We start from the raw sequence: 72,089 nt of genomic DNA, 5'->3' as shown, positions 1-72,089 counted from the left end.
TATATATATGTATATAATTATATTGGTAGATTTGCTCCATTCACCAATATCAGTTGCAAGAGCCTATCCCTGTTTTAATTCTTGCAGTCAGCACGTCTCTTCCAATAAAAGTCTTGCTCAGACACTGGTGCGCAATAATCTGACAAGGGAGATATTAGTCTTTTAACTAGACATCCCTTATGTTCTCCAGCTTCTGTGCAGAAATTCTTTTTTTCAGCAAAAAAACGCAAATCACCTTCATAAGTCATTTATTCAATGAATGGGTCTCTAGGAGAGCATTTACATGTATTAGGGCCTGGGTTCAGCAGCAGCCTAAGCACTGAGAAAGTGAATTCACGGGCTGCAGCTTCGTGGCACGTCGTCGGCCTCAGTGAACCAGACGCCAGGGCACAGGTTGGCACCTGCCACCTGTAGTTGTACTTGCTTTCAGGAAGGCCTAAACCCAGGGAGGATAATTTTGAAAGGGACTCCTGCAGATAAAACTGGGATTTAGGTGGAGAAATAGCCAGTTTATAAAATTACCTGCCCAACACGTGGGCGGGCGATGTTTGCATGAAAGTTTACCCGGACAGAGAGAGCAGAAGTTTTCCCAGGGGCCTAGCTGGGGAGGGATTTGCACTTATGCGCACGCTGTGTGTGATGGGTCTGGATAGACCTGGAGGAAATTATGTGTATAAGCCCACTTTGAAAAGTGATGTAACTTAATGCGGAGTTTGCTGACTATTTCATGTGTAATGTTAAAAAAATTACCCCCCGAAAGAAACGGGCAGAGACATTTTCTTTTTTTGTTTTTGCAGCTCAGGTTTAAGGAAAATATAGTGAGCAATGGCAGAATGCATTCCCACAATCCAACAGATTTTATTACCCCTGCTCGCTGCTATTGGGTTAAGAAGGGAGAATATCGAAGGGGAGCAAAATGGCTACCTAGAGAGAAGCCGTGAAAGACGCTCGCTCCGAGATTACTTTAAAAACTTGCTTAAAAAAAACATGCCTCACTCTAAAAGAAAGGCCAAACTTCGAGAGGCGATTGCTTCATCTTCATCGCCAACTCTCGAATCTGGCCAGACTCGAATCGAAACCTTTTTCGCTGCTGATGCAGCAGAGAAAACGCCGGCAGAAGCAGCCGCTGCAAATGCCGATTTTGGGCGGATCTCGGCATTGCTGGCTGAAGAAATCACCCTCAGCCCCGGCGCTCCGACTACCCCCCCCCTCCCCGAATCCGACTAGTGCTGTGCTAGGAGGGGTAAGTACACCTGAGGTACATTTATTACTTGGAACTTTAACAAATGAAATTTCTAACTTACCCCAAGCCAGCACAGTTGAGGAAGAAAAAGCTATCGGAGAGATTGTGCGTGGGGAAACTGCTGGGGGGGTAGAAATGGCTCAAAGGCCACTGTTGGTAACATACACACCGGCTGAAATACCGAAGACTTTTACGCTGGAATCACTGTGGCATGCAATAAAAGGCTTGGAGAAAGCTGTTATGGATTTAACAAATATTACTCTACAATCAAATACAAAAATATTAAACTTGGAGAAAAATATAATGGACCATACTACTATAATTCAAGGAGTGGAACAACGTATGGAAAAAGTGGAAAAGGTCCAATTGGAAACTATGAGAGTAGAGAATATAAGCGTGAAAAAACTAGAGAACTTGGAAAATCAAATTAAATACTTGAATCTTCGGATTCTGAATTTCCCATATATAAGAGAAATATCCGCACATGATATGCTGAAAGAATATATGGTAAAGATTTTGAAGATCCCAGCTGAGGGTCTACCAGTGATATCAAAACTATATTACATACCAAATAAAGAAGAAAGAGGGAAAGAAGAACAACAAGAAGAAGAAAATGCTTTGAACTTGACTCAAATTTTGGAAATGTCTATTGAAACAGAAGTTAAGAAAAGAATGACTTTATTTCTGCAGTGTACCTTTTCTTCTGATAGGGATTTAATCTTAAAAAGATATATGAGAAATAGAGAGGCGGTATATTACGGGAGTAAGATCTGGATTTACCCGGACATATCTCGAATGACACAAGAAAGACGTAAAAAATTTTTGTCATTCAGGTCTGAAGTTGTAGCCAGAGGTTCCAGTTTTAGTCTTAGGTATCCCAGCAAATGTGTAATTAAGCATTTGAATGCAAAATATATTTTCTTTGAACCTATTCAATTACAGAGGTTTCTTGAGCCTAATAACCCCCAGACCCCGTAGTTGTCGAAGCTAATGTGGAAGTCTATGCTGCACTCCCTAGTTGGTCAGTTTACTTATTAAAATATGTTAAAAATTCTTATTAACCGCCGTTTAAAGTCTCCCCCCAGGTTCTTGGAATAGTAGAAACTATGTTATGTTATGTAATGACTGAGTAAGAGATGAAAAGTCTTATTGTTTAATAATTGAAAAGATTTGTTGTCTACGTACTGTTCTATATTTGCTGGAAGTGAATATTGGAAAATTAATAAAGATTAAATTTAAAAAAAAAAAAAAAGAAGGGAGAATATCTCAGGGCATTTGGGTTTCGCTGAGAAGCAACTCTCATGTAAGGGGTTGTGGACCACAACATATTTGGCATAGCTCAAATGAATAAATTAGGGGGCATGTAGTAGGAGGCGTCACTGTCGATGCTTATTCATGCCCCTGTTCTGCCCATGGACCTGACTACACACTTACAGCCTTTTTGTTCACTGCCCTGAATCCTAAAACCCAATTATATTTATTTCTGCCCAGGGCAAAAGTATCTCCAGAAGGTCTCTTGCCACAGCTGCACATTTTTCCAGTATAATCTACGGGCTTGAGTTTGTCACTTTTATTTTTATTTTTTGTCATGGCATAAATCAACATACCTAGCTCAAACAAGCTGTGCCATTTTACTGTATCACAGGACATGAAAGGGAACGGCCAGAAAAGTTGCATTTATTTTTTTGTAATACTTATGGGCTGCTCTTATTTAAGGCACAAGCTACTTTTACTAAAGAGAAGGTGCTGGTCTTTCAAAGCACCTCACTCACACCTGCCTCCTACATAATCAAGCTAACACTCTCATTTCCCATATACTTTCAGTCTTACCTCATCTTCACATCCTCTCTCTCTCATGCACATAATATTGCCTGTCACCTTTGGGCTAGGTAATGGTATGCCATAAGAACTGCCCAGCAGAACTCCCCCCCCCCCCCCATATAGATAGGTCTAAGGCATACATAGGCACTCAGTGGGTCTAGAGATTCTCAGATAGAGAGAGAGAGAGATCGGGAATGAGCCTGCAGCGTGCAGGAAGGAGAAGCTGGCATGAAAGCAGCCAGCGTGTAGCAACTGACTCCCTAGCAGAGCTGTCAGGGCTCAAGGAGCAAGAGCTCCAGATCAAGACGCTGAAAGATCAGCAAGAGGGGTCAGGCGTCCATGAGTAGAAGTGAAGTCCATGGCGGAGGGGATATCTGCTGGTAGGGGATATGCATGTGAAAAGATTTTTGGCTCCCTTTTTTGTTTTCTTTTATTTTTTTTGGTGATGGCGGGGGGGGGGGGGGTTTAAGGTCCTATTTTGATTTGCTTAACGTGGATTTCATTTAGGTTAATTTGCTGAACAGAAATAAAATTTACCGGAAAAAAAATTTCAGAAAATGACTCCCCCACCACCTCACACACACACACACACACTCACACACACACACCCCGACATGCATTCCCCGGCATCCCCCTTATCCTTTCTATGAAGAAAGGAGCTGTAGCAATCCCCAGTCACTACTGCCCCACCAGCTATCGGTCAGGAAATAATTCCAGCCGGCTCTGAGACCACCAACAATCCATTTGCTAAACAAGCAAAGTAACAGTGAGCATGGATTTGTTACCTTGAGAGGAATAAACCAGAGGGCCAGTCCAGTCTATCTGAACATCAGACCAAGGCATGCCTATTCCTTTACTTTGCTGTATGTGATGGAGAGACTGGCTGGAATAGAAAAGGTTATTATGGCCTGAAAGCTGGTACATAGGACCAAATGGATCCAAATACCAACCCAGCAGGGCAGGAGTGACTGGGGATGGCTCCTGCCCCATTTGATTTGCTAAAAACTCATATATAGGGTAAGATGGGTCTGAGACAGGGGCAGGATGTGGGCTCTCTCTCGTGGGTGCGATAAGTGTATTGTGCATTGCAGAATTTACCTATGCAATGCAGTAGCAGGGAAATTAGCCTCACCACCACCCCACCTTTTTTTTTTTATCGTGGGTGCTATTTCCACTATATTTATAGCATTTTGATGAATCTAGGGCTAAATTCAGACCCAAATATCAGCCTTCTTGTCTGACATCGTTGCCTGGATGCTCCATCACCACCTAACGTGGCCAGGAGATAACTTGTTGTTTTCCCTGTATAAGGATTGTGTGCCCTTGTACTGTGGCGCGGTTGATGCTGCCCAGTGAGCAAGCCCACTAGGGCCATGCTGCCAGCTGGTGAACATGTACTGGTCTGGGACTGGCTGGAACTTCACCTAAACCATCCCCGTTCTCTGCAAGTTGAACCCATGGGTTCCAGGGGCCAGCAGGATAAGGCAAGACAGAACTCTAAGAGCAAGGACAAGGCGGTCGAACAGACGAGACAACAGACATCAAGCAAGAGGAGGAGAGTGCCAGGTTGGATGAGGTAAGTTTGGACAGACAAGGCTGGACAGACTGGATGAGGCAAGACTTTACTGGGTTGGATGAGGCAAGGCAAGGCTGGTCAGGCTGGACAAGGGAAGGCTGGATGGGCTAGACGAGGTAGGCTGGGCAAGGCAGGCAACACGTACTTCTAGGCAGGAGACCCGTTGCTGAGTAAAGGACAGTGGTATGGCTGGGCCTTTTTACTAAGCCGTATGATATCATATAATTCTCCTGCAGCCTGGCTTCCTACTGTAGAGACTCCCTAAGGTGCCGTGCTGTGTTCAAGTGCGCCTAGGGAAGTTGGAGGAGCACCACTGTTGGTAGCACTGTGGCAACGTTCCTGGTCCTGCGGCAGTGACAGGGTAAGTTTTAGGGATGTGCAGCCGGAAAGTATTCGTTGGATTCGGGATACGTATTCGTCGGGGCCCAGATACGTTGCATTCGTTCATTGGCACCCCCGATACGTTGATACGTGCATTAGTTTTCCAGTTCCCATTAAAGTCAAAGGGGAAGTATTTGCAGCCTATTTTTGGCTGCAGAATTGGGGTTTTATTATCAATTTTGATGAAATTTCTGGGGAGCAATCATCAGAACAACAAAACAGCTCCAAGATACTTAAGACTGTGGAAAGGTGGCACCAAAGTGGCATGAATAACCTAAGGAACTTTAAAGGGTCAAAGGGGTACCAGGAGTGGCAAGAAGAGTGCTTTAATAGAGGTGCAAAGCAGCAGTGAGAGTGTCAAAAACACACCACAGCTTCAAAAGAGAGCACTGATAACAGATGCATGAACCCTCGAAGGCAGCAAGACAGGCAAAGCGGCAAGACAAGTGGCATCGACATCCTACAGCACAATGAAGGAGGAACATAGCAAGCAGAAAGACTAGCACCAACACACTGAGCAACCATGATTGTGGCCAGAACACCACAAGGAGTTGAGTGAGTCATCTGGTGTATGGCAGCAAGGCACAGAGGCAGAGGGTAGATACAGGCTGGCTACACCCGGGGAGAGTTCCCTTTCCTTTGAGCCGGGAAGGGCTCCCCAGAATGGGTTGGACCCTAGAGTGGAGCACGAGCCTTCAAAGCGTGGCGACCTGGAGCAGGGTCTCACTGTGAGCATGGTCTCACTGTGTTTTGTTTGCCACAGTCTAAGTACCTTGGAGATCTTTCCTTGTTCTGAACATGGGTCAACAGGTGGTAAGAGATAGGCTGCAACAACGGGGAGAGTTCCCGTTCCTTAGAGCAGGAAAGGGCTCCCTGGAATGGGTTGGCCCATAGAGTGTATAATGGTACAAATTGGTAGGATTTAAACATTTGCAAAGAGATCATGACTTCATAAGCAGGACGGAGGAAGTTCTCTTCTCTGCCCTGAAACTAAAGAAAACTGTGTGTTATATTTAAGGATCCATGCTGTGAAGGATTACTAGTTTGCGTTGCCAGAGACTGAGGTTTCCCTTTGCAATGAGGGTTCAGCCGTTAGGACTGGACATAAGGCCTAGAAGGACAGGCACAGCATTGGAGGACAGAGATCAATCCTACGTTGGGACATAAGCCCTGGATGACAGGCACAGCAGTTGAGGACAGAGGTGAATCCCACCTAGGGACATAAGGCCTGGATGAACAGGCACAGCAGTCGAGGACAGAGGTCATGCCCACCTAGGGACATAAGGCCTGCATGAACAGGCAAAGCAATCAAGGTCAAACCCTTGTAGGGACATAAGGCCTGGACGAACAGGCACAGCAATACAGGACAGAGTCAAGCCCACATAGGGACATAAGGCCTGGACAGACAGGCACAGCATTCGAGGACAGAGGGCAATCCCACCTAGGGACAGAAGGCCTGGACGGACAGGCACAGCATTCGAGGACAGAGGGCAATCCCACCTAGGGACAGAAGGCCTGGACGGACAGGCACAGCATTCAAGGACAGAGGGCAATCCCACCTAGGGACAGAAGGCCTGAACGGACAGGCACAGCATTCGAGGACAGAGGTCAATCCCACGTAGGGACATAAGGCCTGGACAGACAGGCACAGCAATTTTTTTTTTAATTTATTTATATTCCGCTTTTCACGCTTTTCCAGCACTTCATAGTGGATTACATTCAGGTACTGTAAGTATTTCCCTATCCCCAGAGGGCTTACAATCTAATTCAAGCCCTTGTAGGGACATAAGGCCTGGACTGACAGGCCCAGCAGTCGAGGACAGAGGTGAATCCCACCTAGGGACATAAGGCCTGGATGAACAGGCCCAGCAGTTGAGGACAGAGGTGAATCTCACCTAGGGACATAAGGCCTGGACTGACAGGCACAGCAGTCGAGGACAGAGGTGAATCTCACCTAGGGACATAAGGCCTGGATGAAGAGGCACAGCAGTCAAGAACAGAGGTGAATCCCACCTAGGGACATAAGGCCTGGATGGACAGGCACAGCAGTCGAGAAGAGAGGTGAATCCCACCTAGGGACATAAGGCCTGGACAAACAGGCACAGGAATACAGGACAGAGGTGAATCCCACCTAGGGACATAAGGCCTGGACGAACAGGCACAGCAGTCGAGGACAGAGGTCAAGCCCACAAAGAGACATAACGCCTGGACGAACAGGCACAGCAGTCGAAGTCCAACCTTTGTATGGACATAAGGCCTGGACGGACAGGCACAGCAATTGAGATTCAACACTTGTAGGGACATAAGGCCTGGACAGACAGGCACAGCATTCAAGTAGAGAGGGCAATCCCACGTAGGGAGATAAGGTCTGGACGGACAGGCACAGCAATTTTTTTTTTAAATTTATTTATATTCTGCTTTTCACGCTTTTCCAGCACTTCATAGTGGATTACATTCAGGTATTGTAGGTATTTCCCTATCTCCAGAGGACTTACAATCTAAGTCAAACCCCTGTAGGGATAAAAGGCCTGGACGGACAGGCACAGAATTCGAGGACAGAGGTAAATCCCACCTAGGGACATAACGCCTGGACGAACAGGCACAGCATTCGAGGACAGAGCGCAATCCCACCTAGGGACAGAAGGTCTGAACGGACAGGCACAGCATTCGAGGACAGAGGGCAATCCCACCTAGGGACAGAAGGCCTGAAAGGACAGGCACAGCATTCGAGGACAGAGGTCAATCCCACGTAGGGACATAAGGCCTGGACAGACAGGCACAGCAATTTTTTTTAAAATTTATTTATATTCCACTTTTCACGCTTTTCCAGCACTTCATAGTGGATTACATTCAGGTACTGTAAGTATTTCCCTATCCCCAGAGGGCTTACAATCTAATTCAAGCACTTGTAGGGACATAAGGCCTGGACTGACAGGCCCAGCAGTCGAGGAGAGAGGTGAATCCCACCTAGGGACATAAGGCCTGGATGAACAGGCACAGCAGTTGAGGACAGAGGTGAATCTCAGCTAGGGACATAAGGCCTGGACTGACAGGCACAGCAGTCGAGGACAGAGGTGAATCTCACCTAGGGACATAAGGCCTGGATGAACAGGCACAGCAGTTGAGGACAGAGGTGAATCTCAGCTAGGGACATAAGGCCTGGACTGACAGGCCCAGCAGTCGAGGACAGAGGTGAATCCCACCTAGGGACATAAGGCCTGGATGAAGAGGCACAGCAGTCGAGAACAGAGGTGAATCCCACCTAGGGACATAAGGCCTGGACGAACAGGCACAGCAGTCAAGGACAGAGGTCAAACCCTTGTAGGGACATATGGCCTGGACGAACAGGCAAAGCAATCGAGGTCAAACTCTTGTAGGGACATAAGGCCTGGACGGACAGGCACAGCAGTCGAGGACAGAGGTGAATCCCACCTAGGGACATAAGGCCTGGACAAACAGGCACAGCAGTCAAGGACAGAGGTCAAGCCCACCTAGGGACATAAGGCCTGGACGAACAGGCACAGCAGTTGAGAACAGAGGTCACGCCCATCTAGGGACATAAGGCCTGGATGGACAGGCAAAGCAATCGAGGTCCAACCCTTGTAGGGACATAAAGCGTGGACGGACAGGCACAGCAATAGAGGATTTCCTTTATGCAGGTATATTGTGGTTTGACCTGTCACTTCTTCCTGAACTGGTTCACCTCCAGAAGAAAATGACATCTTTTTCATTTCTGAAAGATAATTCAACAGAGGATGCTTTTAGAGCAATAGAGACTGCCATTTGTGAAGCAAGAACTGAGCTGGAGATTATTTTTTAATACCCAGAAGCAAGTAACTGTACTTATACACTTCAGCTGATGACAAAGGAGCATGAAGAGCTCTAAGAAATAAGAAAACCGCTACTCAAGTCCAAATCTACAATATCAACCTATGTAGACTTTGTGGTTTACACAGTGCCTCTGTAAACAATGGAACACAGAGGATGAGCGAGAGTGCAACTACCATCAGTTTTCAATGATACTAGAAACATTACTGTTGGCAAGGTCATGAAAAATATTGAGCATATGAAATATGCAAGCTCCAAACATCTTAAGTCAGCTTTTTATGTTCTTACATTCCATATGTTGATGGACAGGCACAGCGTTTGAGGTCAGGCCCTTGTAGGGACGTACGGCCTGGACAGTGGACGGACAGGCACAGCATTTGAGTTCAGGCATTGTAGGGACGTATGGCCTGGACAGTAGACGGACAGGCACAGCATTTCAAGTCAGTCCCTTGTAGGGATGTATGGACTGGACAGTGGATGGACAGGCACAGCGTTTGAGGTCAGGCCCTTGTAGGGACGTGCGGCCTAGACAGTGAACGGACAGGCACAGCGTTTGAGGTCAGGCCCTTGTAGGGACGTACGGCCTGGACAGTGGACGGACAGGCACAGCGTTTGAGGTCAGGCCCTTATAGGGACGTACGGCCTGGACAGTGGATGGACAGGCACAGCATTTGAGGTCAGGCCCTTGTAGGGATGTACAGCCTGGAAAGTGAACGGACAGGCACAGCATTTCAGGTCAGGCCCTTGTAGGGACGTACGGCCTGGACAGTGGACGGACAGGCACAGCGTTTCAGGTCAGGTGCATGTGCTGCAATACTTATATTATCTGGAGCATAGGAGGCAGTTGGAGCTGCTGCAAGGCTTTCAATTGCTTTTATTCATCTTGCCATTCACAAGGAAAATTTGGAAACCCAAGCAAAGACAGGTTTACTTTCAAAAACACTAGCATTTCCATCAACTCTGGTGCCAGCCTTGAGCGGTGAGGTCTCATGATATCCCCTGTCATTGAAAAGACACATTCACTGGACACACTGGTTGGTGGACATGACAGATATCGCTGAGCCACTTTGGCTAAGTATGGCCAGACAGTGGACTTGTGTGCCCAATATGCCAGTGTTGTGCTCTCCTCCTCCTGAGGGAAGGAGTTAGCAGTCTGATACGCCTTCCTCCTCCAGAGGGGAGGAGTTAGCACTATGCTGGTGCTCACCCCGCCAGGAGGGTGGAGTTAGCAAGCTTGTTCTGCTGTTCTCCTGAAAGGGGAAGGGGTAGCAATATGACATGACCTGCTCCTCCAGAGGAGAGGAGCTAGCTATTAGCTGTTAGCTATTCGCTGTTAGCTGCTCCTATAAGGAAAGGAGGTAGTACTCTGATACCAATCTGTTAAGGAGTAGTAATCTGTTATGTATCAACTCTCCAAGGAAGAGGAGTTGGTAATCTTGTATAAGAACACTCTTCTGAGGTGAGGAGCTAACAATAGGTATATAGTACTTCGCTACTGAGATAGCAATCTATCATGCCTCCGCTACAGAGTAGCAATCTGTATATATAAGCTGCTGGCAAGTCTCAAGTAAGAGTAGTAGCTGTCTATATAATACTTCCGTGAGCGGAGATAGTGGTCTGTAGTGGTTGGCTCCCACAGGGTGACAATAGTGAAAGGAATGACCACTTTGAGGAAATGGTGAATCCCTGGGCCGATGGTAGATGATAGCGCTCCCAGGAGGAAATCCTGAGAGGAACCACCGGCTAGGCTAGAATATGAGATAAACCCAATAGTTCTTTTTTAGACTGGAATCTGGACCACCAGAGGTGGCAGTAGAGTCCCTGTATTCAGCAAGGCTGAAGTCCTTCTAATACTGGAATATAATCTCTGGGTCGCTGAGCTGTAGAGAGAGACTAGAAGTAGTGAGTAGACAAGGTATACTGGATACAAGATGGTATACTCACAATAGTAGATGTCTGCAATGGTCTCTATGCCACAGAGAGTCTTCAGTACATTCAGGAACAGGAGCCGTAGACGAGCACTGGTTCTCACAAACAGTCAATAATAAGAACTCACAATTGCTGTATATGAAATGGCTTCTAGAGTAGAAGAGAGACTGTAATAGATTCTAGGAACATGGGCCCTTGTGGATCGAGTACCGGTTCCTATCTGTAATCTTGTCAATGTAACTCTAGATCTCTGTACCTGCGATAACGTCTTGGAAAGAAGTGAGCCTTCACTAGGGATGTGAATCGTTTTTTGACGATTTAAAATATCGTCCGATATATTTTAAATCGTCAAAAAATCGTTAGGGCCACGATACAATACCAATTCCCCCGATTTATCGTTAAAAAATCGTAAATCGGGGGAAGGGGGAGGGCAGGAAAACCGGCACACTAAAACCCCCTAAAACCCACCCCGACCCTTTAAATTAAATCCCCCACCCTCCCGAACCCCCCCCCCCAATGCTTTAAATTACCTGGGGATCCGGCGGTGGTCCAGAACGGCGGCGGTCCGGAATGGCCCCCTCAATAGAATCGTGTTGTCTTCAGCCGGCGCCATTTTTCAAAATGGCCGCTGCAAAATGGCGGCGGCCATAGACAAAAACGATTCGACGGAGGAGGTTGTTCCGGACCCCCGCTGGACTTTTGGCAAGTCTTGTGGGGGTCAGGAGGCCCCCCCAAGCTGGCCAAAAGTTTCCTGGGAGTCCAGCGGGGTTCCGGGAGCGATTTCTTGCCGCAAATCGTTTTCGTACGGAAAATGGCGCCGGCAGGAGATCGAGTGCAGGAGGTCGTTCAGCGGCGTTCCGGAACCCCCGCTGAACGACCTCCTGCAGTCGATCTCCTGCCGGCGCCATTTTCCGTACGAAAACGATTCGCGGCAAGAAATCGCTCCCGGAACCCCGCTGGACTCCCAGGAAACTTTTGGCCAGCTTCGGGAGGGTGGGGGATTTAATTTAAAGGGTCGGGGTGGGTTTTAGGGGGGTTTAGTGTGCCGGCTCACGATTTTAACGATTTTTCACGATAGTTTACACACCCAAACGGCAACAATACGATTCCCTCCCCCTCCCAGCCGAAATTGATCGTTAAGACGATCGAGGACACGATTCACATCTCTAGTCTTCACAGCAATAGGAATGTAGGCCCTCGTGGAGCGAGTACCGATTCCTATGTAATAGAACTCACTGTGTTCACGTCCGCGATCGCTTCCAGACAATGAGGAGTCTTCCGAGTGTTCTGGCAATCTGAAATCAAGAAGAGAGAGTGGAGCCCCCATGGAGCGGGCACTCCTGGTAAGTTTGAAAAGGCCGAGCAGTGGAGAAGGCTTCCCCTCGCTGACTCGGATTGTTGTTGCAAGTATCGTGGACTGCCGAAGCAAGTCCTGTTGGATTTCCTTGCTAACTCGTTAGAGGTTAGCAAACAAAGACCTTTTAAAGTACAAATGGATGACGTCACTACGGGGGACGCCCCCGAGGTTCGCTCCCTTACTGGTACAAAGTCTGGAGCGAGCGCACTCGCGCCCTTACGTCATCGGCAACATGGCGGATCCGGAGCGTCAAGCCAGCCCGGGGGAACCGGGACCAAGAGGCTGCTGCTGCATCTGTCCGTCAGAGCCGAAAGGAGTTGCATCCCAGGTAGAGAGAGTGAGGCGAGGGGCGAGAAGAGGCATGAACATAACAGCCAGCAGATCTGTCTGCATGTTCTCTGTCGGCTCTGAGAGATTCCATGTCACTGACAGCTGTGTTGGTGTCTCCTTTGCTTGGATGGGCTGAAAGTCACTCATGCCAGCTGCTTTCTCTCTCGCCCGTCACACAATAGATGAATCTTTTTGGGCAACATGCCTTTGGCATTCTGAGTGCTGCTCCTGCTTGGGCTAGCAGCACAACTCTCTGAAGTGCCCGCTGTTTCCACCTCTGCTTCACGCTTAATCTGTCTCTGCCTATGGTGCTCCTGTTCACGGATTTTGCTAACAGCAGGTCCTTCACCAATAAGAGACAATTGTACTGTAGGGCGAGTTTCCCATTCACACGGGGATCACAAACTGTGGCGAGCATGTATGTGTTCTGTTCTGTTAAAGGCATTAATCTCTCTTCCACCTGCTGCTGCAAAATGTCCAGACAATGCAGCACCTCAACTGTCATTCCCTCTTCCTGTTTAAAGGCCTCCAAATATTCATCCAGGAAATTAACTATAGGGATGATGTCAGCCAAGGTGGCACTTCTGGAACTCAGCTCCTCCGTGATATCCTTGAAGGGCTGCAGGATTTTTACCAGCTGACTCATGACTAACCAATCATGATGCCCTAGGGGATTCTGCACACCTATGTCCATTGTACCAGAAAGTACAAGAAGGGGTGTCTGCAGCTCCACTAACTTCTCGAGCATCATAAAGGCGCAATTCCACCGGGTGGCAATGTCTTGAATGAGACGCTTGTGAGGCATCTCCAAATCAGTCTGCTTTTGTCGGAGAACCTGCCCCGCCTTCACACTTCTGTGGAAGTGCGCTGCTATGTTCCTGCACTTCTGTATTAACCTATGCAGGTATTCATTCTCTTTGTCATTGGAATCTAACCCCAGAGCTGACTTCACTACCAGGTGCAGAGTGTGTGCAAAACATCGGATGTTCTTAAAGCGCCCTTCGTTTATTGCCTTAACCATGTTTATACCATTGTCTGTGACAAAGAACCCTGCCTGAGGATTCCTGTCTCGCTGGTGTAGTTGCCAGATACGTCCCATATGCTACGGTTACTCCAGGATCTTCCATTGCTGCCAGAGGGATGTTGGTTAGTGACTCTGGATATTACCTCTCTTTATACCAACATCCCTCAACATGAAGCATATGTCTTGGTACAAAAAATTTTACATGATCGTCCGTGACCACATAGAGTACCTACTGGTTTCCTATTGGAACTTTTGAGGCTGCTTCTATTCAAGAATTATTTCAGTTTTGATGACACCTTCTATCTACAAGTGTGAGGAGTAGCTATGGGGGCTACTGTTGCCCCGGACATTGCGAATTTATATGTTGCTCATTTTGAGGATCGAAATTTATTTTCCTCGGACTGGTTCAATAATATAATTACTGAGGCAGCGCTACATTGATGATGTGTTCTTTATTTGGATAGCATCCATAGATGCTTTGCAGCAGTTTATACATTGGTTGAATTCACAAGATACGCATTTACAGTTTACAGCGCATTATGATCAGTACTTCGTTGCGTTTTTAGACATCTTGATTGTAAGAGATGGTTGTTCAGTCAAAACTACATTGCATAGAAAAGAGACTGATCGGAACCATTACTTACGGTATTCTAGTTACCATCCTCAAAGGTTAAAGAATGGACTTCCCATCTCTCAATTCTTGCGCCTATGAAGAATTTGCTCTTCCTTGGATGACTTTAAGCTACAGGCAGTCTCTTTATCTAAGAGATTTGCCTAGAAGGGATATCCTCATGGTATAATTAGGAAGGTGTACAAGTGGGCTCTTTTTGCAAATAGGAACTTGTTATTACAGTATCAACAAAGACCGTAAAATCAGGATCTCACGTGTACGTTGAAATTTTCCCGACATGTGAATGCTGTGGTTAACATTATAGTACTCATTGGCAGGTCCTATCCTTACATCGGGTGTTTCAATCGGGCCCTAGGTTTGCTTATTTTAGAGGTCAAAACATCCGGGATCAAGTTGTGCATTCCACATTTTCGTCTACTCAGAGGGAGTTTTCTTCCGGTGGGCATCAGATTTGTGGCGCTTGTGATATGTGCGCTTTAGCACTTACGGGGGCACAATGGCAAGCTCCCCATTTGGGTGTTGTGATTCTTCTGGTGTTATTTATGTAATACAATGTCCATGTAATCTGGTATATGTCGGGCGGACTAAGAGAAAGATCCGCACCAGACTTATCAAACATAGGAGCTGCATTAAAACTTTGAAGATCATGGCCCCGCTCGTCCAACATTGCATTAAGGAAAATCATCAGTTCATTGATCTACATTGGTCGATTTTGGAAAAGGTGCACCAGAACTCAAGAGGGGGTGATATACAATTGGCGCTGAATCACTGGGAGCCGTATTGGATTTTTTCTTTAAACACCGTGGACCCTCACGGCTTGAATGAAAAGATCAACTGGTATTCTTTGATCTGATAATTTTGAGGTGGTCACATATTGTTCTGTGGCTTTGGAATATTCTCATGTGGACATGCTGTAAGGACATGATGGAGTACAGGTCTAATTGTTTGGATGTTCGAGTAATGGACTGGATGGCGAACTTAGTTGCCCCTGTGCAGAGTGTATAGGTGCATGTGTGATTGTATGGAGGACGTGATGGGGGACTTGTTAGTCTTTTTCCATTTGGTAAAGTGTGGACCTGAGGGAGAACTAATTGTTGCCGATGTGTTTCCGGAAGAGGCCTATAAAAGTTCCGGTTTGCCGCCATTTTTTTCAAAGTATGCACGTCTGAGTTCAGACTGCTTGCAGAAAAGTATTTGCACAAAGATTAGCCGTTTTTGCTGATGGAAGAATACAAGCAGTGGATGGACATCTCTCTATTGGATTGGATTGGATCACTGTAGCTGTTCCCCTGAAGCAGGACTTGCCATGTCGGGACTTTCGGGACCCCTGTTCCCCTGAAGCAGGACTTGCCATGTCGGGACTTTCGGGACCTTTTTTCCGTGGATAAATATTATAAATTTAAATCATTTATCTGGAATTATGACTGAGTGATCTGTTTTGGCTTTAACCTTTCCATTTGCTCGGAGAGTTCTATCTTCATCAGTATTTTTGAGACTGTTTTTATGAAAAATTGAAAATATAAAAAGATGAATGAAAGACATATGTGATTATAATTAAAAGTAAAGTGGCCCCTTATCGCAAACGAGTCTGATTGCAAATGCTCACTTGTGATTGGAGGGTCCAACAGATTTTTGTCGGTGGTAGGGTGCGTTAGAATAAATACCAGTATACTTTTTTGGTTTATATTTTGTTTACAAAGTTGTGTACTGTAATACATGTTTGGTGTAGGTGGGTTTTGTTTGTGATTGATATCATAGTTGCCAGCCCTCCAGCATCTGTCTGATGCATGCTAGAATATTGGCTGCAGTATGGGTCTGGTCCGTCAGGTAAGTGTGCAGTAAAGCCTACCTCCACCTTGATACTTGTTCAGTAATAGAGCTGCTGGCTGCCCCTGCCTCAGCCAGGTCCCACCAGTGTGCTGTCAGGGAGAGGGAAGAGTTTGCAGCAGTCATGGCGGTCCATATATCACAGGTGAAATGCACTCTCCCCTCTGCCTTAGCTAGCAGCGCTTGCATGCTACTGCGACACTGCTTCTACAGGCTGGGGATGACCTTTCTGCTAAATTTGGTTCTGGAGGGGACTTTGTAATTTGGGACTACGACCTTCAGAAAACGCTTGAAACCCACATTCTCCACTAACTGCAAGGGCTGCTCATCAAGGGCAATCATTTCTCCAATGCTCCTGGTTACAACTTTTGAGGCCTCCTGCCTCCTACCCCAGGATAGCGTTACCACACTCCACCTCATTTCCTCCATGGTGGATTGTCACTTCTGCCACATGTCAGGGGGTTGCTGGCCTGCCACCTGACTGCTAGAAGGTGATGAGGGCGTGGGCTGACTCTGCTGCTTTTGAACCACTTTATGCTGCTTGGAAGAGGTCCCCTGACTGGTACTGCCACCATCCCCAGATGGCAGTACTGTTGTTGGGTGTTGCCTCTTCATATGATGCGTCATGCCAAAATTAGATAGTTGTCCCATTTGCTTGCCTCTGCTAATAGCCTTGCCACAATAATTACACCGAGCAAAACGCGGGTCATCCGTCACTTTAAAGTGGCTCCACATCACAGATGTCTTTCGTGATCCTCCCTTCTCTAAAGCCTTGGGGGTGGATGCTGGCACTGAAGCTGAAGTAGTGGGTGCACCCTGAGAAGCAATGCCAGGGACCTCACTCACCCTCTGTGCCTGCGCTGACTGCTCTTCCTCCTCCTCATCAGTTTCATCTCTCCCCTGCTGCACTGAAGTGGAGGCTAAGACAAGACTAACTGATCCTCCTAAAGCTTCATCAGCTATTACTTCTTCTGTTTCTGATGAGAATCCAACACAAGATGAATCTTCATCTGAATCAGAAGCAAACAGTGACTGCGCTACATTTTCAACGCTAAGTGTTAGTCAAGACTTCTGTCCCCCTGCTGCTTTTGGGTATCGACATTTTGTCTGGCATGACTCAGCCTCCCCTTCCCTCACCTCCAAAACTACAGGGCCAGAAACAAGTGGTGGCAATGGAGATGCATCATGGTCAGATTTCATTTTTTTCTGGATGGAACTGCCTGGCCCTCCAAAGAGTTTAGATTGCGACAGGTCCCTTTTTAACTTTAATGGGAGACTGGCACTAGTGCCTTTTGAAGTGCCTCCTCTGCCAGTACCAATCACTCGACTACATCTAGCTTTCCCTGAAATTATGGATTTAATGTCACTGCCTAGTGCCTACTGGCTGCCCACTGTCACAGTGCCTTGCTATGCACTAATGTAACATGTGTGGTGTGCACACACCCGCAGCTTGCTTGTAAGCACAAAAGAGGCAGACTGGGGATTTCACTGCACAGACTGTCCCAATAATAAAGTTCAGTCTGTTAAACTAACCACTGCCCACTGTCACAGTGCCTTGCCATGTACTAATGTAACATGTGTGGTGTGCACACACACACAGCTTGCGTGTAAGCACAAAAGAGGCAGACTGGGGATTTCACTGCACAAACTGTCCCAATAATAAAGTTCAGTCTGTTAAACTGCCCACTGTCACAGTGCCTTGCTATGCACTAATGTAACGTGTGTGGTGTGCACACACACAGCTTGCGTGTAAGCACAAAAGAGGCAGACTGGGAATTTCACTGCACAGACTGTCCCAGTAATAAAGTTCAGTCTGTTAAACTGCCCACTGCCCACTTTCACAGTGCCTTGCTATGCACTAATGTACTGTGTGTGGTGCACACACACACACACACACACACACAACTTACTTGTAAACACAAAAGAGGCAGACTGGGGATTTCACTGCACAGACTGTCCCAATAATAAAGTTCAGTCTGCTAAACTGCCAGCCCACTGAAGCCCAGTGCACAGAGAGACTGAGTTGAATTATACAGACTCAGTTTAAAAAAGCTGGAATTGTTGGCACAGCAGGAAAATCGATGAAATATATTTTCCAATGGAAATTCTAGCAAACTAGCTAAAAATGGAATATATATCTCCCAGCCACAACACCCAAATGGTGCTTGCTTGCAGCCTAGCCCAGAGGGTGAATTAAACGAAATGGCAATGCTAGCAGCTTCTCTCCCTGGCACAGAGTGACCGTCTCAGATCACCTAAATAAACTGCTGAAAAAACAAACAGGGCTGTATTGCACTGCAGCAAAATAAAGAAATATATTTTCCTCTTAAGTAACTAGCCTAGCTAGTAATTGAATAGAGATTTCTGAACTCAGACTAGCTCAGAGTGCAGCCACCTTCCGCAGAGACCACCTCCCCAGACCACCCCTGCAAAGAAAGTGCGTGGCACGCCGCGTGCTTAAGTATATATAGTGCTGGGTCATCAGAAAAATCGTCACCGAGCACTGAATGACAGTGCGATTGACTGCATTCAGTGCATTTCACAAGATGTTATCGCTGATAGGCTGCATTCCGGTATCCGTGCCAACCTGTCCGACCCACTCTGACAGGGCTGTGAGGTCACTGATGACTCACAGGAAAGGGCTGGTTTTTGGCTCTGGATACACCCAAATGGCGTCCTCAGATTGCAAATGGCGGTGAAGAAAAGTGAGCGCGTGCGCCGTTCAACGGATGATACATTATATTCGTGGGGAGTCGCGATACGTTTCGCTTCCCCACGAATATAACGAATAGGGACATATACGTTAGGGATGTGAATCGTGTCCTCGATCGTCTTAACGATCGATTTCGGCTGGGAGGGGGAGGGAATCGTATTGTTGCCGTTTGGGGGGGTAAAATATCGTGAAAAATCGTGAAAAATCGTGAAAAATCTAAAAATCGCAAAACCGGCACATTAAAACCCCCTAAAACCCACCCCCGACCCTTTAAATTAAATCCCCCACCCTCCCGAACCCCCCCCAAATGAGTTAAATAACCTGCGGGTCCAGCGGCGGTCCGGAACTGCAGCGGTCCGGAACGGGCTCCTGCTCCTGAATCTTGTTGTCTTCAGCCGGCGCCATTTTCCAAAATGGCACCGAAAAATGGCGGCGGCCATAGACGAACACGATTGGATGGCAGGAGGTCCTTCCGGACCCCCGCTGGACTTTTGGCAAGTCTCGTGGGGGTCAGGAGGCCCCCCACAAGCTGGCCAAAAGTTCCTGGAGGTCCAGCGGGGGTCAGGGAGCGATTTCCCGCCGCGAATCATTTTCGTACGGAAAATGGCACCGGCAGGAGATCGACTGCAGGAGGTCGTTCAGCGAGGGTTCCGGCGCCTCGCTGAACGACCTCCTGCAGTCGATCTCCTGCCGGCGCCATTTTCCGTACGAAAACGATTCGCGGCGGGAAATCGCTCCCTGACCCCCGCTGGACCTCCAGGAACTTTTGGCCAGCTTGTGGGGGGCCTCCTGACCCCCACGAGACTTGCCAAAAGTCCAGCGGGGGTCCGGAAGGACCTCCTGCCGTCCAATCGTGTTCGTCTATGGCCGCCGCCATTTTTCGGCGCCATTTTGGAAAATGGCGCCGGCTGAAGACAACAAGATTCAGGAGCAGGAGCCCGTTCCGGACCGCTGCCGTTCCGGACCGCCGCTGGACCCGCAGGTTATTTAACTCATTTGGGGGGGGTTCGGGAGGGTGGGGGATTTAATTTAAAGGGTCGGGGGTGGGTTTTAGGGGGTTTTAGTGTGTCGGCTCACGATTCTAACGATTTATAACGATAAATCGTTAGAATCTCTATTGTATTGTGTTCCATAACGGTTTAAGACGATATTAAAATTATCGGACGATAATTTTAATCGTCCTAAAACGATTCACATCCCTAATATACGTTGTGGATTGCCAATACGTTGAAAACGAATGCACACCCCTAGTAAGTGTAGCTGGTCTCAGTAGCCTGCTACGACTGTCAAACATAACACCCTGCAAACTCTCTTTCCCTCTTCCCTCTTATTTCTTTGTCTCTGTGGGTGGTACTCTTATTCTCCTGGTTCTTTCAACCTACAGCCACTCTCCTTCTCTATGCACATCCAAAGTGGGTCGTATCTTCTTCTAAAACATGGCTAAAACCATCCCTTCCTTTTTGCATCTGCTACCAAAACAATCTCTTATCACCTCCCACTACTGCAATTTGCTCTTTGTGGGCCTCCCGCTGAACTGTCTTTCTGCAATGCAATTTATTCAAAATTCAGCTGTACAACTTATGCACAGAAAGGTGCAGTAAGCCTCGTTTGTACTGCAGTGTAATGATGTTGCTAATGTATTTCATTATGGAGCACAAGCCCAGGTAAAGTGGATTTATTTGGGGTCACTGAGGTGTATGGAGTCTCTAGAAAGCATTTTTTTTTTTTAAAACTCAGGACACAATTATTTTTATTTACTCAAGCTGTTCAATACATGTTTGCTAAAGATGTTTCTGAGTTCTGAGAGAGGGTGACGACCTCAAACGATTCTGGTTTTCAAGATACTCATCATTTATAGGTTCTTGGCAAAAATACTTTCTTGAAATGGCAAGATTTTCTATGAGATGAAGCATAAGGAAAAGGTAACACACATTGACTAACAAAAGGACTTCATATCACTGGAATAGATTAGTTACAGAGTCAGACATTCAATTGGTTTCTGATGGACAGAGGCTGCTGCTAAAATCTTGCAAATGCGTTTTATGACTTACACAGAACATTAGAAGTGGGAAAACCTGTAGCGGTTCTGACCCATTATAATACAAACATTGAACACAAAAGGCTTCTGTTTGGTTCTTTTTAGTTCTGAGTTATGACGAGCATGTTTAGAACATCAAAAGGATAAGCCAAATGATAGTTTGCTAAAATTTAAATCCATGCAACTAAATTTTTAAAAATGAAACAGAGATAAATGTTTATTCACTTTGGGCCGGAGTTTCAAAAGGTTACGCGTGCCGGGCCTATTTTAAAAAGGCCCGGTGGCAAGCATAAAGCCCCGGGACACGTGTAACTCCCGGGGCTTTACAAAAGGGGCGGGGTGGTCCGGGGGCGAGTGTGGGCGGGGCATGGGCAGAGCCAGAGGCCTGCAACACAGCAGCCATTGCCGCTGTGTCGAGGGATCGCGTGCCGGCAGCCTGCTGGCGCACGCAATTTGCGCCTGCCCAGAGGCAGAAGCAAAAGGTAGGATAAAACTTTTGGGGGGATTAGAGTAGGGCTGGGGGGGGGGGGTAAAGGTTAGGGGAAGGGGTGGGAAGGTCAGGCTAGGGGGAAGGGAAGTTCCCTCCCAGGCTACTCCGATTTTGGAGTTCTGATTGGAGTGGCCTGGGAGGGAACAGAGGAAGGCAACGCAGCTCGGCGCGCACAAGGTGCACAATTGTGCACCCTCTTGTGTGCTGACCCCAGATTTTATATAATCGAGTGTACATGTGCGCGCGCCTGGAAGCACGCACACATGTAAGCCGCACTCGCACGTTATAAAATCTACCCCTTTGCTTCTTTCATTAATGTTCTCTCTTCATCTTTTTATTTCCCTTGTCTTCAGTGTCCTTTGTTCTTTCTAATGCTATATTTAATTTTACTTTTGCTCTGTTTTTTATACACTCAGTCTTTTCATCTAGTCATTTTTTTGTTTTAAAACGCTCTCTACAGTTTCTCTGTCTCTTCACATTTTTCCCCTTATTTCACTTCTGCTCTACCTCCCTGGTTTTTTTTTTTCTTCCTTTATCTACTGCCCCACATAACTCCCATGCTCCCCTTTGCCGTATTCTTTCTTTTCCTACCTCCTCACTCGTTTTCCAACCCAATTTTCTTCCCTTGCCTGTCTGGGCAATGCCCATCTCTCCTTCCTCCACCAGCACTGTAACCTTCTAATGATTTTGCGCAAATAAATATACACAAACGCAAACACACACATACTCATACACATACTGCATTTATTTTGTCCCGCACCAGCACAGAGCGACACTATGGACCACCTAACAGGTTCAGCAGAGACTCGCTCACCTTCTCTCTCACACACTGTCATCTTTCAGGCGTGCTAGCTTCGATTTGGATGCTATAGTGCTAAGGGGAGTTGGGGGGAGGGCAGAGGGTTGTTGAAACCGATCTGCTCTTAGGGGCCATTGTTCAAAGGGTTTAGGGACCTGACTTTGAGAGTGTGGCTCCTGTGTTGTCACTTTTAAATATTTACAACCACCGAACAAGTGAAGACCAAGACACACACCAACGTATAACTCCAAATAATACAGGAGATGTGTCAGGTCAGGTGAAATATCTACAGGCACAGAGACCGTACTGGAGTAGAAGAGATTTTTAGTCACTCAGTACGATTTATCAGGCAGGTGTATTTTGCATTTGAAATCAATGAAACAGTTAATTGTGATGACATTCAGGCCGATGACATTCAGGCCGATACAGTACAGTGCGCTCCGGCGGAGCGCACTGTTAACCCGCGATTGGACGCACGTGTTGGACGTGCCAGTTTTACCCCTTATTCAGTAAGGGGTAATAGCACATCCAAAACGCGCGTTCACCCCCCCTCCCCCCCCCAAACCTAATAGCGCCCGCAACATGCAAATGCATGTTGATGGCCCTATTAGGTATTCCCGCGCTATTCAGAAAGCAAAATGTGCAGCCAAGCCGCACATTTCTGTCAGCACCGGGAAAGTGCATAGAAAAGCAGTAAAAACTGCTTTTCTGTGCACCCTCCGACTTAATATCATGGCGATATTAAGTCGGACGTCCCGAAAGTTAAAAAAATAAAAAAAAAAAATAAAAAATTTGAAATAGGCCCGCGGCTCACAGGTTGAAAACCAGACGCCCAATTTTGCCGGCGTCCGGTTTCCGAACCCGTGGCTGTCAGCCGGCTCGAGAACCGATGCTGGCAAAATTGAGCGTCAGCTGTCAAACCCGCTGACAGCCGCCGCTCCTGTCCAAAAAGAGGCGCTAGGGACGCGCTAGTGTCCCTAGCGCCTTTTTTTACCACTGGCCCTGATTTAAATAAATTAACTTTCTGTATTGCGCGCACAGGAGAGTGGCCTGTACTCGCGCCGGGAGAGCAAGCGCTCGCCCGCTCCCCCGTGATTTTACTGTATCGGCCTGATTGTTGGTCCAAATGTAAGCTACGTCTACCTGATAAAACTGTAGAGAGAGTTTTAAAGCATCAAATGACTAGATGAAAAGAATGAGTGACTAAAAATCTCTTCTACTCCAGTACAGGCTCTGGGCCTGTAGATGGTGTTATGATTAGGTGTTAATAACTCTGGTAGTGCTGAATATGAGATATCATCAGCTAATGAGTTAAGGCAAGGGGAAGGACTTGGATAATCTCTTTAACTATTTGAACAGGCAAGTTATGAGCTATGAGGCCAAGTATCTTATCTCTAGCAAATGTACTGTAACTGTTGAAAGACGCGCTAATAGCAATTTTATAACCAAAGTACACATGGGGGTGAATTTTCAAAGCGTTCTGCACATAAAAATGAGCATAGACATGCAGAAATAGCATCTACTGTTTTATAAAAGTTGAAAATATGTGCATATTTTCACTTTCACATGTGCAAAGAAAGGCACTGGAGCCACACTTATGCACATGAATTGCTATTTTAAAAGACACATACGTCCATTGGCTAACTTATTTGCGTATTTTTACCAGTTTGAAATACCGAGCTTACACACACACACACGTGTGTGGGTGTGTGTGTCTGAGGAAACGGTAAATATATTATTTATCATTTATAGTAGCTTAAAATTATGCTGAGTAAAATAGAGAAAATATTGCATTCTTATAAATATGACATTAATTTAGCAATTTGCTTCAGAATCATTAATCTGCAGTTTCAGATAGGGCCCTGAGCAGAAGAAATGCCTAAGTAGTTGACTGAACCTGTTTTACAAAACGGTCAATATATATTTTTTTCGACACAGCAGTTTCCTTCTGCTTGGTTGGGCTTTCTGGCCTAGTTAGAATTTGGACTGTGGAATCTGGCATCGAACATCTTCATTTGCAATTACTCATAGCTTTTTCTCTTATAGCTCCTCTCAGCATACCTAATCCCACTATTGCATGGCAATCCTCATCCAGGCACCGTACTACACCAGGCACTAAATCCATCCACTAAATTTCACCATTGCGTGCTGACTCTGACTCCCTCCTCCCCACCCTCACTCCCTGTGAATGTTGCTTTCTCTGCAATATCCTCAGTCCTGGATGACCCTGAGAGTGGAAGGCTTGAGCTTGCAATTGAACCCTTCTCCCTCCATCAGGCCAGCCCCAAAATGCTCAGTTTTATATCTGTACTAAGTCTGTCTAACCCTCTCTGAATTTCTAATGAATGCAAAAAAAAAAAATGCACGCAAACGGCCGAGGTCAGTGCACATCCTAGTCAATTGCTTACATTTGAAAACAGAGCCCTCAGAATTCACATACAACTGGAATCACAGTCTGCATTTATTTTAAATGCAAAGAGAGGTTCCAACAATCAAGTTATTACAGTTCTTAAGACTTTAATTAATAACACACTAATTGCAACAACCAGCATCAAGAGCCATACCCATATTGTTTCCATTATATTTTGAAACTGTTTGAAGTGATTTAGTAATTATAAGCAATGAACTTCTGAGGAGAGTATTATTTATTTGTGAAGATATGTTGCAATTCAAACATTCTCTTAATGTAGAATTTCATTCTATATTCATTTTCATGGAATAGTTTGGAGTGTGTTCTTCACTGTAGAGAATGCAAAAAAAAATAAAAATAAATAAATAAAGATAAGAGCAGAAACAAAAAGGCATTATTGTCATCACAGCCAAAGAGATGCTCTTGTGACAATAGCTACTCCTGTTGTTACCACCTTATTCTGTTATCCTGCTGTACCATCAGCAGATCCCATTGCTTTTATTAGCCAAAGCTAGGACATATCCTTGAGGATACTGGTGGTATAGGTGTCACTATGCATTGGTAATAGTAGCACTGTAAATGTGCACTTAATATCTACTGCTTGCAGTTGAGAAATGGCAAACTGAAGCCCTGAGTTTGTAACCTATGCACAGAACAGTCAGTCTAAAGCTAATGCTTTGAGGAAGATCCCAGATGGAGAGACGTCAGCCTGAGAATCAGTCTTTCCTGTGCTACTTCACCATTCTCAGCCATGCTGGTAAGGTATTGCCTTCCTCACAATAGCCCAGGTGTGATGGGAAAACAAAGGCGGCGCATACTGCTCGCTCACACTGTGCTCTGCCCTGTGTGCTGGTCTTCCTGATTTCTCGGGTTGCAATTTTATTATCCACACATTGCAATTGCCCTGTTTTTTTTGTTTGTTTGATCACAATAGGGCCAAATAAGCTACAGTCCTCTAGGGAAGCTTAATTGTGGATCTATGAAATATAAAAGCTGGAATTTGCCCGTCCCGACCAATCACTGACATGGCCTTAATTCAGTTTTAGTTTTTATATAATGCCCTATCCAGAGAACCTTACAATAAAAATATGCAGTATTTCACGATCCAGATCCAGTATTTCACGATCCAGATCGTGATACCCATTAAAGAATCTTACACAAAAACACTGGTTCACTGGGAAAATTGTCTCTTCGAAATTAAACATCTCCTGTCTAACCTAAACCTAGTTTTAAACTCCTCTAAAACAGAACTGCTACTCATCTCCCCAGATAACTTTTCCATCTCTAATCCTCCAACTATCCCAACTACTACACAGGTGAGAGATCTAGGAGTATTAATTGATAACCGGATGAACCTCAAAGCTTCCATCAAAAGAACCACCAAGGACTGTTTCCACAAACTCCAAGTTCTAAAAAGAATTAGACCACTCTTCCACACTCAGGATTTCAGAACCATTCTACAAGCTATCATTTTTTCTAAGATCGATTACTGTAACTCTATCCTTCTGGGCCTTCCTTCCTCCTACACTAAACCCCTTCAGATGTTACAAAACGCTGCGGCAAGATTACTGACAAATTCCAGAAGGAGGGACCATATATCTCCAATCCTAAAAGATCTCCACTGGTTGCCTGTTCACTTTAGAATCCTCTACAAATCTCTTTCCATAATATACAAAACCATCCATCAACACACCCCACTCGACTTACAAGTCCCATTCCAAATTTATAACTCCTCCAGACCAACAAGAGACGCACTCAGAGGATCTCTTCAAGTGCCCCCAGCCAAAACTACCAGACACATTACCTTGAGAGATCGGGCCTTTTCAACAGCCGGCCCCCTTCTGTGGAACTCCATCCCACCGGACCTAAGACAGGAGCCCAGCCTCCCACCTTCAGGAAGAGACTTAAGACCTGGCTATTTAAAAAAGCGTTCCCGGACACCGATTAATTCTATTCAGCCAGATCTACCACTTCCACATGTAAAAATGTTATTACTAATGTAAATACCTATACCTAATTCTCTCCCTTTTCTTCTCTTCTCCCAGTTCTATTACCTTGTTATTTGTAACTGCTTCCTTCTACACTAATAGGTTATTCAACTGTTCATTGTACACCCCTGTTATATGTAAACCGGCATGATGTGTTTGCAACATGAATGCGGTATATAAAAATTTTAAATAATAAATAAATAAATAAATATACATCAACTGAAAGTGAACCAAGCTAAACTGAAAGAGGCAATATTAATTAATATAAAACAAAGACTCGCATAATAGCCCCAATGCAAAAGGAGGAAACAGATGCACAGAAAAACCTCAACGTATCCAGTTGTGCGAGAAAGCCGGTAGAGTTTGCGTGGGTTCTTTTGTACCTGTGCTCTCTGCCAGCCCCCAGTTTCTAAAGGGAACTGCCACAAAGTTTCCTTCTGAAAACTGACCTGCAGGTCCATGGTTTTCATTATGTAAATAGTTAGGCATCTCTGCATGCCTACATATGATTTCCAAGGCTGCAGAATTTATAGCTTTCTCTTAAGACTAAAAGGGAGATGCCTCTTTGGCTAAAAATGCTTTGGTCATTTTTTTCTTACTGTCTGCAATCCCAAAGTTTCCTCAATCCACTGCCTTTCAGTGGGGAATTAGTTCTCTAAACAAATCTTCTCATGAACCTTCAACTGCTGGCATGTATAATTACAGTGCTAAAAGTTGACAGATGAAAAAAAAAAATAGTACTGTATTTATTCTCTTCGATGATGTAGTTATGATGAAGACTGCATGTGGTGTAGTCTTGATAACCCATTCATCTCATGGGTTGTAAGACAATCAGTTCAATATGTTCTTTTGCTGTGGGTCATTCTCTGATGATTTAATGATAGAGTTAAGCTATCCAGAGAAGATATGTTAAGCATGCTATATCTGAAAGCCACTTTCCACTGTGGATTGCTGGATGGTATGGAGGCAAGGCCCCTTGGGTGTCTTCATCTGAAAGCTATCCCATTTGAAGTGTATCCAATAGGATTTATATTGAGGCCAGCAGTGCCGGCCAAATTGTTTCGTTTTTAAGGTTTGAATTAAACATCTATAAAACTAGCAATGCAATGAAAATATAAACCCATGGTATTTGTTTTTTTATGATTATTTTTTACTTTGCAACATTGTTGTTCAGTGCCGTTCTTTTTTGTGGCCTGTCAATAAAATACTTAAAATATTGCATGCCATAAAGCATAGCATTTTTTTTAAAGACGAGGCATAGTAAACTTAAATTTTTAATATTTGGACACTTATTTCCCAAGAATAAGACCAATAAAGGAATAAATATTCCCTCTTTGAATGTCTGTAGTACTGCACGGGTCAGCCATTTTTTCAAATGCTGTTTTGAAGGGTATATTGGGATATGTGCAGTGGAAATGAGACATTAAGTCCTACTGGAATGCATAGGACTGGGTGTAATTTTTTTTTTTTTTACAGGATAAAACAACAACAAAAATAGCTCTTTAATTTCAACCAAAATAAGGAACTATGTACTCCTACTGGCAGTTGACCAGGCCACTGCAAAAGCATCCTATGCTCTTCCTACATTACCATGCACTTTATCTCTGGAGGGCCCGCTTAGAAAATGAATATGAATATGTCAGGCAATGATTTGGTTCCTTTGCTTCTTTCTGCTTGCTCTGTGCTCTTTCTGTGTCAATTATGTATGCAACAACGCAAGCCAGGGTTGTGCATTAGATAATAGGCTCTGGGGTATTGAGGTACAAAGTGAAAGGGTTCAGCACCCAGGAAGTGCATCCAAATTTATCCATTAAAAAGCTTACGGTACCAGTGTATTTATAAAATGAACTGGGGCTAGAATAAACTCACTTCTTTGACAATAAAAAATGTTTTTAATCCTTTGGCACTGTATTCTCAAGTGCCATTTTAAATTCCAGAAGAGCTAGAGCACATTATGATGCCATTACAAACTGTTAACACTACATTGCCTTTGGTTAGTGGATCATTAGGGCAAGCTGTTAATACATAGTCACAGTAAAACTCATTCATACTGTAACCCCTCTCTTGGTTTCGGCCCACCTAATCAAAGGGTCACAGCAATGTCCCAGGGCTGTCTTCACTTTCCCGAATCCATAAAAACACTCAAACATCCAGCTTCAGCTCTGTGGCCCGGCGGGGAGAAGACCTAAGCCTCCGGGACCTAAGTGCTGTGGTGGGGTTCCCATACATAGCTCAGTATTCACAGTGGAGGGGCCTGAGGATCCAAAGGCACACGTGAATAAAAAGGCTCAGAGTCCCAAGGTGGTGTTCAGATAGCAAAGGGGTTTACTGAAGCTTGAAAATGAAATCCATGCAATGCTTCCAAAAATATAAAAATTATAAGGAGAATACAAATCAAGAAAAAATAGGTTTCTTTGTCCATAGTGCCTCTGTTGATGATTCTCGTGCCTCTAGCTGTGTCCTGGCCCAAAATGTTTTCCTTAACAAGGATTCTCCTCCAACTCCAACATGTACCAGGGACACTGGAAAACTTTCCTCAGTCTCAAAATAGGTTGAATCTTCAAAAAAAACTCTCACAAGCTCAAAAACTCCAGAAAACTATAACTCTTTCAAAAACTCCCATCTGGCTTCCACCTTGCTGTATGCTGGATGCAAGATGCAAACACAGGGATCCAGAGGTTCCTCCCTCTCAGTCAGGACCTGATCCAAACATTCTCTCTCAAAATCTCTTGTCTTGATTAGGCCTTGAGGATCTACCCATGTCTTCTCTTATCAACAACCTCCTCTACACTGTGAGATCCAGCGATGATCTCCTAATCCTCTGCTCTTCTGCAGTCTTGCCTTCCCTCTTCAGTGTCATCTAAGCCTCTGACTACTGCACAAGCTCAGTGGCTATTTATAGCCCTGAGACCCATCTGAAAAAAAAAGGATGTCCCAAAAGCTGGGGACGTGCCGGATATGCAAAAAATGATCTATAAAATCTTACCAAGACCATTGGGAAAACATTAGTGTGAGTTCTAATATCTGGTACAATACCATGAAATCCCAGGCTTGCTTTGACCATGCCATGAAAAGATGTGCATAGCTAAACTTTCCTATGGCTGTTTCCATTTAGTCTAGCACTTTTGAGAGTGCTAAATGCCCAACCATATCTACGGTGTGTTGACTTTCTGCAAAAGGATCTCGGCTTATGATCACGTGATATAGTTAGAGATTTTACAAATGCTTGCTCAGTCATTGTTACTGTCTGTATCATAGCTGTAGTGATGTCATGTACTTTGGCAAAAGAGCCAACAGAATGATATGCCGAAATGTATAATGATTAAGGAATTCTCTCACTGTGACTACATTCTCCTGCTATATGAATAAAGAGCTTGAAAACCAGCTAGAGACTCTCCTTTAATCTTTGTTAGTGGTCAATTCCTTGATCCTTTTTGCCATTAGGTATTAATTTTCTGAAAGAACAGACACCTTATACATTTTTTAAAGTTGGGCCTCTGGGATTTTTATTTATATCTAATAATGAGAAACTGGAAAATAAGTCATAATTTCATCATGCAGATTTATATACTACTGCTGTCAGTTCAAGGTGAATGTGGTATAACTGACATTCATTTTTCTTTAAATAAAAATAATCCTAAATAAAATAGCAGAAGCAGTTCCATTGAGGGGTCAGTTTTCAAATAATGCTTAGTGCTGTAGCTTTTTCTGCTTACCAGTAAGCTCAATGGAGTTGTGTAGGGACAAAACTGGGTACGTGCAATGGGGACCTCCAAGCTTCCATGAGTATTGTGTGCAGATCTGATAAACTCAACTCAAAAAAGAAATATCAGAACTAGAAAAGGTATAGGGAAGGGCAACAAAAATGATGGGATGTGCATTCAATTAAAACAAATGCACAAAGTGCAATGTGCATTCAATTCAAACAAATGCATAAAACAAAACAAAAGAGGCAATTTTCGATTCGTTATCAATGAAACAAAGCAAGAATAGCCTCCAACAAAAATACTGAAAACTTTTCAGGTATTTTCATATTCATGTACTAAAAAAAAAAGTCGTCCAGTGGGACCAAAACACAGCCTGGTCCCATTGCTGAGGCCAAGTGGCTCTGAGATCTGGGGATTGGGTCCCATTACTGAGACTCAGGCTTAGGCTCAGGCCAAAAGCCAGAATCAGACCCAGGCCTAGACCTGAAGCCAGAACCAGACCCAAGCCTATGCCCAAAGCTGGGGCCTGGCCTGAGGCCATGTGCTAGGCATAAAACCAGGAACAATTCCATGGCCCAGCCTGAGGCTGTGTCCTATCATCGAGGTCCAGTACCACAGCCTGGGTCAAGGCCAGGACCCCTCACTTGAGGACCAGACCTAGGTTCAGGCCTGATGCTGGATCCCATCACCAAGGCCTGGGCCTAGGCCTAGGCCCAACATTGGGGCCTAGTCCAAGGCTGGGTCTTGTTGCTGAGGTCTGGGCCTTGGCCTAGGCTTAGGCTGATGCTGGGTCCTTAGACCTTGGCAATGGGACCTGGCCTCAAGCCAGACACCCGCGTCAGTCCTAGGACTAAACCCATTCCATGATGAAGGAACCCATCCTCAGGCTCTGCTCCAGGTTGGACCTGGACTTAGGACTGGGCTTCTATGATGGGATACAGCCTCATGGTGGGTGCTGGCATTGGGTCTAGACCTAGGCCCAGACCTTAGCAATGAGATCCAGTTTAAGGTCAGGCACCATCATCAGGCCTTGGCATAGATCTGGGCCTTGACAATGAGACTGGGTTTCAAACCAGGCTCCAGTTTTGGGCCTAAGCTTAAGCTCAAGCCTCAGTGATAGGACCTGGCCTTGGTCCAGGCCCTGGTGTCAGACCTGGGCTTAGGCTTTGGCCTCAACAACTGGATCTGGCCTTGGGCTGGGTCCCGGCTTTGGGCTTAGGTATAGGCGTAGGCCTTAGAGATGGGACCCGGCCTCAGGCTGGACCCTGGAGTCAGGCCTAGGCCTAATTCTGGGCCTCAGCAATGGAACCCACATCAGAACTGGGCCTTGGCAATGGGACCCAGCCTCAGACTAGGCTTTGGCTTTGGATCTGGGCCTCATTGATGGGACCCATCCTTGATCCAAGCCCTGGTTTTGGTACTGGGCCTTAGCGACAGGATCTGGCCTGGAGTTAGGCCCTGGGTCAGGCGAGGGCCTCAGTGATGGGACCAGATGTCCTGGTTTCCACAATGGGACAGGCCTTGGTATCAGGCCAAGACCTAAGCCTGATCCTGGTCCATTTTTTCTTTTACAGTGAATTCAATGAGACCTATGAATTGCTTCATTCATTGTCTACAATAGCTGGCTAGCAAAAGGGCATTGTCTACAATAGCTGGATAGCAAAAGGGCAGTTATGTTGGGTGGGAGAGGGAGGGGGGAGGTTTCAGGGCTGCGGTCAGAAACTACACATCTATCTAATACATTTCATTTTCAAAACCTTACGCTTGTAGTGGTCCTGCTGCTACCGCACACACGTTGCATCTTCATTCAACACAGCTTTTAACCACCCAGCAAGCCCACCTTCAAAGCCCATCTTCTTTCTGGGCACCCTTGTGCTGAAAATTGACTGGATTTTCACGACCTGAAAAGTACATGCCCATGTGTACATGCCCATTTTGTGCATTTGTGTAAAATTTAAAAAAAACAAATGAAACAAACAAATGAATACATTTTTCATTTGAGACATACCTGATAAATGAATGCGACCTATGAAATGAATGAAAGAACTGAAACAAATGTTTTCACTTTGCACACCCCTAATGGAATAGCTCCCGTATGGAAAAAGGCCAAACAGATTAGGACTCTTCAGCTTGGAGAAGAGATGATTGCAAGGGAATATGAGAGAGGTTATTAAATGAATGACCGGGGTAGAACATAAATAGGGAACAGCTATTTACACTTTCAGATAGTATTAGGACTATGGGAGTACTCCATGAAACGAATTAGTAGCAGATTCAAAAGAATTTGGAGAAAGTATTGTTTTCATTTTAGCACAACATTAACTTTGGAATTTGTTGCTGAAGGATATGGTTCAAGTCCAATCTCAGGGCAGTATACAACAAAATGTCACTCACCGGCGCCATTTCTTAACATCAAACTTGGTGCTGGTCTTACTGCCACTTTTTAAAGCGGAAGCCGATGAGACAGGAATGACTGGAGATAACTCCTGGCCCCTTGTAGGAGGAAGACCTCTATGTAAGGGGTTAACGGCGGCCAGGGGAGATCCCCGACTTCTTTGTGGGAGGAAGAGGGATTGAGGGGCTTGGAGAGGCTCTGACTCAGCTTGACTTAGCCCGGGCCAGGACGTTTTGGCCCTGGATCAGGCCCCACTTTATTGGCAGGGTTTAGGGGAGAGGGGAAGGGCCCAGGGAGGCTCCTGGGATCTGAGGAAGTGGTGAGCATCTCGGAGATGCCCCTTTTTAAAATTTTTATATTTTATTTTAGAACAAACTGAAAAAAATCTGATAATTTTCTGATCTTTTCCTCTAAGTCTATTTTCAGTTCATTCCATTCAGAATGAAAGGAAAATAGATTTTTTTTCTTTCCGAAAAACCATTCATTGAAAAATGAATGCACGTCGCTATTGACCAGCTAAGTTCACAACTTGGCTGGACAATCCTGGGGATCTAAAAATGTCCTCCCTTTCACTGACTGAATAAGTTTTAGCCGGGTAAGCCATTACCCGGCTAAAACGTACCCTGATAAAATAGACAACGTGGGTCTAAACTTAGCCAGTAGTGTTGATATTCAGCACAACTAGCCAGCTAAGGGGGGTCATTTATCAAAGGCTTATCGCATGTGATACAGCCGTATCGCGTGCATTAAGCCTCTATCGCATGCGAAAAGGGCCTTTTCGCATGCGATAGAATGCAAATTAGGGGGAGGGGAGGGGGAGGGGCGGAGTCGGTGACTTCGCTGCAGGCGATAATGTTAGTAACATTATCGTCTGCAGTAGCGCGCCGAATAGCAGCACCTTGCACGGTGGCTCTATTTGGGGCGAAAGCTGGCAGCCGGCGCACCGCCGTGGTGCGAAGGCTGTGGACTTTCGCAGGCCCGTCCCCTCCCTTCGCCCTCCCGCCCACCCCCCGTTTTCGCTGGATTCATCATTCTGCGAGTAATTCTGGCAAGAATTAAGGAGCTGTAGTGGGTGGGGATGTCAGAGCAATCATTTATAAAAACATGGGGTACAATGGGGGATGCCAAGGGGCTGACATCTTCCCCCGGCAGAATAATTGTACAATTGAAAGGTCTTCTCCTCCTCCTGCAGAAGTAATAGGAAGCTTTTGGGGGTTTGTGGAGTGAGTGTGGGGGGGGGGGGGGGGGTGGAGTGGAGGGAAGGGTTAAGCATGGGAAAGGGTGGTCAGACCATCATGGCCACCAACATTTTTTTCTTCACTTGGGGAAAGAGAGGGAGGAGGAGTGCAATTGGGCTGCTGCTGGCCTGCCAGGATTTCCCCCCAGATATTAAGTTAACCGGTGAAGGGCAAAGTTATCAGGATAACTTTATGTGAGTGACTTTAGCTGAGTATAAATAGTGGGAAACTTGTCCTGCCGAATATTCAGCTAAAATTATCCTGGTAACCCTTGCTAGCCTACCGATTATGGATTTCTAAATGCTTTACAGCCTCTAGGCAATGATAACACACATTTTTAAAGTGCTTTAATTAATAGGCCCCTTAGTTAACTGAACGTTGTTTAGGGTCTGCAGTATTGCAGCAGGAAGGGGAAAACGGGCGGCCGGGAGAGGCCTAGTGGTCTCTATTTGCCATCATTTTCTGTGTCTATATTCACAGCAAAAGAGCAAGCAGACTCTTTTTAGTCCCTTCGAAAGACGTCAAATCAGCATTTTCCCTTAAGGCATCCTGTTTCTCTAGCCCAGGGCTAGGTACCTGAATCCACTGCCGAAGCCATCCTCTCAGATGACAGCAGGATGCGCTTCTACTCTTGCTGCTCCTTGGCAAAGTCTCCTGTGATACATAACTCTTTTGGTATAAGAGAGCAATCTATATTCGCACACTTTTCACATATTAAGGACGAGTGTATCAAGACATTTCTTCCAGCTGCTATCTATACGAGAAGCACTTGGTATATTAGGCAGTTGTTTAGTGATTATTTTACCAAAGCGTTATGTAGTTATTTAAAAAAAAAAAAAAAAAAGAAAATGTACTTAGAGGAGAATATTTTCTGACCCTTCAGCATGAAAGAAAAGATATGGAGCTTTTGAACTCGACTGACTCCTGAGAGCCAATTTGGACAGCACAGTTAAATATTGTCGGCCTCTTCACAATGTTATGCACACTGGGGTAAATTTTCCGAGCCGGGATGTATGTGTCAAATGTAAGGAGTTAGGAGGGTAGATTAGCTGAATGCACGCAAATGAATTCTCAGTTTCCGTAGAGTACGTACGTAATTTTTACCACATGCAGATGTTTAGCTGGATAGCAAAAGGGCAGTTATGTTGGGTGGGGGAGGGAGGGGGGAGGTTTCAGGGCTGCGGTCGGAAACTACAGATCTATCTAATACATTTCATTTTCAAAACCTTACGCTTGTAGTGGTCCTGTTGCTACACACTTTGCACCTTCATTCAACACAGCTTTTAACCACACAGCAAGCCCACCTTCAAAGCCCATCTTCTTTCTGGGCACCCTTGTGCTGAAAATTGACTGGATTTTCGTGAGCTGAAAAGTACATGCCCATTTTTGAAGTTAGGTGTCCCACTGAAACTTTACCCTTTATTGTTATATGTTATTGTTATTTATTTCTTATATTCCGCAATTTCCAAAACATTGTTGTTCATTACATTAGTATATTCATTAAGTGCATGCATAAGGATCCATCCATTTAGGGGTTAAAGATTCTGTTATCTTCTGGCACCCTGCCTGCTTTTTCTCCACAAAACTAATCAAGTCAAAATCCCCATAAATCCTCATGATCACCTTCATCTTTAATACATTTGGATTCTCTTGGGTTTAAGTTTTTGGTAACCCCAAATTCAGCTTTCTTCCTTATCCTTCCTTTCCCTCTGTCCTTTTGCTTTCTGTCTCTTAACAGAGCTGCCAGAAAGCAATTCACTTAGCAAACTTAGGGCCTGGTTTACTAAGCTTTTTATTTCCCCACAGACACTGAATAGAAGGAAAGCTTTGGCAAATCAGACCCTTAGAAGTAAAATTGTAAGACCCGCGCACGTGCGCCCGCGTGCGCGTATTTGCCGGAGTGCGCACACGGACGCACCAATTTTATAACATATGCACATATATGCACACATATGCACATGTGATATAAAATCTGATATCCATACATACATGAGTGCACAATTTTATATTGATGCTCGCATATGTGCGCGGATACCTTCTGGAATGTATAAGTGGGGGGAATTTTAGTAGGTACGTGTGGCGACACAATAGGCCTTTTCCCCAGTTTGCTCCCAGTTTTCCCCAGTAAAGAAGAGAACTTCCTAAACCCTCTAGCTAACTTGCCTCTCTTTTACCTTGTTAGCTCCGAGCCTTAAAACCCTGCTGACTAGCCTCATTTTTTTTTTTGTTAGTCGACATGTTAGTCCATAGCAGAAGTAAAGTTACACTGTAGGGGCCTGCAGTGCACGCTTGTGCACATAACTACTTACGTGCTGACTTCTTGGTGCAGTCCTGGCCCACCCAGACCACACCCATGCCCCGTCCCTTTTTCAGAAAACTTTTTTTATGTGCGTACTGGGAGAAATGCGCATACCCAGGCAGGTTTTAAAATCTGCGTGGTGAACACCAGGCTGAATCATGCACGTATCTTCCAGCATTGCTGCGCCTAATGCTTTTAAAATCGACCAGTTAGGTTGTAAGCTTTCCAGAGACTGGGAAATACCTATGTTGTATTGCTGTATTGTTTATGATTTTATATATTTTATGTTATGATTATTTTTGAATTATTTGTTTTTATTTTTGCACATCGCTTTGGGCGATAAGATTCTTATCTGGAAAGCGATTAATAAATGACAAATAAATAAATAAATACATAACTGTAGTCCACTTTGACCAATCACAAATGGTAGAATACAAATAATAAATTAAATTGAATACAATTAAACATGGTTAACAAAGCCTGCCCCGTTATTAGTGAATAACGAGAGACAGCAATCAGGGCAAGTGAAAATGTGGAAAGCAATTCAGGGTTTTGGGTTCTGCCAACTGAAAGATTTCTGCTTTTATTTTGTTTTTTAAATTAACCTTGCATTATTACCTTGCGGTAATAATGGGAGACTTCAATTACCCCAATATTGACTGGGTAAATGTATCATCGGGACACGCTACACAGATAAAGTTCCTGGATGGAATAAATGATAGCTTTATGGAGCAATTGGTGCAGGAACCAATGAGAGAGGGAGCAATTTTAGATCTAATTCTCAGTGGAGCACAGGATTTGGTGAGAGAGGTAACGGTGGTGGGGCCGCTTGGCAATAGTGATCATAATATGATCAAATTTGAATTAACGACTGGAAGGGGAACAGTAAGCAAATCCACGACTCTCGTGCTAAACTTTCAAAAGGGAAACTTTGATAAAATGAGAAAAATAGTTAGAAAAAAACTGAAAGGAGCAGCTACAAAAGTAAAAAGTGTGCAAGAGGCGTGGTCATTGTTAAAAAATACCATCCTAGAAGCACAATCCAGGTGTATTCCACACATTAAGAAAGGTGGAAAGCAGGCAAAATGATTACCGGCATGGTTAAAAGGGGAGGTGAAAGAAGCTATTTTAGCCAAAAGATCTTCATTCAAAAATTGGAAGAAGGATCCAACAGAGGAAAATAGGAAAATGCAAAAACGTTGGCAAGTTAAATGTAAGACATTGATAAGACAAGCTAAGAGAGAATTTGAAAAGAAGTTGGCCATAGAGGCAAAAACTCACAGTAAAAACTTTTAAAAATAATATCCAAAGCAGAAAGCTTGTGAGGAAGTCAGTTGGACCGTTAGATGATCGAGGGGTTAAAGGGGCACTTAGAGAAGATAAGGCCATCGCGGAAAGATTAAATTATTTCTTTTCTTCGGTGTTTACTGAAGAGGATGTTGGGGAGGTACCCGTAATGGAGAAGGTTTTCACGGGTAATGATTCAGAGGGACTGAACCAAATCACGGTGAACCTAGAAGATGTGGTAGACCTGATTGATAAACTGAAGAGTAGTAAATCACCTGGACCAGATGGTATACACCCCAGAGTTCTGAAGGAATTAAAAAAATGAAATTTCAGACCTATTAGTAAAAATTTGTAACCTATCATTAAAATCATCCATTGTACCTGAAGACTGGAGGATAGCTAATGTAACCCCCGTATTTAAAAAGGGCTCCAGGGGAGATCCGGGAAATTACAGACCGGTTAGCCTGACTTCAGTGCCAGGAAAAATAGTGGAAAGTGTTCTAAACATCTAAATCACAGAATATATAGAAAGACATGGTTTAATGGAACAAAGTCAGCATGGCTTTACCCAAAGCAAGTCTTGCCTCACAAATCTGCTTCACTTTTTTGAAGGAGTTAATAAACATGCGGATAAAGGTGAACCGGTAGATGTAGTGTTCTTGGATTTTCAGAAGGCATTTGACAAAGTTCCTCATGAGAGGCTTCTAGGAAAAGTAAAAAGTCATGGGATAGGTGGTGATGTCCTTTCGTGGATTGCAAACTGGCTAAAAGACAGGAAACAGGGAGTAGGATTAAATGGACAATTTTCTCAGTGGAAGGGAGTGGACAGTGGAGTGCCTCAGGGATCTGTACTGGGACCCTTACTTTTCAATATATTTATAAATGATCTGGAAAGAAATACGACGAGTGAGGTAATCAAATTTGCAGATAATACAAAATTGTTCAGAGTAGTTAAATCACAAGCAGATTGTGATAAATTGCAGAAAGACCTTGTGAGGCTGGAGAATTAGGCATCTAAATGGCAGATGAAATTTAATGTGGACAAGTGCAAGGTGATGTATATAGGAAAAAATAACCCATGCTATAGTTACACAATGTTAGGTTCCATATTAGGTGCTACTACCCAAGAAAGAGATCTAGGCGTCATAGTGGATAACACATTGAAATCATCGGTTCAGTGTGCTGCGGCAGTCAAAAAAGCAAACAGAATGTTGGGAATTATTAGAAAGGGAATGGTGAATAAAACGGAAAATGTCATAATGCCTCTGTATCGCTCCATGGTGAGACCGCACCTTGAATATTGTGTACAATTCTGGTCGCCGCATCTCAAAAAAGATATAATTGCGATGGAGAAGGTACAGAGAAGGGCTACCAAAATGATAAAGGGAATGGACCAGCTCCCCTATGAGGAAAGACTAAAGAGGTTAGGAATTTTCAGCTTGGAGAAGAGACGGCTGAGGGGGAATATGATAGAGGTGTTTAAAATCATGAGAGCTCTAGAACGGGTAGATGTGAATCATTTTTTTACTCTTTCAGATAATAGAAAGACCAGGGGGCACTCCATGAAGTTAGCATGTGGCACATTTAAAACTAATCGGAGAAAGTTCTTTTTCACTCAACGCACAATTAAACTCTAGAATTTGTTGCCAGAGGATGTGGTTAGTGCAGTTAGTATAGCTGTGTTTAAAAAAGGATTGGATAAGTTCTTGGAGGAGAAGTCCATTACCTGCTATTAATTAAGTTGACTTAGATAATAACCACTGCTATTATTAGCAACGGTAACATGGAATAGACTTAGTTTCTGGGTGCTTGCCAGGTTCTTATGGCCTGGATTGGCCACTGTTGGAAACAGGATGCTGGGCTTGATGGACCCTTGGTCTGACACAGTATGGCATTTTCTTATGTTCTTATTATCTGCAAATTAGGTATCTCATCACTTTGATAGAGATGGGCATGAAAACATTTTTGATTCTCTTGTTTCCTGTTTAATTCGTTTTGTTCAGCTCATATTAGAAGCTCATTTCTGTCATTTGTTTCCCTCAAAGTGCATCCTAGTTTTGAATCTAACTTTTGGGTTTTCCATCTAAGATTTATGAAACTTGCTGGCAGGCATCAACAGCAGAGGCGACAGTGCTCCAAGATACCAACAGTAGCATGAAAAGCCCACGCCACCTTGGTAGGGGCAAAGCAGCAACAATACTAGCAGAAGTAGGCAAAAGCACCAAAAGGGGGTCCAAACAGCAGAATTAATACCTCAAGACACAAAAAGACAGACAGGGGGCACCAATGGTGGCATGAACAGCACAAGGTAAAGAGAGAGAGGGATATGGTGGAAAGAAGACTCCAAGACATGCTGGCTCACTTTGTATATACCAAGAACTTAGAGCAAGAAACATGCATGAGAACTGGAACAGTGCCACAGTGTCACTGACTCTCCTACACAGAGAAAGCAAGCTGCCCCCAGTCACAGTCAGTCACTGGCTACTCTGCACACTCTGCAAGAGAAAAATCAGTCTCTGTATTTCTTACCTGCCTGATGCAGAAGTGCAATCTTATCCTGCTGATAATAATACAGTTATATTGTAACCCTCTGACAAAGAGATAAGCACAGCTTGACACAGTGACAGTGACTGTTGGAGCACAGCTTGATTTTTCCTCTAAATCTAAATCTTTTTCTAATGTCTTCTTTAACTCTGAAACTTTGAAGCAGGTAGCTTCAAAATCTCTGCTTCCTTTCTCTGAGGAATGATTGAGAACAAAATGGTCACTGGCTGCTCAAAGTACTCTCAGTTTACTTTCACCTAAAATAATGATGAAGTCAATCCTTGCAGCTGCCAGCTGAGAGAAACGGATTGAAAAAGTGCTAAAACATGATTGGTCCTGCCCCTTTCTTGTGCCATTCCCAACTAGTTCTGCTTTGTCTGGCTTTGCTTCCCCCGTAGACTTTAATGGGACCAAACCAAGGATCTAATTCACTAACAGCTAGATTTTAAAAGCCCTGAGTGCTCCTACAGAGGGAGATAGGCACACAAGTTAGGCTAGCATACGCCCAAGCATAAGAACATGCCATACTGGGTCAGACCAAGGGTCCATCAAGCCCAGCATCCTGTTTTCAACAGTGGCCAATCCGGGCCATAAGATCCTGGCAAGTACCCATAAACTAAGTCTATTCCATGCTACTGTTGCTAGTAATAGCAGTAGCTATTTTATAAGCAGATTTTATAAGCCATCTATAGACGCACGTTTCTAAAAAAGGGGCAGAGAATATGCGTGTCTGGGAGGGGCGTGGGCATGTCAGGGCCTGGCCAAAAAAATGTGCGTGCAAATATTTACACACACAGGCGTATGCCGGAGTCCCGTGCCATCTAAATTTACTTCTGTTATGGAGGACATGCAAGTAGCAAAATAAAAAAATGTATGCCAGGCAGCAGGGCTTTAAGCACTGGGGATAACAGAGGGGAAAAGTGGCTATAAAATTAGGGGAGTGTTGCAAGTCCTATCCCTAAACTGGGCAAACTGGAAACAATCTCGGAAAACAGGGTACGGTGTCAGCGCGCATCCCTTGTAAGATTTCCCTGACTCACATGGTAGATGCGGGATTTGCGCACACATGCGCATGTCCTTATAAAATTGTGCGCGCGTGTGTACATACATTCAACTTATTTTATAACATGCATGCATATACGCGCATATGTTATAAAATGGGACGCGTCTCTGGATGTGAGCCGGCGTGCGCGCATACGTGTGCACCTGCATAGCTGTTTCAAAATTACCATGTAAGATTTTTTCCCATACACCACAAAATGTGAGAAAAGCCTTAATGAATCTGGCCCCGAATGAGCTAAAAAAAAGATTTGCATTTTTTTGTCCTGAACCAAAAATTAACTCAGTTCGTATCGGATTCAGAATTCTTGGTAGGGGTGTGCATTCGTTTTGAACGCATATGTAAAACGCAACTTATATTTTTAAAAGAGAAAAAAAACGTTTGAGGAGAAATGCATCGCGAGTTCCAACGTATTCAACATAGCTATGCGGGGAGTCAGGAAGCCATCCCCGTATTCCTTTGCGAGGAGCACGTGACGTCGGCGTCACGTCGGAGTGACGCCGACGTCACGTGCTCCTCCGCGCCTCCGCTCCCGGACCCCCGTTGGACCCAACCGGAACTTTTGGCCAGCTTGGGGGGGTCAGGAGGCCCCCCAAACTGGCCAAAAGTTCCGGTTGGGTCCAACGGGGGTCCCGGAGCGACCTCCTGCCACATGACCTACCTGTCACGTGGTAGGAGTACAAGATGGCGCCGGTGACCATGTGACAGGGGCTGACCAATGGCACGGCAGCCCCTGTGACACAGGCTATCGGCGCCATGAGGAAATTGCAGACGAGTGCAGGGATGGCTTCCTAACTCCCCGCTGGACCACCAGGGAGTTTTGGTAAGTCTTGGGGGGGGATTAAGGAGGGTGAGGGGTTTAAATTTTTATTTAGGGAACCGGTGAACGTAAGGACAGACCCTCAACTTATGGAATTCTCCATATGTCCATATTGAACGAAATCGACCCTCAACTTCAACTTATCAACTTATCAACGAAAACTTTTTGTCTGCACATCCCTAATTCTTGGCTTTTTCCTTTTAGCTAGGATGAAATGTAAGGCCTGAGTCAAGAGCTGAGGATAGCCCCTCCTTGGTCTTTTGACTGAGAATGGGAACCTGTACAATATAAGGCATGAAGACCCTGTGCCCCAACCTAGCTAGGGGACATGAAACCTTTAGATCCATAGTCAAACTGGGAGGATTAAACCTGTAAAAAAATAACTCAACAAAATAAAATTGTATATTTCAATTAATCAATTATATTGTAGCTACATGGTCTAATGATGTGATTTTCACTAAAATATATTAGCCCCAGGTAGAAAATCTCTGATATTGAACCCAAAGCTCACATCTCAAGCCTTGGATCTTACTTGCCACAGTTCTCCACTTTTGCACACCTCCCTGAGAGCCAGGATCCCCTATGATGGGAAGCTGAGCTCCAAGGCTCTTTTGCATTGTCTATGCCCAGGACACTCTTTCCACACCTTGTAAACGTCGCTGATAATCTCTTCATTTAGGCAGCAGCAATAACCATGCTGGAAATTGTGAAGGTTTCCAACTCAGTTTTACTGATAGGTTGTAAATGTAAATGACTGGTTTGTTACAACCCAAACTGAAAAAAATTGTCCAATTAACCTTCACAAAATAAAATTAAATAAATTTGTGAACATTACTTTCTCCAGCAATCACCCTTTCCAAATACTTCAGCCAATTCTTGTAGTGAGTTGACGCCTTCCTTCTCATTTTATATTTTAATCTCCAGATCCTCCCATGGGAATGGAAGGAATAAGTGTATTTCTTCCAAAATCAGAAAATGTCCCATTTCTAACCTCATTTCTATAGTCCTACACTATTCTTCACTCTGTGGCACCTGATGGGCACCTTATCACACGCTCTAATGATTCTCCTTGGGTTCGTATAGAATTCTTACACCATACCTCATTCTTCTTCTTCTTGGAAATGGGGATGAGTCCATTTTTCCATGATGGCAACTCTTCTTCTCCCAGTCCTTTCCAAAAGGAAAGGCACCTCTTCTCAAACCAGCCGTGGGGTACTCAGTAACACAAAAAGGCAAAATATTACTCACAAAACTAACCAAACAAGAGGCAGAAAGGGCGGGGGAAAATAACTTCCTCCCCCTGGTAACTAAAACAGTTACCAAAAACAAGGGAGGGGAAAAAAACCTATATAGGTGCTCTGTCTCCTTTCTTGTCTCAAGTCTCCTTTTAGAGAGACTTCAGAAGCCTAACCCAGAAACACATAGTAAATAGTGATGTGCATTGTTTTTTCACGAATTAGAAAATGTCAATGACATTGTCTAATTCGTCATTGTTCGGCAATCACAAAAAAAGAATCAAATTTCAACTAATTTTTGGGTTAAAGTCATTTTTTTGATATTACTGTCGCAAAATAGCTGGGCATTTCAACTGCATTTCAACCGCATTTCAACAGCAGTGTGAAAAGTGGGAAGCAACTCAGAAAGAGGCAAATAGCAGTTGGCGCACCTTTGTACAACCTTCTTCAGGATGTGCCTACCAGATGGAATTCCATCTATCTTATGTTGGAGAGGTTGTCTGAACAGCAGACACCTCTTCATGATTTGGCAATGGCAACTGCAATGGATTGGAAAATTCTCTTGGATGTCAGGACTGGACAAACATTGCACAGATGGAGCATGTCCTCAAGCCTTTTCAAAGTATATACTGATACATTCAGTTCAGCTAAGGCCACGTTGGGTGGTGTCATCCCTGTAATAAACTATCTGGAGGAGGTATTAGAGGAATTTCTGCATCAGCCAGATTTCTCTAAGGAAGTGTTACTGCTTGTTAAATGCTTAAAGAGCAAGTTCAAAAAAGATTGAAACCTCTCATGCAAAGGGATTGCTATATGTTAGCCACAATGTGTGACCCATGTGTGAAAGGCAGTATTGCTCTCAAGTGCAATGCTCTTATACACTGGGAAAAAAAGTTGATTACAATGGTTGAAAACATAATGTCAAACAGGGTCTGTGCCACTGGTAATGATGAAAAAGAATTAGGATCATCCTCTCAGTCTCCAACTCCATCCTGCTCAAGTACTAGTATCAGCTGCTCCCCTACCCCTTCCATGACACATCAAATTATTAGTCATTCCAAGTTTAATGAACTGGCTGCCATGTCACAAGCAATCGCATCAGCTGTTGGTAGAAGAGTGACTACTGCAGTGTCCTACCTGCAAGAGAATGTTTCGGAAATGCATGTTAAGAGTTTTCTGTCTGAGCCAATTCAGAGCATGGACTCAGATCCCTTGAGATATTTGGCACAGAAAGATTCAATAAGACCTGATCTTGCAATAGTAGCACAGCACTTTCTTTCCTACCCGCCAACCAGTGTGCAAAGTGAAAGAATATTTTCAATGACAGGGAACATAGTGAGTCCACACCATTTTCATTTGTCTCCAAACTTAGTAGAGCAATTGGTTTTCATCAAAATGAATTTTCCACTGCTTGGGTATCTGGACTTTCCCTGTGTCTGGGAGGAGTGAGCCTCTTGTCGAGGCCCGAGATCCAAGGTCAAGGGCTGGAAGAGAGGCTTGGCTCTATGCAGCTGTGCTCCCTGCATCGCTCGCTGGGGTGCTCGGCAGTGCCGTTACCACTACACTGCCACTGCTGCCTCTTGTGGCCCCCAGGAGAAGCCAGTCTGGGAGTCACAAGACATGAACACTCCATCCTGCTGCATCCCTGACACAAGCTTCTCACTCCCAGGCTCTCTCTCCAACAGGCATGGCACCCACCCACACACACAGTCTTCTCACTCCCAGGCTCTCTCTCTCCAACAGACATGGCACCCACACACACACAGGCTTCTCACTCCTAGACTCCTTTCCCCCAGTATCCACCTCCGAGGCAGGCAAGTCCTCGCTGGGTTCCTCTGCCTCAGCGTCCATCTCCGATGGCATGATTGTGTGGATGAAGTATGAAAGAATTTCAGGCCAATGCAATATTAAATTGCACTTACAGTGCACAGAGAAGTTGCTAGCTAGTGGCTACTAATGTGATATTAGCTACAACTAGTAGTAGTTAGCTATGCCTGTTATATCCCACTACTGTAACAATTAGGGATGTGAATCGTTTTAGGACGATTTAAAATTATCGTCCGATAATTTTAATATCGTCTTAAACCGTTATGGAACACAATACAATAGAGATTCTAACGATTTATCGTTATAAATCGTTAGAATCGTGAGCTGGCACACTAAAACCCCCTAATACCCACCCCCGACCCGTTAAATTAAATCCCCCACCCTCCCGAACCCCCCCCAAATGAGTAAATAACCTGCGGGTCCAGCGGCGGTCCGGAACGGCAGCGGTCCGGAACGGGCTCCTGCTCCTGAATCTTGTTGTCTTCAGCCGGCGCCATTTTCCAAAATGGCGCCGAAAAATGGCGGCGGCCATAGACGAACACGATTGGACGGCAGGAGGTCCTTCCGGACCCCCGCTGGACTTTTGGCAAGTCTCGTGGGGGTCAGGAGGCCCCCCACAAGCTGGCCAAAGTTCCTGGAGGTCCAGCGGGGGTCAGGGAGCGATTTCCCGCCGCGAATCGTTTTCGTACGGAAAATGGCGCCGGCAGGAGATCGACTGCAGGAGGTCGTTCAGCGAGGCGCCGGAACCCTCGCTGAACGACCTCCTGCAGTCGATCTCCTGCCGGCGCCATTTTCCGTACGAAAACGATTCGCGGCGGGAAATCGCTCCCTGACCCCCGCTGGACCTCCAGGAACTTTTGGCCAGCTTGTGGGGGGCCTCCTGACCCCCACGAGACTTGCCAAAAGTCCAGCGGGGGTCCGGAAGGACCTCCTGCCGTCCAATCGTGTTCGTCTATGGCCGCCGCCATTTTTCGGCGCCATTTTGGAAATGGCGCCGGCTGAAGACAACAAGATTCAGGAGCAGGAGCCCGTTCCGGACCGCTGCCGTTCCGGACCGCCGCTGGACCCGCTGGTTATTTAACTCATTTGGGGGGGTTCGGGAGGGTGGGGGATTTAATTTAAAGGGTCGGGGGTGGGTTTTAGGGGGTTTTAATGTGCCGGTTTTGCGATTTTTAGATTTTTCACGATTTTTTCATGATTTTTCACGATATTTTACCCCCCCAAACGGCAACAATACGATTCCCTCCCCCTCCCAGCCGAAATCGATCGTTAAGACGATCGAGGACACGATTCACATCCCTAGTAACAATACATTGATTAAAGAAAAAATATACACATCCTCAAGTGTGTGTGTACTGGTAATGTAAGCAGATTGCAGAATAGAAACACTTTGATACCCAAATTTTCCATGTGTCCTAGGAGCCCATTTAAAGCAGAGAATGTATTAATACCTGTAATTCTGCCAGTCCCAATATTGTTGTTCATTGCAATACTACTAATAGTAAAGTACTAACAGACTACAGTAACTAACTAACTACTAGTACTAGGACTAAGAAAGCAGAATCATGTGGAACAAACAAAAGACCTTAAATCATAATACAAAAAGAAAACTGAGCACCCAGCAGTTGTACATTTCTGAAGGATTTTTTCCCCATTATTCTGCTTTCTTCTTACTCCTACTTTAGTATCACAAGCATTACATTTTCTGCTTCAAATGGCTGTCTTGGTCATGCAGCAATTTTTGGCATCGAAGTGTGAGTCGTTGCAGTAGTTTGATTGCTGCACACTGCACAATATTGCATTGGCCAGGTTGAAAGATGTGTGAATGGTCAGTAGCCATTGTTGAAGCCTTGACGTTGACGCTACTGCTCACAAGTATACAACTTATGCTAATTCAACCAGACTGAATGTTTTATGGAAATGTATGACTGACTGAGTGCCATACTAGTACAAAAACACTGAAATTTGTTGGATTATAATACGACGTACATCCGTACATGTCTGCTCTCTGTAATTTAGTAGTACCATACTATTTAATTTTGGAATAATTAATTATTATTAGTTAAATAACTCATAAATAATATATAAAAAAAAAGAACAAACAAACATTTTCAACAACAAATATATAGTTTATTTTTACCAATTTAACTAAAATAAAAAATATATTTTTTTATTTTCTATTAAAAAAAAATGAGTGGAGGAGCCCAGGCCAAGGCGAAATATGTTGCCTTGACTTCATGATGTTGCAGCAGAGTCAGACTCATCATCATGTGGAGAGGAGGGTGCCAACCCCAGAGGAGCCTGCTCTGGAGCAGAGAGAACTGGCATCTCCTCCTCATGAGGCATCTCGTGAGGAGGAGAAGCCATTTCCCTCTACTCCTGAGGGGCCTCTTCCAGGGCTGACAACCTCCTCTCCACATTTCTGACACTCTCCTTCATACGTCTGACCTTCTGCTGTAACATCATGAAGTTGGCATCATATTTCGCCTTGAACTGCCGTACTTCCTGCAGGATCTCCTCCAGCTTGGAAAACTGTGCACAGCATTTACAGCTAGGAGGAGATCCTGGAGGAAGTATGGCAGTACTGGTGCTGGTGCTGGTGCTGATGCTGGGCCAAGCTGCTGCCGCCGGTTGTTCCTCTTCTCCTGTAAAGAAATTAAAAAAAATAAATTCAACATGAGACATAGAACAATACATACATTATATACATAGTCATATATGGCAAATAAATAAGCAAATACTGGACGCTTGCGAGCAAGTTTATAAAATAATCTACCCCTTAGTTTATTAACCTTGAGGGTTATAGGAAAATGAGGAGTCCATCACAGGGGAGAAGGAGGGAGGGGGAGAGCGGAGGGATATCAAATCAATCTACATAGATTAGAGATAGTACATAATGGGGCGGATTTTAAAAGCCCTGCGCGCGTAAATCCTTCCGGATTTAAGCGCGCAGGGCCCTCGCGCACTGGCGTGCCTATTTTGCATAGGCCGCCGGTGCGCGCAGAGCCCCAGGACGTGCGTAAGTCCCGGGGCTTTGTAAAAGGGGCGGGGAGGGGGCGGGGAGGGGGCGTGTCGGGGGCGTTCCCGAAACGACATGGCATTTTGGGGGCGGGCCCCAGCGTTTCGGGGGCGGGCCCGGGGGCATGGCACCGGCCCGAGGGCATGGTCAAGGCCTCCAGACCAGCCCCCGGGTCGGGTGACGGTGTGCCAGCAGCTCGCTGGCATGCGCAGATTTACATCTGCTTTTAGCAGGCGTAAATCTGCCAACAAAGGTAAGGGGGGTTTAGATAGGGCCAAGGGGGGGGGTTAGGTAGGGGAAGGGAGGGGAAGGTGGGGGGAGGGTGAAGGAAAGTTCCCTCCGAGGCCGCTCCGAAATCGGAGCGGCTTCGGAGGGAACAGGCAGCGCACGCTGGGCTCGGCACGCGCAGGTTGCACAAATGTGCACCCCCTTGCGCGCGCCGACCCCGGATTTTATAAGATATTCGTGGCTACACGCGTATCTTATAAAATCCAGCGTACTTTTGTTCGTGCCTGGTGTGCGAACAAAAGTACGCGATCGCGTAATTTTTTAAAATCTACCCCAATTTGAAGGATTGGAAAGAGAAATAATGGAGTCACTCTCAGGTTAGACAGAATATGATGGTAGGAGGTATACTACAAACAAATCTCTTCTTCTCTTTCTCCTTCCATTCCTTAGTTTACTCTCGTAGTCACTCAGTGTCATTTATAACATATACAAATAAATAAATAAATAAATACACACATCCCCAGCCACTATAACTGACTGATATAAAAAAAAGATTTTGTTTTTCAGCCTCAGATATACTACTGGCGCAGATATATTATTACCTAGACCACTAGCTGTCGCTGATGCCTCCGTCATCCTCTGGTGGCAGCTCTGCCTCCTGCTGGGCCCAGGAAGCCCCACCTCATCCCTACCAGGGTGTGGTTCTGTACAAGACAGATCAAAATTCAGAGAACAACAGTTAACATTTTAAAAACAAGAATGAGATCAGACACAAGGATTCATTCACTGCTATAGTAAACAAACATAATTAAACACAATTCCATTACCATTAATTGATAATATTTGTGTACTTGTGTAGTATTCTGAAAACAACCTACCAGGCAAAGGAAGGGACAAGGTTCTGCGGATATCATCGAGCCACCTACTCTGGTGCAGTCACAATGGCAACCTGAGAATTAGAGGAATATACAGGAAAAAGAATAACATTGATTATTTATTACAACATGCCCAAGTTTTGCCTTGACCTAATAGATTATTTTTTATGCAACATAGAAAAGTTAGTAATAACAAAAACTATTTAATTTATATTTCAATGTGGCATTCAAAATCCCAAATACCACCATTTCAAACGATAAATATAAATATCAATAATATACCACAGATAATTTCTTCCTGTGTAGTCTAGTTATTAGTAAGTATAGAATAGTATAGGGTAAGGATGTACACTAGTAGCTAGCTAGCTACTAGTATTTCTGTTCTTTTAAATATATTTATTTAAAATTATAACTATTAGGTATAGTAGTTATTACTTTATAATTATATAACTCACTCTATGCTACTAGCTACTGTAACTAGTACTACTATCATACTCTATTCAATTTTCAATTACAAAATATACATAATAATTAATAATATGACCAACATTATTATCTCTCACCTTTCTTCTTGAGGTCTTCAACCTCATGAGGGTAGGAGGCCCACTGGCAAAACTCCTCCTGGAGAGAGGCCCAGGCATCAGACTCCCTTTCCAGGTTAGGCCTGCTGCCTGGGGAGGTGTATAGGTTCCTCTCATCAGGAGGATGAGCCGAGCCTGGAGGTCAATGTCTGCCTGGATAAAAGGGGCTTCCTGGACCTGTTTTTTTTTGGCAGCTGCCACCTTGGAGGAGGACAGTGGGGAGGAGTCGGACTCCCTCTCCCTGTCATTCCTTTCATGTTCCATCCTACCATGAGAAAATAAAAAGAAGATGAAAAAAAGTATGTGCTTTAAGACAGTGTTTGTTCAGAAGCTCACACACTAATGCAGGGAGGTAGCTGTATCCCCCTTCACCATTCTCCCATCTCCCCCCCCCCCCCTCACTCACACACCCATTCACTGGCTGGGACAATGGGGGAGGGGAGGAGTGAGGGGCCAGGCAGCTCCCCCCCCCCCCCCCTCCCCCCCCCACCCCTCATCTGTGAAGGAAAGCTGTCTGTTCAGAAGCCAGCCTCATACTAGTAATGCAGGGAGGGAGCTGTCTCACCCTTCACCATTCCCCCACCCCCCCCCCTCACTGGTGACACTGACAATCTCTGTGTTAAACTTTTTTTCACTAAACTAGCATAAAATAAAATGAAGTACTTTGTGGGTTAAACTTTTAATTTCCCCTAATGTAACTTTATTTAATATTATTTTTTATATTATTTTATGCTACTTTACTGAAAAAAAATGCATTAACTATAAACTAACTATATAACTAAACTAATTAAGTAGCTAGTAAAGTATAACTATATAATACTGTAGAAAAATTAAACAAAACCTTATATACTTACAGTGCTAGAATTGAGCACAGTCTGTGTGTACTGTGTACTACGTAGAGAGATGTTGCGATTCCGGTCACTGGGGCAGGGACCGGGCCCCTTACCTCCTTCTGAGGTGCTGCGATTCGCCGGTCCCCGAGCCTCTCGAGCCGCATGGCAGCGGCTGAAAACCGCCGGTTCCTGGGCCTCCCAAGCCGCATGGCAGCGGCGGTCTCCACGAGGGGAGACGCCGCCGAAGACTCTGCCCCCTTGGAGTGCCACACGCACGCGCGAGGACCGCCGTTTTATTGGTGCAGCCCCGGATGTCAGAATCCGCCTCCTGATGACGTCAGACGCCTAGTAAGGGGATTTAAACCGAGCCCGGGGATTCTATCTTTGCCTAGCAACGAGGTCACTTTCTGAAGTGCTAGTTGCCTCCTGTCGGGTTCCTGATTCCTGCCTGCCTGCCTTGTATTCTGCTTGCTTAATCGTGGTTCCTGTTTGCCGCCTGCCTTGATTCCAGCTCGGTACTTTGCCAGTTTTGCCACCTGCCCTGATTTCTGCCTGTGACTCCGACCCTGCTTGACTGCCGCCCGCCTCGACTCCGGTCCGTGACTCCGTCTCCGCTGCCAGCCTCCAGTCCTGACTCAGCTTCGTGACTTCACTTTGCCTGTTTGCAGCCAGTCTGACTCCGGTTCACACTCTTCCTGGGTTCATCAGTACTTCGCCTAAGTCCCAGCGGTCCAGGTCCCTACGGGCTCCCTCCTGGGGGGACCCTCGGACTTCCAGGGTGAAGACGCCTAAGCCCTAGCGACCCGGGTTCCTACAGCTCCCTCTGGAGGAATCACGGGTTTCCAGGTGAAGCTCGTCAGCCCCAGTGTGTGTTCTGCCTCCCGGTCGTCCTTCTGGCCGGCCGGCCCAAGGATCCACTTCCCGGATTGGATAGTCGTAACAGTTGCTAGGCCATGGATCCGGTAGACCTCGCTGGTCTCCAGGCCATTCCGGGGCTCGCACAACGGCTGGTGCAACAGCAGCAAGTATTGGACTCCTTGGTTGCCACTGTGGAACGCATGGCAACTCGCATGGATACTGAACCACAGGGCTCCAGCACCGGTACCTGTGGCTGCTTCCGGTCGTCACATTGCAGACACCCACGCAGCTTCCCGCTCCCTCTCGGTACGCAGGAGACTCTAAAGCGTGTCGTGGGTTCCTAAACCAGTGTTTTGTGAGATTCGCTTTACTCCCGAACCAGTTCCCTACCGATTCGGTTAAGGGTGGCATACATCTTCTCCTTACTAGACGGTAAAGGCATTGAATTGGGCATCTCCAATGTGGGAGAAAAATGACACAACTCTCTCCAATTTGGATCACTTCGTGGCTAATTTCAAAGCAGCGTTTGATGAACCCGCTCGTCAGACTTCTGCAACCTCTGAATTACTACAGCTCCGCCAGGGACCCCGCACTTTGGCTGAATATGCGCTGGAATTTCGCACGCTGGCGCTGGAAGTAGGCTGGCGTGATGACGCCCTGCGCGGGATTTTCCTTGAGGGTTTAGCGGGACGAATCAAAGATGTCTTGGCAGCCCGAGACATCCCCGAAGACCTTAACGCTCTCATCGAGCTCACTGGACGCATAGACCAACGTCTGCAGCAGAGGGCCAAGGATGGTACGTCCCTCCCCCGACATATGGTGCCTTTGGCTCCCGTTTTCTCGAGGCCGCTCGTGTCCATGCCTCGATCCACGGGGGCGTCCGCTGAGGCCTCTCCCGAGGAACCCATGCAATTGGGTAAAACTTCTTTGACGGAGGAGGAGAGACGTCGTCGCCGGTCTCTGGGCTTTGTTTGTATTGTGGCGGAAAGGGTCATTTCCTGTCGCAATGTAAAGTAAGGCCGGAAAACACTCGAGTCTAGAAGAAGCAGAGGAGTGTCTTCTGGGCTGTTTCAACGCTGCTCCTCAATGTACAGTTCCTGTAACTTTAAGGTTTTCCGGATAGGTTCCTTCGAAACTCAAGCTCTCATTGACTCCGGAGCTGGAGGGAACTTCATCACCCAGACCTTAGTTCAGCAACTTCAGTTATCCACGCAACCTCGTGTTCCACCATTACGGGTTTACTTCCATCCAAGGAACTCCGTTGCCCGGGAGTATCTCTGTTATCACGAAACCACTGATACTTCAAACCGGGTTATTACATGAGAGACAATCTCATTTTTGGTCCTGGAGCGCTTCTGTGCACCGATTGTCCTCGGTTTACCTTGGTTGCAGTTACATTCACCAACGATTTGCTGGGATGATATTCAGATTACTCGGTGGAGTTCACATTGTCTCCAAGTCCTGCATCAGGGGCCACACCGGTTCCACCTATTCCATTGGTCATATTGGAGTTCCACTCCCCAGCTCCTACGCGGACTTCGCAGACGTCTTTTCTAAAGAAAAAGCGGAGATTTACCCGAACATCGCCCCTTTGACTGTGCTATAGACTACTTCCTGGAACCACGCCTCCACGAGGTAGGGTCATCTCTCTCTCAACCTGAGACTAAAGCCCATGACAGAGTATATCCGTGAGAATCTCGCTAAAGGTTCATCCGACCATCTAATCATCTGCAGGAGCGGGGTTCTTTTTTGTGGCTAAAAAGGATGGTCCCTCAGCACCATGCATTGATATAGGGGTTTGAATACCATTACTAAGAAGAACCGCTATCCGCTACCATTAATTCCTGAACTGCTTGACAAACTTCAGGGAGCTCGAGTATTCACTAAACTGGATTTGCGGGGGGCTACAATCTGGTCCGGATCCGTCCCAGGGATGAATGGAAAACTGCAATTCAATACCCGGGACGGGCATTATGAGTACCTGGTCATGCCATTTGGGTTATGTAACGCCCCAGCGGTATTCCAGTATCTCATGAATGAGATTCTTCGTGAACTATTGTATTCTTGTGTTATTGTGTATCTGGACGATTGTCCTTATTTTCTCGCAGGACTTGAAGTCTCATCGACGCCAGGTACGACAAGTACTCCAGATTCTCCGAGAGCAACAACCCTATATGCGAAGCTAGAGAAATGTTTATCGAACAGGATCGGTACCATTCTTGGGATATGTTATTTCCGCTACGGGTTCAACATGGACCCCGAGAAAGTGTCAGCAATCCAGAAAATGGCCACAACCTATCGGATTAAAAGCCTTGCAGCGCTTTTTAGGGTTCGCGAACTTCTACAGACATTTCATCCCTGGATACTCACGTTTAGTAGCACCATTGACCGGCCCCTAACTAGAAAAGGGGCAGATACTCGACTCTGGCCTCCAGAAGCATGTCCAAGCGTTTCAAGACTAATGGAGGCGTTCCTGACGAGGACATGTTTACGCCATCCTGATCCTTTGCGTCCATTCATAGTTGAGGTGGATGCTTCTAGTGTGGCTGTAGGGGCGGTTCTGTCTCAATACTCCAGCACGGGGAAGCTATTACCATGCTCATACTTCTCCAAAAAGTTCACTCCTGCAGAAAGCAACTACGGAATTGGCGATAAGGAACTACTGGCCATTAATTAGCTTTCAAGGAGTGGAGACAATGGCTGGAGGGAGCCCAGCATCAGGTCACCGATACACTGACCATAAGAATCTCGAGTTCCTAGCACGGCCCAGCGCCTTAATCCTCGGCAAGATAGGTGGTCTCTTTCTTCAGCCGATTTGATTTTATTCTGAAAGTACCCGGCCTGCCGCTAAGAATGTCGGGCTGATGCCTTATCACGTACACACCATTTTCGAAGAAAAAGATGACCCCCACAGACATATATCGATCCGGCCCGAGTTCTCCTTGATGGCACCAGTGTATCCACGCAAGGAAGGGTGGTCGTTTCTCGACGGGATCGTAGAAGTGTGTTAGAATGGGGCCACAGACTCCTTACGGGAGGTCACGCCCGGTCAGGAGAGAACATTAACTCTTTTGAACCGATACTATTGGTGGCCACGAGTTCGGCAGGATGTGCGAGAATATGTGGCGGCATGTCCGACTGTGCCAGACAGAAACCGCTAACTGGACGGCCTTGGGGTCTTTTTCATCCTCTGCCCCATTACCCACAGAACCTTGGACCCCATATTGCCACAGATTTTGTAGTGGATTTGCCCCCATCTGATGGCAACACGGGTAATATGGGTCACCGTGGATCAGTTCTCTAAGATGGTGCATTTAGTTCCGCTGCCTAAACTGCCATCTGCACCAGAACTAGCATCCTTATTTACTCAGCACATCTTTCGAGCCCATGGTCTTCCGCAGAGCATTGTCTCCGATCGAGGACCACAGTTTACGGCCCGCTTCTGGCGGCGCTCTGTGCAAGAAATTCGGAGTACAGTTGAATTTGTCCACCGCGTTTCACCCACAGAGCAATGGACAGACTGAACGGATGAATCGCTCTCTCAAGACTTTCCTTCGGAGCTTCATTTCAGAACGTAGGGATAATTGGGTTTCTTACTCCCATGGGCCGAGTGTGCCTACAATAATCACATCCATTCAGTTACAGGGCAATCTCCGTTCCAAACTGTCTTTGGATGACATCTTCGGTCTCCTGTTCCAGTTCGGTTGAAGTTCCTTCACCAGCGGCTCAAACTATGGCCGCGCAACTTCATCAACTCTGGAAACTACTTCAACAACGACTCGTTACTGCTGCTCGAAAAGCACAGGACACTACCAATCGTCATCGACGTCCAGGCCCTGAATTGTTACCTGGGTCCAAGGTTTGGTTAAGCACCAAGAACCTTCATTTTCCAGGATGGTCCCGCAAGCTAGCTCCCAAGTTTTGTGGACCATTTCCTGTGGCAGAACGGATAGGCCTGGTTTCATATCGGCTTCGGCTGCCTTCAACCCTACGCATCCACAATGTGTTTCATGTGTCCCTCTTAAAACCTGTAGTGTACTCCCGTTTCCATCGCATCACTCAAGATGAGGTACCCGCTTCAACACCTGCAGATCCGGTGTACCAGGTACATGAGGTGAAGGATGTGCGCTTCCATAGTCGGCGCTGGGAGTACTTACTTGCCTGGGAGGGTTGTGGTCCGGAGGAAGATTCGTGGGAACCGGCACGGAATATTCTTGACAAGTCTCTGCTGACCCAATATCACCTGGACAATCCTGGAAAACCTGGTCCTCTTAGGAGGGGGCGTAAAAGGGGGGGTACTATTGCGATTCCAGTCACTGGGGCAGTGACCGGGCCCTTACCTCCTTCTGAGGCGCTGCGATTCGCCGGTCCCCGAGCCTCTCGAGCCGCATGGCAGCGGCTGAAAACCGCCGATTCCTGGGCCTCCCAAGCCGCATGGCAGCGGCGTCTCCACGAGGGAGACGCCGCCGAAAGACTCCGCCCCCTTGGAGTGCCACGCGCACGCGCGAGGACCGCCGTTTTATTGGTGCAGCCCCGGATGTCAGAATCCGCCTCCTGATGACGTCAGACGCCAGTAAGGGGGATTTAAACCGAGCCCCGGGGATTCTATCTTTGCCTAGCAACGAGGTCACTTTCTGAAGTGCTAGTTGCCTCCTGTCGGGTTCCTGATTCCTGCCTGCCTGCCTTGTATTCTGCTTGCTTAATCGTTGGTTCCTGTTTGCCGCCTGCCTTGATTCCAGCTCGGTACTTTGCCAGTTTGCCACCTGCCCTGATTTCTGCCTGTGACTCCGACCCTGCTTGACTGCCGCCCGCCTCGACTCCGGTCCGTGACTCCGTCTCCGCTGCCAGCCTCCAGTCCTGACTCAGCTTCGTGACTTCACTTTGCCTGTTTGCAGCCAGTCCTGACTCCGGTTCACACTCTTCCTGGGTTCATCAGTACTTCGCCTAAGTCCAGCGGTCCGGGTCCCTACGGGCTCCTCTGGGGGGACCTCGGACTTCCAGGGTGAAGACGCCTAAGCCCTAGCGACCCGGGTTCCTACAGCTCCTCTGGAGAATCACGAGTTTCCAGGTGAAGCTCGTCAGCCCAGTGTGTTTCTGCCCTCCCGGTCGTCCTTCCTGGCCGGCCGCCCAAGGATCCACTTCCGGATTGGATAGTCGTAACAGAGAGAAACTAGATGTGCTGCTCCTGCTTGTGCTTTACGTAGTGCTGTCACTGTCACTGCTGCACTTGTGGAGTGTCTGTAGCTTTGTTAGTGTGCATGTTGAAGCAAAATGGCCCCTGGGGACACCACGGAGCATGGGCAAATTAGTGCGCACTAACTTTTAGTTAGTGTGCACGCATTATGCCATAGTGTGCACTAACTCACGTTAGTGTGCACTAAGTCTGGATAAGTTAAAGTAAATGGTTCTACATTCCCATTGGCTGTCTTCAAGGTGGAGCGAACCAGTGGGAACCCAGAACCATACCTCTAGCTAACGAACTCCTCATAAATTGATACGTTTTAATTTTTTAAGTTGCGCTTTTTGTTAGTGTGCACTAACATCGGGATAGTGCGCACTAACACCAAGATAGTGCGCATTACATTCCGTTAGTGCGCACTAACGCAGTTTGTCGGAAAAAAAAATGACACGTAGATAAACGAAATCTTTGAACGAAGAAGCCGACCGAAGCCTGACCCGAAACCTACAAACGAAGCATCTCCTAATAGTAAACTAGGAGCAGCATAGGACATGCTGCCCTTCAGAAGGTTTAACTCAGGAATCCAAACTAAAAAATCCAACCTAAAATCCACTCTCTAAGATGGTGGCAGGGGTTTTCTAAAGGTTGTGAACATACCATCGCTTCTCCCATAGGTGAGAGCAAACCCCAAATCCTTAGGTAACTAATCTCTCTGTACCACCCAGAATTTTTGGTTCACTCCTTTTGGTAAGGAAACCAAGGGCTCCTTACATATGGAAATCCTTTGGTTTTAAATTAGATCACCTGTGGCCGCCTAGATCTGGGGGGAGGAGGCAGGGAAAACCACACAGCTTCTTCATGTCAGGTAAACTTATTAACAAAGCAGGAACTGCAGTAAAAATAAAGAGTGAGGCATTTCAATTTTTTTTTTGTGAAAATAAAATAAAAATCATCTACATATGATTGAACAGGTTAGGATGCAATGCCTGCGAAAAGCAACAACAGAAAGCAACCAGATATTCATCATAAAATAATAGTTAATGCAAAAAATATATATCCAATACAAATCCTAAACTGTAAAATAGAAAGAAAATGGAAATGTCTTCAGGCATCATTGACTTTGGTGCATGCACTAAAAATATTCTTTAAAAAAATCTATTGTGTTGTAGGCCTTTTATCCTAAGCAAAGACTTGAGTCATGGAGCAGTAAGGTCATTCTAGGTTGCCAGTGGATTAAAATACATGCAAGTGCCTGCTTGCCAACATTTGACAGCAACGAGACTGATATCTGTATCGCCCATTGAAATTCACTGGTGTAAGGGAAAAAGTGGCCATGATTCTGGCCAAATAAGAGGGAGTCTCCCTCCTAATAGAGAAGGATTTGGCAGGTTTGCAAGTGGCATGCATTTTCCAACTGCCTGCAGGGAGACCCAGGTACCAGATCAGGTGATTGAGATCTAATGCATATGACATTTACATCTAAATTAGCTTCCCAGCTTCTATTTGAAAGTGTAGGAATCATTTTGTTTTGTTGCACAACAAGAGTGCCAGCCTATTCCAAGTCGGCATTAATGAAATCTCACATCGCTGTAATACACTGCCATTTGGGATAGATTTATAGTGGGAAAAATGCCTGCAGTATGTGTGCATGTCATGATTTTACTGTGGTCCTTTGACTTGTGAGCCAATATACACATTTCTGTGCCAAATAAAATAAATGACTAACATGATCACATACCAGCATAAGTGAAGGTTTAGCTGACTGTACATTTTCACAAAAAAAAAAATAATAATGCAATCATGGACATGTGAAAATAAATATCTCCTTTTCACTCTAGAGGAGACATGGCCAAATTTTTACTGTAATGGTAGGTGTTCTTACTCATTAACACCCAAAGTAATTTCCTTCAGCACTTAGAAGCTGCATACAGTCACTGTACAGATGAAAATATACAGATGGGTGAAGTAATTTGAGTAAGGAGTAAGACTTTGATGTCCTGATGTGTTTGGACTTCCAAGAACTTGTAATAATAAGAGACTAGTTATAGTAGTAACAAGGAATAAGATCTGTTATATAACTGGATGACGGGTTTGATATGTGCAGGAATATACAAATAAACAACTTACCAAAGTCTTAATTCTCTAAGCACTTATTCTTTGCCTACTCAGACTGAATTCCGCTGCCTAAATTCAATACACATCCTCCATTGTACCTTTTCATTCCGAACGTACAACTGATATATGAAACAGTCAGCACCAAGGTACGAAACTTGTATAAATTGTTGAATGGGAATGGCAGAATGAAAGCGTCAGTAAGTATCGATTAGGGATGTGCAGAGAAAAAAATATTTGGTTTGGTTCTTTCGTTCATGGAAGGGACCTTTGGTTTCCCCTTATGAAAGGAGTGTACCAATTGACTGGGGAGGTTCTGTGCACAAATAAGAGAGGGAGGTTTGGGTTTCGCTCCTCCCTGTGGGAACATGCAAGTGGTGTGCTCCGGCTGTTTATCATCCCACAGCACAGTGTCACCCCGTGGATTGTTAGTTACCCTTTCAAAGAAGCAGGCTGCTCTCTGTCTCCTGCTTTCATTTTTTCTAATTTATAGGACAGGAGTAAGGAAGAGGCTCTTTGTAAGAGTCAGCCTTCCAGTGACTTGATTATCCAGCCTTTTCAGTATTGCTTTGGACTCTTTTAAGACAATTTGTGAGAATTCCCTATGAGAACAAATCCCCCCTGGCTGCAGTGGATTGGAGCGTCTCTGTATTCTGGACTGGATTTGGGGTAAAGAAGACCTGCAGTGCACTATATGTCCTTCAGAATATAGACCCGACAGTGACATGACACTAGAGATGTGAATCAGAACTGGTATCGGTTCGGATTCCGGTTCGGATTCACATCGTGAAATTTTTATCTTGCAGTCCGATCGGGTTTTTTTTATCGGCTGCGCCCGAGCCGATAACCAAAAATACAGCCGACTCTTTAAAATGAGTTTGTTAGTATCCCCCCCACCCTCCGGACCCCCCCCCAAAAATTTTTTTAAATACCTGGTGGTCCAGCAGGGGTCTCGGGAGCATTCTCCTGCGCTCGGGCTGTCGGCTGCCAGTAAACAAAATGGTGCCGATGGCCCTTTGCCCTTAGCATGTGACAGGGTATCCGTGCCATTGGCCGGTCCCTGTCACATGGTAGGAGCAATGGACGGCTGGCACCATCTTTAAAAAAACCTACCATGTGACAGGTACCATTGGTTGGCTCTGATAGCCCCTGTCACATGGTAAGAGCAAAGGGCCATTGGCACCATTTTGATTAGTGGCAGCCGACAGCCCGAGCATGGAAGAATGCTCCCGGGACCCCCGCTGGACCACCAGGTATTTAAAAGGTTTTTGGAGGGGGGGTCCGGAGGGTGGGGGATTCTAACAAACTCATTTTAAAGGGTCAGGTTGTGTTTTTAGGTTGTGTCCTTTCTTCCCGCCCCCTCCCTCCCCAAATAACGATAAGAAAACCCACTAAATTAATCGTGGGGTTTCCTATCGCTATCAGGGAGCCCCCGATATCCGACGATATTGAAAATATGATGTGTTTGGACTTCCAAGAACTTGTAATAATAAGAGACTAGTTATAGTTATATCGGACAATTTTCAATCATCAGATAAACAATTCACATCCCTACATGACTCAGAAGAAAAATATTTTTGCATTATCTGTCTTTTGAACGATCTCCTCTGTTTGGAGGCACAGAAGTTTTATTCCACCCTTCCTGCTTCTTGCTTGATTTTTTCTCCTTTTTTAGTTCAACTAATATTTTTGTCCACTTGGTGCTGATGACTCTTGGTACCTGGTGGTCAGTTTACCAAACCTTTGGAAGAGGGAAGTCTTTCATCCAGAAAGATACAGAGGTGCTAGAAATTCCATCTAAAGCGAGGGATCCCAGTAAAGTGCACTACAGGAGAAACAAGGAAGATACAATACAAAAATAACAAGAATTTTGTTGCTATAAAGAGAAATCTTACATGAGGGAGTAAGAAGTGCCCACCAGGAAATGCCTAAGGAGTTTACAGAATCAAGAAAGACAGTGAAGTACTGTTTGGTGCTGTCTGAGGAGTTAAAGGGTGTCTAAAGGATCTCTTGGAAGAGATTAAATCTGGGAACTAAGTTCTGATTAAATATTGGTATACATTCTAACCACTTGCAGTGGGAAGATTTAATAATTAAATTAGGAGTTCAAGAAGGATTGGACTGCTAAGATATTGGAGAAAGAAACTGGAGAACAAAAGGAATTTAGTGTGTAAATCTAAGGTTTCCAGTTGAAAATAGAGATTTTGATGAAGAATTGGAGTCACAAGTTATTAAATCTCCTTGCTATCTTATTATTCTTTACTTCAACTAAGAAGAGAATTTAATTGTAAATAGCATCTCATCATCTAATCAACTATCAGTAAATACGTTGGAAACCACCATTCTTCTCCTCTGTGTTATTTGGATGCAGAGACTGAAAAGGAGGAATTAGATTCAGACAGTATCCAACCAGGGCCCCAACTTTTACAGTCTGGGGAACAAATAAGCATAGAGAAATTTGCTGATTCGGCTTTTACTACCCTTTAATAAGCCTGATACTTCTGATGCAACTCCAATATTGCTCTCTGCTTCTACAGCAAGGGGTTAAGGAAAATTGGATTCAAACAGCAATCAATGAGGGCCCTGAATTTTACGGTCTGGGAAACTGATAAGCACGGGGATAACCTGCCTGGCGCAGCAGATACTACCATAAGCTTGCTGGGCAGACTGGATGGTTCTTTTGGACCTTTTCTGCCATCATTTCTATGTTTCTATGTTTAATTATTAGTGCGGTGAACTAAGAAAAGAGATAAGGCTTAATTGCAAAGAAGCAGGGTATAAGAGCTATTGTTCATCCCCATTCAGTGAACTCTTTGGATTCAGATTACAGCTATCTGGTGAGGGGAAAGGAGTTTCATAGAGACATTGAAGTGGTTGTTTAAAAAAGGGCCTGTCTCTATTTCTTTCTATGTGCCCCTGGGTGCCAAAAAAAGGATCCATCCCATCCAGGGGTTACATTCATTTTTGGGCACCTAAATTTGTTTCATTAGTTTTATAACTAAAATAAATATTTGTTTTATTTGTTCAATTGTTTGCTATTAAAGTCAGTGGAAGAAGTACTGCAGCATATCTTGGGCTCCAGGATTGGGTTTTTTTCATCGTTTCTAATAAAATTTGTGAGAAGACATTATCAGAAGGGGGAAAGAATCCAAGATATGTAGACTAAGGCAAAGTGACACCAAAAATGGCATGAAAAGCCTTTGGCTGGTGAAGGGGCAAAGGGCTACCAGTAGTGGCAGGGGCTCTGCAAGGCATTGGCAGAGGAGAAAAGAGCAAAGAGGGTCAGAGCACCTCAAGGCTTCATAAGAGAGCACTAACAACAATAGTGGCATAAACTCTCAAAGGCAACATGGAAAAGAATTACCAAGAGTAGAATCAACATAGTAAGGCACCATGAAGGAGGAACAAAGCAGAAAAGATGGCTGAAAAAATTGTAAGGCATTGATAAAGGGGCAAAGCAGCTCAAAGAATAGCATGAAAACACCAAAGTACTCTGTGAGGTGCAAAGCAGCCCCCAAGAGAGGCAAGACTACCCCAAGGTATAGAGTCTAGAGTATGACAGTAAGGCAGAGTGAAAGTAGGATCCTCAAGGTCCAAAGTACTGGGTATGGCAGCAATGATGAGTTGAAAAAAGACCCCTAAGGTGAAAGATAAGGGGTATAGCAGCAAGACAGAGTGGCATTGGAAATGTCTGTCTTCCTGTGGAAACATTTATCACATGTCAGATATAGTACAAGAGAATGATCTGTTGTCAGTGTCATTTTTGTGACATAAGCTTTTGCTTCTTTTCCTCCTTGAACTTAATCTTGCTGCTGGGTAGAATTTTGGGTTTCTTGTGAAATTTGTTTCCCGATTGTTACTTTAGTCACATCAGAACATGACAATGGTCTTGCCTCATTGTGACTTTCCTCATAATTGGTGAAGTTTGCTTTATTAAGAAAGGTTTTCCCATATTCTGTAGCTGGACACAGTCTCTTCCCCTTGTTGATTTTCTGGTGTTACATTAGTTATCTCTTCCTTCTGAAACTTTTGACACATTCAGAATATGTAAATGGTCTCTCTTCTGGATATTTTCTGTTCTACCTGTATTTCTTCTGACTGAAGGCTTTTGTGGACAAAACACCCCAGTTAATCAATAAACAAACAGGGTGGGAGCACCAAGCTTGGATTCTTGAGGGGGTAGAACAAAATGAAGAACAATAAAAGAAGTGGAGGGGAAGAGAAACTTGTATGTTTTTTTCAAATTTTTTTTCTGGGTACACAACACCTTAGTATAACCAACAAAGAAACAGGGTGGGAGAACCAGGATGGAATTGTAAAGGAGTATAACAAAATGAAGAACCATAAAAAGGTGGAGGGGGAGTGAACTTATATTATTATTTTCTTTTTCATATTTTTTTCTGTGGACAAAAACAAACACCCCTGTGTAACCAATAACAGCAGCAAAGAATACAGAGGCACCAAAACTCCCATTCTGGTACATACAGTATTAGGCATGGAAGGGAGGCATATTAATATAATGACCCCAAGGTGGTATATTTGGGGCAAGGAAGGTTAGCAGAGTGGTAACAGAAAAATCCTTAATGTGATATAGTGGGTAGGGATGTGAATCGTGTCCTCGATCATCTTAACGATCGATTTCGGCTGGGAGGGGGAGGGAATCGTATTGTTGCCGTTTGGGGGGGTAAAATATTGTGAAAAATCGTGAAAAATCTAAAAATCTAAAAATCGCAAAACCGGCACATTAAAACCCCCTAAAACCCACCCCCGACCCTTTAAATTAAATCCCCCACCCTCCCGAACCCCCCCCAAATGACTTAAATAACCTGCGGGTCCAGCGGCGGTCCGGAACGGCAGCGGTCCGGAACGGGCTCCTGCTCCTCAATCTTGTTGTCTTCAGCCGGCGCCATTTTCCAAAATGGCGGTGAAAAATGGCGGCGGCCATAGACAAACACGATTGGACGGCAGGAGGTCTTTCCGGACCCCGCTGGACTTTTGGCAAGTCTCGTGGGGGTCAGGAGGCCCCCCACAAGCTGGCCAAAAGTTCCTGGAGGTCCAGCGGGGATCAGGGAGCGATTTCCCGCCGCGAATCGTTTTCGTACGGAAAATGGCGCCGGCAGGAGATCGACTGCAGGAGGTCGTTCAGCGAGGGTTCCGGCGCCTCGCTGAACGACCGCTGCTGGACCCGCAGGTTATTTAAGTCATTTGGGGGGGGTTCGGGAGGGTGGGGGATTTAATTTAAAGGGTCGGGGGTGGGTTTTAGGGGGTTTTAGTGTGCCGGCTCACGATTCTAACGATTTATAATGATAAATCGTTAGAATCTCTATTGTATTGTGTTCCATAACGGTTTAAGACGATATTAAAATTATCGGACGATAATTTTAATCGTCCTAAAACGATTCACATCCCTAATAGTGGGGGCTGCATGGCAAGTGGATAGAGCAGTAGCAGCAAGACCCCTAAATTGGTATATAAAGGTCAAGATAGGTAGGCAGATTAGTAGCAGCAATAACCCTAAGTGGTATAAGGAGAATGACAGGCAGGCATATGGCAGCAAGATACCCAAGTTTGTAGATAAGGAGCATGGCAGGTAGGAAGATCAGTAGCAGCAAGACTGCTAAGGTGTTATAAGGGGCATGGCAAGTAAGCAGATCAGTAGCAGCAAGAACCCTAAGGTGGTATAAGGAGAATGACACGGAGGCAAATCAGTAGCTGCAAGAACCCTAAGACAGTATAAGGGGCATGGCAGTTAGGTAGAGCAATAGCAGCAAAATCCTTAAGGTTCTGTAAGAGGTATAGCAGGTGGGCAGGCAGATTAGTAGCTAGGGATGTGAATCGTTTTTTGACGATTTAAAATATCGTCCGATATATTTTAAATCGTCAAAAATCGTTAGAAGTGCGATACAATAGGAATTCCCCCGATTTATCGTCAAAAATCGTAAATCAGGGGAAGGGGGAGGGCGGAAAAACCGGCACACTAAAACATCCCTAAAACCCACCCCGACCCTTTAAAATAAAACCCCACCCTCCCGAACCCCCCCAAAATGCCTTAAATTACCTGGGGTCCAGAGCGGGGGTCCCGGTGTGATCTTTTACTCTCGGGCCTGCGGTGCGTTGTAGAAATGGCGCCGGCGCTACCTTTGCCCTGACATATGACAGGGCAAAGGTAGCCGGCTATACACGTATGGCCGGCGCCATTTTGCTGTACGGCAAAATGATTCGAGTTTAGGAGGTCGTTCCCGGACCCCTGCTGGACTTTTGGCAAGTCTTGTGGGGGTCAGGAGGCCCCCCCAAGCTGGCCAAAGGTCCCTGGGGGTCCAGCGGGGGTCCGGGAGTGATCTCCTATGCTCCTGATGTCGGGGGACAAAAACAAATGGCGCCGGCGCTACCTTTGCCCTGCTGTCATATGACAGGGCAAAGGTAGCGCCGGCACCATTTCTACAACGCAGCGGAGGCCCGAGTAAAAGATCACACCGGGACCCTCCCTCTGGACCCCAGGTAATTTAAGGCATTTTGGGGGGTTCGGGAGGGTGGGGGATTTATTTTAAAGGGTCGGGGTGGGTTTTAGGGATGTTTTAGTGTGCCGGTTTTCCCGCCCTCCCCCGATTTACGATTTACACAATATTTTAAAAAACAAAACCGCGACGATAAGATTCCCTCCCCCCCAGCCAAAATTGATCGTTAAGACGATCGATCACACAATTCACATCTCTATTAGTAGCAGAAAGACTCCCTAAGGTGGTTAATCTCAGGCATGGCAGCTGGCAGAGTGGTAGCAGCAAGAATCCTACAGGAACATCTGGGGCATGGCAGGTAGGCATGTGGCAGCAAGACCCTTAAAGTGGTATAAGGGGCATGGTAGGTAGGAGCCAGAATAGTAGCAACAAGACCCCTGAGGTGGTATAAGGCACCTTCACAGAAGTAACTAAAGAAGAGCACACTCCTGGTTTTGGTATTGCTCTTCTGCTATTCCTGCTGCTCTGCTACTGTCTGCCTTGGATGGCTCTTCTTTTCTCTCTCCTCCAAACCAACAGGGAGAGGAACAGGCAGCAATGGCACATCCTAAGAACATAAGAAAATGCCATACTGGGTCAGACCAAGGGTCCATCAAGCCCAGCATCCTGTTTCCAACAGTGGCCAATCCAGGCCATAAGAACCTGGCAAGTACCCAAAAACTAAGTCTATTCCATGTAACCATTGCTAATGGCAGTGGCTATTCTCTAAGGGGCGGATTTAAGAGCCCTGCTCGCGTAAATTCGCCCGGATTTACGCGAGCAGGGCCCTGCGCGCCGGTGCGCCTATTTTACATAGGCCTACCGGCGCGCGCAGAGACCCGGGACTCGTGTAAGTCCCGGGGTTCTCCGAGGGGGGCGTGTCGGGGGCGGTCCCAGTCGTCGCGGCGTTTTCGGGGCGTGTCGGCAGCGTTTTTGGGGCGGGTACGGGGGCGTGACTATGGCCCGGGGCGGTCCGGGGGCGTGGCCGCGCCCTCCGTACCCGCCCCCAGGTTGCGGCCCGGCGCGCAAGAGGCCCACTGGCGCGCGGGGATTTACGCCTCCCTCTGGGAGGCGTAAATCCCCCGACAAAGCTAAGGTGGGGGCTTAGACAGGGCCGGGTGGGTGGGTTAGGTAGGGGAAGGGAGGGGAAGGTGAGGGGAGGGCAAAAGGAAGTTCCCTCTGAGGCTGCTCCGATTTCGGAGTGGCCTCGGAGGGAACGGGGGTAGGCTGCGCAGCTCGGCGCGGGCCGGCTATACAAAATCGATAGCCTTGCGCGCGCTGATCCAGGTTTTTAGCAGATATGCGCGGCTCCGCGTGTATCTACTAAAATCCAGCGTACTTTTGTTTGCGCCTGGAGCGCAAACAAAAGTAGGCCTATTCGCAGAGTATGAAAATCCGCCCTTAAGTGAACTTAATAGCAGGTAATGGACTTCTCCTCCAAGAACTTATCCAATCCTTTTTTAAACACAGCTATACTAACTGCACTAACCACATCCTCTGGTAACAAATTCCAGAGTTTAATTGTGCGTTGAGTAAAAAAGAACTTTCTCCGATTAGTTTTAAATGTGCCCCATGCTAACTTCATGGAGTGCCCCCTAGTCTTTCTACTATCCGAAAGAGTAAATAACCGATTCACATCTACCCGTTCTAGACCTCTCATGATTTTAAACACCTCTATCATATCCCCCCTCAGTCGTCTCTTCTCCAAGCTGAAAAGTCCTAACCTCTTTAGTCTTTTCATAGGGGAGTTGTTCCATTCCCCTTATCATTTTGGTAGCCCTTCTCTGTACCTTCTCCATCGCAATTATATCTTTTTTGAGATGCGGCGACCAGAATTGTACACAGTATTCAAGGTGCGGTCTCACCATGGAGCGATACAGAGGCATTATGACATTTTCCGTTCTATTTACCATTCCTTTTCTAATAATTCCCAACATTCTGTTTGCTTTTTTGACTACCGCAGCACACTGCACTGACGATTTCAATGTGTTATCCACTATGACACCTAGATCTCTTTCTTGGGTTGCAGCACCTAATATGGAACCCAACTTTGTGTAATTATAGCATGGGTTATTTTTCCCTATATGCATCACCTTGCACTTATCCACATTAAATTTATTTGCCATTTGGATGCCCAATTTTCCAGTCTCACAAGGTCTTCCTGCAATTTATCACAATCTGCTTGTGATTTAACTACTCTGAACAATTTTGTGTCATCTGCAAATTTGATTATCTCACTCGTCGTATTTCTTTCCAGATCATTTATAAATATATTGAACAGTAAGGGTCCCAATACAATCCCTGAGGCACTCCACTGTCCACTCCCTTCCACTGAGAAAATTTAAATTTCTTTTGGCTGAAGCTGTTTCTTCTCCTGCCATTCTGGACTTGAAAAAGTCCCTCTTCAATTTCCGGGCAGGACTGCCTCTTTTAAACCTGCCCTGAACCTGCTAACATTCCTTCCTCTGCCTTTCCCTGACATGATAGTAATTCTCACTGTCTACTGAGTAGCTGGATATTACAAAGACATTTTTTCTCTGTTGGTAAAGTAACTGTACCCCCCCATAGTACTGCTCTACTGTGTGTGTGGAGAATTGTCTGTCTCATACATACACACAGTGGGCCAGTTTTTAAAAACTATGCACGGGTGTAGATTTGTGCGCGCAACCCGCGCGCACAAATCTACGCCCATTTTATAACATGCGCATGCAGCCGCGCACATGTTATAAAATCCAGGGTCGGCACGTGCAAGGGGGTGCACAATTGTGCAACTTGTGCGGGCTGAACCGAGCAGCCTTCCTCTGTTCCCTCCAAGTCCACTCTGAAATCGGAGTGGCCTCAGAGGGAACTTTCCTTCCGCCCCCTTCCCCTCCCTTCCCCTACCTAACCCACACCCCAGCCCTACCTACCCCCTTACCTTTAATTTTAAGTTGCGCCTGCCTCTGGGCAGGCATAGGTTGCATGCACCGGTGATGGCTGGCGCGTGATCCCGGGCACAGCAGCAAATGGCTGCTGTGCCTGGAGGCTCTGGCCCTGCCCCCGCCCTGGCCCGGCCCAACCCCAGCCTGCCCACTCCCCGCTCATTTTTTCAAGCCCCGGGACTTGCGCGCATCACCAAGCCTATGCAAAATAGGCTCAGCGTGCGCAGGAGACTTTTATATTACACGCGTAACCCTTTTAAAATCCATCCCAGTGAATGTAGGCTGTGCTGTATACAGTACCATGCAGGCATGCACTAGCACTGACATAGAGTGGTAGCTTGATATAGGCTCTTCACTTCAGTCTCTGTTCACTGGTCAACCACATCACTAGTGCCCATCAGAAAAAAAATCATTTTCACTGCCACCCACTGTCTCCCATCCAATTTTCCCCCAGTGAAGAGAAAAGGTGTCTTTCTCTGTTGACTGGCAAAATGAGTGAAACAAATGGAGCACAGAGAAGAATAGAAGCAGCACATTTTTACCAGTGCCAATAATCCAAAATGTTTTTTCAACTCTGTGGGAGCTTCAAATAGTATGTCATTCTCTTACTAAGGCTCAAGGAGAAATGCAGTGCTTCATGTACATGTTAAGTCCTTACGGTGGGAGTAGGTCAACGTCACTGGATCCAGCTAGCAGCAACAGGCTACTTTACAAAACTCTTCATTGTGATTTGTCATGTGTGTGGTGTTCTTGCCATTGTGCTCTGACTCAGCTCTGACAAGGCCGTGAGGTCACACAGGGAAGGGCTGGTTGCTATAGTTACTTACACCTGTTTTTTGCCACAAAAAAGCCATAAATTTCAATGGTCCATAGAAATAAATGGGAAACATAAACAAATGGAACAAATATTTTTTTTCATTTATGGACTCGCCATTTGTTTCAAATGAATCAGACTCGGCCATGTGAATGTGGTTTAGCATTTGGAGAAAGGTGACATCTTTCACAGCCATATTTAAGAGAGATACAATTCTTGACAAAGGCATTGGTCAGTAATCTACACAGCAACAAAACTGACAAAATCCATTCCAATGTTCCAGAAGTGTCACTGTTCACCCCCCACTTTATTTATCTGAAGAGTTCCAAGAGAATGGTGTTACAGATACCAGTTGGTTAAGTGAAGGAATGAAACATGTTCTCCACTCATTCAAGCCTCCCAGAGGCAGGGAAATGATCTGCCAATTTTTTGTGTAATCAATGAGGAAAGCAGATCAATACCATAATGGAAATTCCATTGACTCAGTGTCTATTAGATGGTAATATTGTTTGTCATTTGTGCTCGATCTGCAGAGCGACTTGAAACTAGGGAAATGACTTTTAAAAAGAAGGTTACATATCCTATGCACATTACATAAGGCTTAATTTACTTACATCTGTCAGCTCTATAGTACAGAAGTAAAACAACTATAATAATCCTTATTGATGTAGCCACAGATCCCAATCAGCAACATTCATTAGTGCCAGTTAATAGGATCATGAAGGAAAAAAGCTTTTCTGCCATAGCCACTGATAACTAGATATTTATGAGCTAGGCTGACTTGAAAAAGGGCTTAAAGCATAATTTACAGTAGTTGGTCAGTTTGCATATTTTGAAAGTACATGCACTGTTCCATAAATTATTTCATCCATGTACTTATTGGGTAATTATTGGACCCAAAATGGGGTAGGAATGTGGAGTTGGCGATTATAGAAAATTCAGAGGTGGTGGAGACAAAAAAGGTGAAGGATTTCAAAGGGGCATGAGATAAACACTGGATTCCTAAAGGCTAGAGGATGGAAATGAGGAAAGAGTGCATGGGGGTAACTTGCTGGTGTGACGGTCACCATCCTTAACCAATAAGTCTTCATACTGTTGATGCATCGTATTGTTGCTCTCTGCTTTAATGGCTGGGGGAAAAGAGGAAATGGGGAATTAGTTACAGATAGCACCAACAACAAGGACATGAATTTTACGGTCTGGGAAAAAGCATGGGGATAACTTGCTGATGCAGCTGTTACTACCCTTAACCAGTAAGCTTTATACTTGTGGTGTAACTCCAATATTGCGCTCTGCTTCAACGGCAAGAGATAAACGGGGAATTGGGCTCAGACAGCAACCACAAGGGCCCTGACTTTAACAGTTTGGGAAACTAGATATGAGGGTAACTTGTACCACACAGCAGTTGCTACTCTCTGATGATGCCTTTATGGGGGAGACCTGTATGGCGCGGCTGGTGCTACCATAAGCTTGCTGGGCAGACTGAATTGTTGCGACCGTCACTTCCCGACAGCTTCACTCCGTCTACCTTTCCTTTTTTTATGGCTCCTCCTGCTCTTCACAGACGCCTGGCTGCCGCAGCGACCGCCTGCCGTCCTCTCTGGCTTCCCCGGACCGGCTTGGGCGCTGCCTCCCGCCATGCTCTCCAGGTACCTTAGGGCGCGTGCGCCACGCGACCCTCATTCTTATTCCTCTTGGCGCGTTCCTCAGGGGCGACTCCCTGTGATGACGTCACGCTGCCCGAATATTTAAGCCTACTGTTTATTGCTAGCCGTTGAGTTAGCAAGGGGGATTCTTACAGATGGGATTCGCTCTCCGTTCCCAGCTACTCTGCCTTTCCAACTTCCATTGGACTCTTTCTGCTAACGGGGTACCCGCTCCACGGGGGCCTCTTTTGCTTCTTTCTGGTAACCGTACTTGCTCCTCGAGGGCCCATGTTCCCTGATCTGCTGCCTGCATCTATCTCTTCTTTTTTTTTTTTAATTCACAATTTATTGATTTTTCATAAAGTATACATAAATCATACTTTTCAGGTAAATAGTACAGAAAAGCATAAGAAGAAAATTAAGATTAAACACTACATCTTGAATAAATTTTCATCTGAAACACATATATGCCCTTCGAGGAATCGAAAGGATTTTGAGTGGGGCCTTAATCCAAGGGGAGTAATTGCAAAAGCTTACAAAGTAAAACTGGCTTAACGTTATAGGTGGTGTTTACTTTAATGATTACCTCAGTTTACTTGTTATGAAACTATGGTCACAGTCCTAGCATTTAAGAAAGACTTAAGTTGTTCTACAGCAGTAAATGCAAAATTTTCTCCTTTTCCTTTAATAAGACATCTACATGGATATCTTAATAAGAAGGTGTAGCCTAAAGCTACCACCTGAGGTCTTAATTTAATAAATTCCTGTCTTCTTAATTGGGTGGGTCTAGCAAAGTCAGGGAAAATCTTAACCAATTGACCATAGAAATTTTCAGACAAATTTTGAAAGTACGCCTTCATCACATTGCTAATATCTTTTTTCCATAACAAAGGATACTAAGAAAGTACCCCTGCCCAATATCTCAATCGCAGAACTTTCTATAAACTGAGTAAGATTCTCTAACATTCCCAATTGATTTCCTACGATTCTCCTATCCATCTTTGTCAGGAAATAAGCTTTATTCACAATTGGCAATTTAGATTCTTCAAACTTTAAATTCTCTAAGAAAAACTTTTTTAATGTGCTTTGGACATCTTCTCCTAAAGCACGTGGAAAGTTCAGGAATCTCAAGTTCAAATGTCTGTTATAATTTTCCAATGACTGGGATCCCAGATCTTTAATCATTTTAACATTCACCATTTGAGCTTGTGTAGTTATTTTCTCAACTTTTTTCAGCTGGTTTCCAAGATCTTTAAAATAACCCTCCCTTAAGGTTTAAGGCTTGCATTTCTGCTTCCATTTTCTTATATCTATCATCTGCTTCCTTAACAAACTGGCCAATATTCGCCATCAAGTCTCACAGCAATTCCAGCGTCACCGTGGCCGGTTTAGGGGGGATAGAAAACTCACCCCTTCCCTGTTCCATCGACGATGCTGAAATTCTCACCGAAGAAACCTCCAGAAGTCTCTTCTCTTCACTCGGGTCAACTGGAGACATTAATGGCGCCGGGTATTCCAGACCCGGCATAACTGCTGCTCCCAGCAGGCTGGAAGAGAGTCGCGAGGATAGCACCACTCCACCATCTCGGCATCCCCCCTCCGGCGAGTGGGTGATGTCATCAGAGGGCGCTAGCTGCTGGGGGTCCGCCCACTGCATAGGCACCGGTGGAGGTCGGTAATCCGGGAGACTGAGGCTGACCTCCCCAGGCGGCGCTGGAGCTCCCTCTCCTAA

Source organism: Rhinatrema bivittatum, chromosome 4, assembly GCF_901001135.1.
Source record: "Rhinatrema bivittatum chromosome 4, aRhiBiv1.1, whole genome shotgun sequence".
NCBI classification, from domain to species: domain Eukaryota; kingdom Metazoa; phylum Chordata; class Amphibia; order Gymnophiona; family Rhinatrematidae; genus Rhinatrema; species Rhinatrema bivittatum.
The sequence above is the reverse complement of the archived record's forward strand: the minus strand, read 5'-3'. Positions refer to the sequence as shown.